At 51.1% G+C, this 64195-nt stretch overlaps 1 protein-coding gene across 4 annotated transcripts; it reads right to left on the reverse strand.

The window, feature by feature from the left end:
* Positions 1 to 398: 398 nt before the first annotated feature.
* Positions 399 to 41005, reverse strand: UCKL1 (uridine-cytidine kinase 1 like 1). 4 transcript variants are annotated; one of them, XM_074969481.1, is made up of 15 exons: positions 40897 to 41005; positions 24161 to 24354; positions 22216 to 22322; positions 20773 to 20943; positions 19481 to 19552; positions 15952 to 16141; positions 15301 to 15362; positions 9718 to 9737; positions 5954 to 6052; positions 5127 to 5220; positions 3540 to 3602; positions 2793 to 2915; positions 1926 to 2033; positions 1153 to 1309; positions 399 to 701 (listed from the first exon to the last, which is right to left on the reverse strand). In XM_074969481.1, exons 1-15 carry the CDS (start codon positions 40965 to 40967, stop codon positions 631 to 633), a joined length of 1602 nt encoding a protein of 533 aa, XP_074825582.1. In that variant the 5' UTR covers positions 40968 to 41005; the 3' UTR covers positions 399 to 630. The 4 variants fall into 4 exon arrangements, with proteins under 4 accessions (XP_074825582.1, XP_074825583.1, XP_074825585.1 ...); XM_074969482.1 differs by lacking the exon at positions 9718 to 9737 and adding an exon at positions 13636 to 13652; XM_074969484.1 differs by lacking the exon at positions 40897 to 41005 and adding an exon at positions 32370 to 32471.
* Positions 41006 to 64195: the final 23190 nt, after the last annotated feature.

The raw sequence follows: 64195 nt of genomic DNA on the forward strand, positions 1-64195 counted from the left end.
AGGATACAGCGCAACTCACGACTCCCCCAGAGTGCCTCCTTCAACTCGCTGGGACAGCAGGACAGCGCCTGCGACCTCAGCCATGGCCCGCCCTTGCCTTTCAGAGCATCTAGCAGTTGCCCTCCTAGTTGCTGCACCGTGTCCCCCAGGACAGAGTGGCGGCGGCGAAGGGATCGGAGCATTTTCAACACGGGCGCCAGATTCAGGGTGATAAAACTCATATTTACAGCTCCTCCTGGGTTTATCTGTGAGCTGCACAGGGATTAGACCCAGTTACCTGCACTGCAGCCAGGCCAGGGGGTTGGGTCTAACTGCCAACAGCTATGCTGCAAGAAAACTGGAGAAAAACTTTATTTTGTTTGTTATAAAAACTCACATAAGTTACATAGGCAAATATTTAAATTAAAATAAATTAACTCCGCTCTAAAGTAGGACAGTCAGCTAGGATTTGCATTTCTTCCTTTTTAAAAAATATGCCCTAGACTTCAAACGCAACAGCTGAAAAAATATCTATGCCCCAGGGGAAATCCCTTTGGAAATGTACAATAGAAGAGTAAGGTGCCGTGCCAAAGCTGCCTCGTCTCCAGGGTGGGGTCTCGTCTTCTGACCCAGGGCAGGAGGGGGTGTTTGCTAAGTGTCCAGGGTGTCGTCGCTCCAGTAAGGGGGGGCGTCGGTCCCGAAGTAGCGATCTCCAAAATTCCCTAGGGCACGGGGGCGGGGAGAGAGAGAGAGAGAGAGAGAGAGAGAGACATGCACGCACAAGGCATCAATGTGAAGTTACACATGGAGATCGGTGCCGCAGGAATGCCGCACACCCTTAACCCAGCTGGGTGGGAACTATACCCGCTCCCCAAAGAACATGAAGGACGATTGCTCTGCCATCCCATGGGAGAGCCCCCCGGGACAGCCTGCAAGAACAGAGGGGCTGCTGGGCCGCCCACGCACTCTGCTCTCCCACATGGGCATGGGAAGGCCAGGGCAGGGTCGTCAGTTTCCGTCACTTGCAAAAGGAAGGTGCAGAAGAAATGCTGAATGAGGAGACAGCAGCGGGATCAGAGCAACCTCCTTTATTTCCCCTTCTTAGCGTCACACCCTGTTGGGCGATCGCTGCCGTCAGCCCTTCCCTTCTGATCCCACCTGGCGGGTACTCACCGATGCCGGGGATGATCCGGAAAAGATTGTTCACCTTCTTGTCCACTGCCGTTGTGATGATCTTCACCTGGGGGAAGGCGTAGGCTACCGAGTGGACGCCCATCTCCGCCATCAGCAGGGAGAGAAGGAAGATTTTGTCCTCGGGGACATCATGATCCTGCGAGAGAGTCGCGGCGTGAGGGTGGGGGAGGGGCCATGTCACCGCTCTGGAGACTCCCCTCCTCCCTATGCACAGACCGCAGCAGTGCAAGGGTCTGTACGCCCCTCCTCCCCGTCAGCCCCGACTTGGAGAGAACTCCGCTTTCAGGCCAGTTCAAACCCTTGGCCTCCCACCCTAAAGGGCCAGCACTGTGATTGGGCCTATGCCCCCGGGGACCGAGAGCAGCCCCCTGCCTCATCTCCTTCTCGGAGCCGATCTCCCTGCTGGGCTGGGGACACCAGGAACCAAGTCTCGGGAAGGAGCTGGCTTGCGTTGGACGTGAATTCAGTTCCTGCAGGGCTTGTCCCCCGGGGCTGCTCCAGGGAAGGGCGACTAGGAGTGTCTGGCCCCGAAGGTCACTGCGGCTTGCACCACGCAGGCCGGCCTCCTTCCTCTTTTCACCGCGGGGCCCAGGTTTAAAGGTACCGGCATTCGCTTTGTTTACTTGGACTCCGGGATTTGGCATCAGAGAGCTGGGCTGGACGCGCCCCCCTCCCCAAGTTCCCAGCACCCCCAGGGCTGCTCCGGGGTTTTCCCCTCTGAATGGAGACGGGCCCCCGCCGTCCTTCCTTACCAGCAGCACTCTCACCGCCATCATGGCCGCCGCCCCCGTGGAGACGGTGCAGTCCATCAAGATCACATGATCTTCACGAATGTCCTTCGGCAACCTCAGGTAGTGGAGCTGGGCAAGGGACAGGCCAGAGAGGGATTTGGGAAATGCGGGCGGGAAAGTGACCTCAGAACAGCTCTGCTCACATCTCCCTTAGCTGGGCGGGGGATGCGCCACCTGCCGCAGGGAGACAGCAGAGCCCACTTACCCCATTGCTGGCAGGATTAATGGGCTGGGCTGAATCAGGTACAGGCTGCCGGCCTGTTACCAGACCCTTTGTTTATGAGGCAGTTGCTGCTAAAAGGCTAGCCGGGCAAGCACCAAGGCAATGGGCTGGTGCTTACCAGACGGGGATGAACACTTAGTGAAGAGGATATATTTAAAAAGCCCCAATGACCTTGGTCTGATTTTTTTTAATGGCGAGTGCACCGAACTGTGCGCAGTTCTGTGCCTCACTGGCACGCCCAGGCCACACTCAGCTGTGGCCGGTGTACGTGCATCTGACTAGACATCTAGCCAGTCACTGCACATGCAACTGTGTGTGTATTTTTGCACAGCCGATTGTGAACGCTTCCAGACCACGGGACATACCCTATGGGTTCGCTTGAAGCCAGACATTTTGGACCTCAATGACCGATGCTTATTAAATATGAAAGCCAGTTACCAACCGGCCACCTGCTGACGAGAGCTGCTGTGTCCAGCAGGAACGAATGAACTGATTGCAATTACTAGGCATGTGGCAGCGTTAGGGATCCCTGCAACAGAGACTCGCCTGCTGCGAATGGTCACGGGGCGCAAGGCGCCCTCGACTCTGAGGACCAAGCCCTTTACCTCTGGCTCTCCAGTGTTGCTGTTGGTCTGGATGAGGATGGTGCCGATTCGGACGTCCTTGCACACGGCTCGGAGTGCCGGCTCCATAGTCTCTCCTGCTCTCAGGATAGACACACCTGTGATCTGCAACAGAGTGGGGATGAAGTGGCCACGCGGGGTCCCTCAAATGCTCCTACGCCAGTGTTCTCTGGTCTCCAAAGGAACTAGACCTAGCACGGATCTACAGCAATTTTGGATCCAGAGGCTCAAAGCACTTCACAGCCACAGGTAAGTTCATTAGCTGCACTTGATCTATGGGCTGTGTGCAGAACGCAAAGCCCAGGCCTGGTCCCATGCTCCTGTTTGCCCAGGCCAGCAATGGGACTGAACCATGCACAGCCGCGTGTGAACCACATCTCCTCCAGCAGTGACAGGGTTAAGCAGCTAGCTCCTCCCAGCTACCATCCAGACTCCAACAAGACACAGCTGCCTCCCCAACAGGGTACATGGGAGGATGAGAAGAGGAGCGATTCGGCGCACACACCTAATTAGTGCTACTGAAGGGCCTGACCTGACTAGTCACTGCTGTTAGGATCCCCTGGTCTCTACAGCCCAGCAGAAAGCCAGCTGCCCCCTGGAGCAGACCCAGCTATTCCAGATGCTGAGGAGGGGCCCATTAAGTCCGGGGGACTCTTCCCGTTGACTTCAATGGGCATAGGATCTGGCCCCAGTGTGTGCAATTGAATCCAGCCTTTCCCTTCCCCTTACCTGCTTCCCACTGTAGGATCTCCCCTCGTAGTCCTCTCCCTGAGGGGTCTGGACGGTGCAGCTCTAGAAAGATCACAGCACAAGCTTTAACACGGGCTCAGACCGCCGGCGCACCGGAGCCATGGCACAAAAGCCACAGGCTGGTGCACCCTGGACACAGTCATGGAGCCAGGGGAGGTGCTTGAGCCCTGGACACTAGCCGCGCAAGCCAGAGATGGCCCCTTACTCAGGGGCAGGGGTTTAGCTGCCTTAGAAACACGGCTGCGCCAGCACTGTGATCTCTGCTCCCAAAGCCGAGCGATGGACGTGCTCTTGTGCTATACAATTACCCACCCCACAGCAGCAGTGATGGTGGAGACACGCCCTGCAGACACCTTTTCCCCCAGGAAGAAAAGGAGGACTTGTGGCACCTTAGAGACTAAAAAATTTATTTGAGCATAAGCTTTCGTGAGCTACAGCTCACTTCATCGGATGCATGCAGTGGAAAATACAGTGGGGAGATTTTATATAGACAGAGAACATGAAACAATGGTCGTTACCATATAGACAAAAACAAACAAACAATCTTTTGTAGTGATAATCAAGGTGGGCCATTTCCAGCAGTTGACAAGACCATGTGAGGAACAGGAGAGGGGGAAAATAAACATGGGGAAATAGCTTTACTTTGTGTAATCACAGAATCACTAACACATCCACTCCCAGTCTTTATTCAAGCCTAAGTTAATGGTGTCCAGTTTGTAAATTAATTAATCTAAATCTAAAAGTGGCAATTCTTCAACAAAAAAACTTCAAAAACAGACTCCAAAGAGAGACTGCTGAATTGGAATTAATTTGCAAACTGGATACCATTAATTTAGGCTTGAATAGAGACTGGGAGTGGATGTGTCATTACACAAAGTAAAACTATTTCCCCTTGTTTATTTTCCCCCCTCTCCTGTTCCTCACATGGTCTTGCCAACTGCTGGAAATGGCCCACCTTGATTATCACTACAAAAGGTTTTTTGTTTTCTCTCTCTCCTCTGCTGGTAATAGCTCATCTTACGTGATCACTCTCGTTACAGTCTGTATGGTAACACGCATCGTTTCATGTTCTCTGTGTATATAAAATCTTCCCACTGTATTTTCCACTGCCTGCATCCGATGAAGTGAGCTGTAGCTCACGAAAGCTTATGCTCAAATAAATTGGTTAGTCTCTAAGGTGCCACAAGTCCTCCTTTTCTTTTTGCGGATACAGACTAATACGGCTGCTACTCTGAAACCTTTTCCCCCACGGAGGAGATGAGAACAAGACACGTGACAGCTGTCAGTCACACTGCTCACTGCACCGCTGGAAAGCATGTAGACACTACGGGGATGAGTGTGGTAATTAGAACGCATATACAACAGAACAGGGTCCCATCTCTGGTGATCACTGCTGTCTGACCTAGGAGAATCATTTCTTTTTAGCCTTTTCCATGAGGGCAAGTCACAGAGAAGTAGGGAAGGCTCCACGGGGCAAACGCAGACCTCTCCTTGTCCCCCCAGACTTGGATCAGAAAGGAGAGAACGACGGGCTTTCCCCTCCATCCCCTTGTTTCCTGTACGTACCTGGAAAGGCAGAAATGACAACGCGTGCTCAATCAGCAGCCGCATCAGTCTCTTGGAGTAGAAAATGAACTCGTCTCGGCTGGTCTCCTTGTTTCTAAGGGGGAGGGGAGAAAGGCACGTCCGTCAATGAGAACTCTCCATGAGATGCTGACTGTGAGTCAGGGGCTGCCTTAAGGGTGAGGCAGGGTCGTGCAGGAAGAAAAAGGTGGACCAGATACACATGGCAGGTTCCTCAGCCTCCTCCCAGGTCGAGGCAGCTGATATCATCACAGACCTTCCACCAGGGGGATCCAGCCGAGGACCCTGAACCTCACCAGGCCCCTTTACCGGGAATTGCGTGATATTGCGTCGTCCTGTCCCACCCCAGGTTGCAGGTTTGTTGCTGGGACATAGGCACTTTTGCAAAGGGAGCGCCGAGGTGGAGCAATCGCTGTCCCAGAGCTCCAGGGTTCTAATCCTAACTCTGCCGCGATCTTGCTGTGGGGCTTTGGGCAGGTCTCTTATCTCTCTATGCCTCCGTTTCTCTGTCTGTACAACAGGGACGGTACCCAGCTTTTGGGGTGATGGCAGGATTAGCTGTTCACGGCTGAGCAGGGCAGCCAGCATGCAGACGCTCAGAGTCAGGGGTTGACATTATCCTATTTTAAATGGATGATTCTAGGAAATGGGTGAGAACTGCCCAGCCCCGACTAGGGTCTCTGGCCCAGGGCAGGATTTCATCTCTTGGGGGAGTGGGAGATGTCAAATACCCAGACCAAGGTTGGATGATGCCAAAGGCCCCCAAGCCCTTAACCTCACCCACTCCAAACGCGAGGTGGCGTGCTTACCGGATGATGGTGTGCATGCCGCGCACTTGTGGGGTACTCTTCAGCACGCTGAGGGTCTGAGGAAGGGGATGGCACTGGTGGGCAGAGGCCAGCGCTGCCCTGGAGACCAACACAACACCACAGCTAGGTGAGCGCTTGTTTACACGCATAAACACTCATCCAGCCAAACTCCAAGGGCAGTACCCAAGGCCTGCAGTCCAGGGGGAGGAAGACACCCAAAGGTGACAAGGGGGTTGTTGACACTAATGAGAAGCCACGTCTAGAATCCCGGAGCCTTCGCATCCCATCAGCCCCCACGACAGCTGGGATGTTAAGGCTCCAACTAGCTGCACAAACATATTTACCATCCAGGATGTGCCATCTACTGTAACTGACCAGTCATGTTAGGAGAGAGAAAGCTTCTCAAAAAAAAAAAAGATCACACTCCCGCGGCTCACGGGTCTCATTTGCTTTCTTTGCTCTAATTCAGTGGATGGATCCCTCAGTCAATGAATGAGGAAGGGACAGCTAGGAGTAAAGTATCTCAAATTTAACCCCATAAAAGGTGCCTCTCTCAGAGCAAATATTTTCTGGTACATCATCAGAAACAGGGTACTTAGTCAGCATGTCCCACATCCATGCACCAGCTGACAGCTTTGATCCCTTGAGATTAACTGCACCCCTTGGGATGCACGACTGTTCTAGGAAGGGTTTGGTGTGGGAGCTCTGGTCCATTCATAGACAGTCACGTCGTTACAAAATTAGGAATAGCCTCAAGATGCTTTATAGCTGGACAGGCCTGGCGACTGGGATGACTCATCTCTGGATGACAAATCAATTAACATGGCTGAGCGCAATGCCTATTCCTGGATCAAGGAAATGCCATTGATAATGGGTTCCCATTAGCTTGCCTCTCTTTGTTTGAAAGATGTAGTAAGGTCACATCTCTGGCTGGAAAGGATGAACCAATCAGCCTTGCACGTGAGGAACGCAGGACTCGGACAGCTGTGCATTGGATCACACACAAAAATGACTGCAACTGGTTCGGGAACATATTGGGGGAAGGAAAAGATAAAAGCACCAGCCAAGTACAGATTTAGTAGAGAACCACCCTGGTTAATTAATGCAACACACACAAGCAAGCCAGGAGGACGAAGATGACTAGGTAGGGATTTAGGAAGAGGGGCATGGTGATCAGATTCCTCCATCTACCCAGTCATCCTTTGGCCTTGGCTAAAACAAATGCAAATCAAGACATGAGCGAAGCCCGTTGAGCGTTTGAGGGTTTCGTGCTTATTCCACTAGCTCCAGTTTTGACTGTTAAAAAGCAAAGAGATGTTTCTTTACGGAAACAGATGCTTTCTGTGCCCATGTCACCAGGGCTGTGGATGGCCTGTGACCATTCTGCATGTGTGGGCATGCAGGGATCCCACCCTGATGCATCAGCTGATTACATAGAAAGGCTGTAATAGGTTTGGGGGTATGTGTGTGTGTGTGGGGGGTTTCCACTCCCCAGATAGAGGGTAGAAATTTCAATGGCAGGAACCAAGCTGGGAAAGGGCATTTGTGAAATACTTTGAGGGGAAATCTGAATACACCCCCACCAAGGGCGGAGAGACAAATGGGGTGCATGGGGTGCACTCAGTTCTAGGGGGAGGCTTTGCAAAGTGCTCTGAAGTAAGACGAACCCCTCAAAGCCTCGGGGGCAGATGGTCAGCAAAACAAGCTGCACTCGGTTAGCGAGGAAGACCCCTGGTTAGTCTCCCTGGCACCCCACTTGTGTCCCATCCCTCCCCATGCCCACAGCGAGGCTTCGCCAGCAGCAAGAGGCTGCTATACTCCTGCAGGTCCCCTCCTTGTGCCGCTGCTCCAGGCTTCCGCAGGGCAGTCTGACCCCAGCCTCACTAGAGGCCCTCACTCTTCATAAGAACCCAATCCTGCAGCCACTTTACCTGTGGAATGGCTGCAGGATCGGGCCCACAAACAGGTTTTGACTTGGTCCACACTGACCCGAGAGGAGGAGAATTGTTGGGTGTGTGTGGGGGGGGAAGGGGGCAGGAGGGTCGAGGGGGATAAAAACAAAAAAAAAGGAGAAATCATCGAAGAAACCAGCTGGAGCCAACATTCCTTGTCACAAAAGAAGAGCAATGGGCTTGGGGCATCTCCAGCATGCCCCCCTACTGGGAGAACGGGCTGCCGCCCCCACAGCGCTGCTGGGGCAGGGGTAATGGTGCCCTGCTTTTACACAGCACCTGGATCTCAAAGCGCATCACAGCCGGACCCGAAACACGGGGCTCTACGCACCCGCCGCCCGGGGCGGGAACGAGGCAGTTCTGTGGCAGGGCCCAGCAACAGCAGATAAGGGCAGCAGATCCAACTGCAGGGCACCTACAGGAGACGGAAAACTCCCAGAGGTGGCCTTTGAACAGGCCACTAGGACAAGTGACCTCACTCCCCGTGAAGTGTCCCAGGGGCTCCTCAGAGAACTCCCCCGGGGGCAGGCCCTGAGCTTCGCCTCTCTGCGCTCAAGGCTGGCAAACCTGCTGGACAAGAGCCAGCAGTAACGGCTCCAGGGCAGAGCAGTCCACTTTTTCTTGTTAGGCCTGGCAGAGGATTCACCAATACCCCTGCCAACTGCGGATCCTTTTACACCTATGTGCCACAAGCCAGGGAATTGCACCTTAAGGCTACGCCCCCCGCCCCCGAGGACGGTGTGCTGGCCTCAACTCGGCATTTGCAGACTCATTGGGACCCAGGCCTTAAAGCAAGGAGGGTGGTCCGCACCGTCACAAGCCACAAACCGAACGGCCCTGTGGGTTGCAAAGGCCCTCCGAGGTCACGGCTCTCTGCTGCCCAAGCCCTTGTATCCGATCCAAGTGCTGGTCACCGCCGCCCTCCAGCTCCCTGCCCCCACGCACACCGTGGTACGTCACTGTGTGCCACACCAGAGAGGATCAGCCCATGTTGTCTTCCCCAGCACCTACACAAAACACCAAGACACGGTCCCCAGATGCCACAACCAGGCATAACGCAACCAGGAACACCCCTCCTACACCACCGAGCTGTGAACAGGCCCGGGGGAACCTGTCATTTTGTCACCTATGTTTCCATTTGTTCCTGAAATGCTTGCACTTTGCTTTCCAGGCTTTGACAGCAGAGAAACCCCTTGGGGTGCCTGAAGCCTTATACCACTCTGTGGGGTGAGAGGCAGACCAGGGATTAGTTGCTGTGGATCTCATGGCAAACAATCCCCCAAAGCAATGGTGGGACTAGACACCTCATGCTCTGGGGAATTCTCCAGATTCAGCAGAGGGGAAGGATGGTTCAGTGGTTGGAGCAATAACCTAGGGCTGGAGAGAAAGTCAAGTCCCCGCTCTGCCACAGACGTTCTGCAAGACCATGGGCAAGTCACTTAGCCTCCCTGTGCCTCAGGTCCCCATCTGTAAAATGGAGATAATAGCACTGCCCAGTCTCCCAGGGGTGTTCTAAAGATAAATACATTAATGACTAGGAGGTGCCCAGATACTATGGCAATGTGGCCATATAGGTACCCAAGACAGATACCTCCATAGTCTAATTCTCAGGACAATCTGATCTGGAGAAGAGGTACTGGGGGGAGAGAGGGTTCCTTTTGGTTCAGCTTAAAGAACATCACCCTTGTAGGAACCTGCACATGCTCCCTCTTGGTGGACCCCCACGTTCAGCATGCAGCCCTGGCTCACCCGCCGTCACCCCCCAGCTCCCATGATTAGTATCAAAATCAAAACACTGCAAGCGTTCCTCACATATCCCAGCGTAGCTTCCTCTGTTCACCAGATAGGAGGGATGTTCAGGGAGTGACAAAGCAGGAAATACAACAAGGGTTTAAAGGGGGGGGGGGGGGGAGAAAAGGAAAAAGCATTTTAATTAGTCAAAGAACCAGGGGGAAGAGGGGAGCCATGAACCGTATTAACTTCAAGCAGTACCAGTTGGATTCGATCAGCGCCTGAGCCATCAGGGAGAGATCCCTCGGCAACCGTCTTTTCCACTGAACCTGTGTTTGCTTAACAGATTGTCTTAGAGGTGCCACCCTCTGCTGGACAGTCTCCCAGGGGCCCCACCCAGCACTCACACCAACCTAGCGCGGGGGAAAAATGGCAGTGTTATGTCCCCTGTGCATTCCATGGAGCGAGGCCCCAGTCCCAGCCATGGCCTTGGCAGAGAAGCGTGATGTCACAAACGCCGGACGGGCAGGAGTCTATTGTGCCCTCCACGACTTGCACACCTTGCTCCTGCTGACGCTAACAGGAGTTGGTGTCTATGGCTCCGTCCCCGACTCTGCTGCATGGAGGAGAGACCAGACCCCTCATCCAGGACTCCGTGCATTCCCACGATCAGAGAGAAGAGCCTTCATTTACTCCAAGATCCCAGCAACTGGGAAAGCTGGGGAAGGACACACACTGATGGCCAAGCATGCAGCTGGGCCTCAAAAAGTGCACGGTTGGCACATGCAAACAGGCACAAGATATGCCCACCGACCTGCTTGCCAGGCCCACATGGGGACACAAACACTCACACTTGGGTGGCAGGTGCCTCTTGATAGAGGCCCAGTTAAAGATTTGGCCTGGGATCCACAGCCCAGGCTCCTCTCCCAGTGGAATGGGAGTGTAGTCGAGTACAATCCATGTTTCCACACACACGGCAAGAGCACTTTATGTTCTGCAGAGAGGCACTGGCAATCCGGCCCGCTGAACAGAACTCGGCGTGAACCCTACCAGGGGATCGCAAACGGGGCAGCGAGAACAGCTCGGCAGCTTGCACAGCCAACCTGACAGGGACAAGAGCTCATGCTCTCTCTGGACCCTGCGCTGGAGAAGGGCGGACAGATCAGGCTTAGGGGGCCTGCAGGAGTTTGTCCCTCTTTGCTGTCTTGGCTCTCAGCCATCCTGTGGGTGAGGCAGGTGAGCAGAATTTCCTCTCCCCGCTTCGCTGTGGCTGACCAGCAATGGAACATTCAGCCAAGCCACCATGAGCAGGTCGAGAAAATGTCTCACGTTGGAAACTTATTTCCCTCCCCAGAACGAAAGCTTCAAAGGGGGGGGGAGGGGGGAGGGAGAAATGAAAGCAAAAGAAATATGGGGGTGACCGTCTCTCAGAAAGGCACGGTGAATACCACCAGCTCTTTGCTGTACATGCAATCAGACAGGAAGCAGACAAGAGACAGCCAGCTACAAAGAAGCTAATGTAGGTAAGGCATTTCAAACACGTACGGCAGCTGGCTTTTAACGGCTGACATTTCAAACAAGGACTACTACACCGTGCCACGGCTTGATATTTAAAGACACAATTGGCAAAGGGCACATGGAGGTGATCTAGACCTGGGGACGGGAAGTATCGATTGGCAACGGTGAATTCATCTTCGAGAACACCCGTTTCTAGAAGCAAGTCCAGTTCTCAAACAGCATGGCGGAAGGAAAAAAAAAAATGGATCAAGACATCGCTGAGAGCATCATACTTCGATGCAAGCAAGCAGACTCCGGGGTCTGCTCTGCCAAGGAAGTGTGTGTGTCTGTTCCTACTGGTGTTAAGGGGAACTGCACGCGTGGGTGTACAGCGCCTGCACATGGATGGCTCAGTGTGTTGCAGTTTCAGACAGGAAACGTGCGTCTGGGTGTGAAACTGAAAAGTCGAATGTCCAGCGATTATTACAATTTTCTTTAAATGAGTGAGAATTTGGATGCATCAGCAACTAACTCAGTTACCATCCAGTTAGAGGTATCAACAGTTCATCCTGGTAATTTACCCTGTCATTACACACTGGGCTTAGAATCAGCTCACCTCCATAATACTTAAAAAGTTCCATTGACGAAGTGCTAGAGAGGGGCCAAAGCGATGGAGTTTGGATCTGGATTCCTACCCAAATTTACCTACAGTTTGTGTGAAAGGTAGGTTAGCCCGGGTCCAGATCCGACATCTGGGTTTTTCCTCTACCAGTTACAGATTATGCATAGCTTCACCAACACAGCATTTGAAAGGCACTGACATTAGAATGGGGGATTTTGGTATTCATTATAAGCCATTAAGAACTGAGGCTGTGGAGTTCGGTTAGTTGGAAGGCCCAATCTTTTTCAGGCATGTTTCACTTTTGTTGCATGTCCCCATCTATCAGCCCTGATCTGCTACCTAACACACAGCTGCCCCTGGGTGGACGGGGTGCTGGAGACAGCTGACTTAATAAAAACCTTTGGGTTTCATGAGTTTAAACCAATGTTTGCAGGCATGTTCCAACTCCGGACCTTCATTTTTTTCAAACTTCTACCAGAAAGGAAGCCTTGATTGAAATACACGATAAGGATTCTGAGGTTACCCAAGTGTTATAGTGGTAGTTATTTGTGCAATTAAAGTGCTGCACAAATAACTCCGTCACACAATCAGCACCATTTTATTAGATTTGTTGATTTTCAAGATGCATGAAGAAAAGGCAAAATCAAGACGACGAGTAGTACTTTTTGGATTTCAGAATAATATCAGCTTGGGGGCAAAAATCAGCCTGTTACAAATTAGACATTTGTAACTGAAACATTTTCATGGTTGTGTCACTATACGCCGCCTCCCGACCCTCCAAACACTTACGTACATGAGCACAGGTACCCGTAGGAGTAGAGTTACTCACACGTATAGATGTTTGCCACATTAGGCCCCGAGATTGTTAAAAGTGAAATTTTAACCATCCAATTTACTTGCTTGAAAATAACTAGCTTTGGGAAAAAACAGAAGCTTTTCTATTCATCTGAGGGTTTGTAAAAGCTTTTTTATGCCAAATGTAAACTTCAGGCCTACCTGAGTTACGTGTCTCTTTAAACAAAGATATACATTTAAGTGGAAATGCATTTTTAGAAATGCATCTTTTCGCCTCCCACAAAAATAGCTGAAATCTTAGCTGAACGCCTAATGGAAGTGAAAAAGCAGAAGCACCATCTACATGCTGATATTGTAAGGGTAGCTAAATAGGTGTCTACTCTGTATATACACCTTGAGCTACTAGGCAATCATATCTCCCACTATATTTTTGGCAAATCCTGAAATTATTTCCATAGAACTTGTCCTCCTGGACCAAAGCGTGTGTGTTACCACTCAGAATCAGTCGAGTTCCCTTTGGGCGCTATGACCCCTGTGCTTCAGTCTCCTGCTCCCCGGGGCTGCCTGAATTCTCAAGGAACTTCATTTAAACGTGAGGAGGGTTCAGCTTAAATTTCCTTTGGGTTACGAACACAAGGCCTCGGTTTTCCTATGCTTTTCCAGCGGCCGCTGCTCAGAAGAAGAATTCTCCAAACCACTTTTCACATTAGTTGAAGAAAAAAAAAATTCTGGTAAAAAATACCAAACTCTTTCCCATTCTGCAAGTCGTCAGCCTTGTGAATGTCTCCGATTCACCGAAGAACAAGTTAGGCCTGGATCCAACGTCAATGGGAGTTGGATTGGGTATGCAGTTAGGTCAGATGTTGGCCATATAAACTGCAGGTACCTTCACTTTCTATATATGCCCAGAGCTTAAAATATTGCCCTCCTGGCTGTACCTGAGCAGAAAGGGTGAGATGAGCTCTACGGGTCTGAGCTCCAGGAGGAAGTTACTGGATTCTGATAGAGACAGTGCAGCCCAAGCAGTGCCTGGCATTGGAAATGCCTCAGGTCACGCAGACAGGACAGAGTCATGAGGGTCTTACCTGACACTGAGTTCACGCTGCAGCAGTAACACAAAGACACAACGCAACCGGCATTAAGCATTGTCAAGCCCACGGGCGTTTAGAGACAAAAAAAAAAAAAAAAAAAAAAAAAGGGAAAAATAGGAATATTTTCCTGCGTTCACAGTTAGTCTTTCTCCCTCTTCCCCCCAATAAACCCCTCCCACCCCTCAAAACTCAGCATCCACAGGTTCTCCCAAACCAGCAGTCTGGGAAGGACCCGCATTTCTCACCCACTGTGAGATTTAGCTGAAAGAAAGTTTTGCTCTAATTTGCTTTTCCTGAGGCCTGTTCCTGGAAGCAGCAGCTATCTCATCTCCATGGAAACCGGCCAGGTCTCGGACCCCAGCTATGAGTCAGTTCAGAGACTGCAAAACCAGTTTCCATCTTGCTTTAGATACCAGTTATTCTTCTGATATGACATCAGCGTTTCATACTTATACAAGAAAACAGCTCCTATGGCCGGGAAGCAAGATGAAACTTGGCTTTCACAATCTCTAGACCTGCCCTTATTTCAACACTACAAATAGGGCTGTTTGCAGGAAAATACAGGGACCCCTTTTTAACTAGGAGAGGAGACATTTTTGGAGGGGCACACTCTAGGCAAGTGCTAATGTATAGGAGCAATGTCTCCTATATGGACTTGCTGGCCTGCCTGGTATCGCATGCAGTCTCATGCATGCAATACCAGGCAGCCAGATGGCTGTAGCCGAGTGGGAGCTTAGAAAGGCCAACTGGAGGGGAGAATTTTACTTCCAAGTGCATCTGACTTGTGTGCGCATTCGCCCTTCTGGAACTCTGCCCTGAGCAGAAGGGGAGCGTAGCTATCTTGAAAGCAAACAGATTCCAATGGCAAAATCAAAGTGCAAAGAGACCCCTCCCCCTGCCCCCAGCATATCCCCGAGTTAACATACAAAAGCTATATAGACCTGAGTGTTGTGGTGCTGAGATCACCAGTCTGCCCTTAATCTTCCCAGGGAAACTAGGAACTGCAGCCCACAGCATACACAACCTCATCCGCTGATCTGACACCCCCCACGAGTGCTCAGACGTAACCCACCCTCCAGAGCAGTTACAGTCCAGTTACGGGATTCAAGATTTGTGAAAACTAGAGATGGCTGAGGAAGTAGGAATCTGGATCCACCTTTGAGCCGGTTCAGACTAGTGTTCAGGTGTGAGGCTGAATTGTGGTATTTGGGTTGGCTGCTGCTGAAAGGTCTCCGCTCCCAGGGGGCAGATCTCAGCCGTTTTCGCAAGGCTTCAACCAATGTTTGTGTGTGTGTGGGGGGGCCCTCTGCCTTCAGCTTGTCGCATGCCACTGTACAGAGGCAGGCCGAGCAGCAGCGGGCACGTGGATGCACAGCTTGCCTTGCCCAGCACCCAGCCAGTGCGGTGGCGGGGGGAGAGGGAAGACTCGCCTGGTTGAGAAGAGGGAGGCTGGAGAGGAGTTTACTTAGGAGGTCAGGAAACTTGTATCATCGCCCCGCTGCTCTCACATGCAAATCCCAAGCCAAACGATAACCCGGCTAGGTGCTGGATGGTGTCACTAGCCATGCCACTGCCCCCGGCTCTCCCCAGGCGGTTAGCACCCGTATTGCCATCTCCCTGAGGCAAGGCTTTGAACCGGAGCTTCACCGCAGCCCTTACCTCTTCCAGCTGGCTGTGGACATGCTGGACGATCAGGTCAATGGCCACGGTGTTCCCGCTACCTTCAGTGCGCCAAGAACAAGAGAGAGACAGGGTGAGTTCCAGGGACTTGGCGTCAGGTCAGCACCATCCTCTCGGCTGCCTGTGATTCTGAAACACGGGAACGCTGGGTCCCTGCCTTCCCAGACCCCCACCATAACCCACAAAACGGTCACTCTGCTCCCTGCTGGTTAATCTAGTCGCAGGCCCAGGCAGTCACCCGGGGTGAACTGAGGCAGACCCACCGACATAACCAAAAACCACCCCACACACGGCACCCCGTTAGCTCCTTGGCAAGGGTTTGGCACAGCCAGCCAGCTCACCCTGGTGCCAACGTGTGCCCACAGAGAGTTGCCAGGCCAATTAATTTTGATTGGGAGCCATCAAGAGCAGGGGCTGTAGGGTCATTCAGTGCCCTAGTTGTCTGCCGCAGTTGGCACTGATGCCAGTAGGAGGGCAGAAGGGAATAGCCAGAGGCCAGAGCAGAGGGAGGAGGTGCGGGAGCTGGCGTTCGGACTGCTCTGCTAAGAGACAACAAGCCACGGGATTTCTCAGTGAGCCAACGTAATGAACGGGGAAAGATGCCGGCCGGAAGCGAGCTGTGCCAGGTACCTCGGGGCACCACGATGTCGGCCAGCCGCATGGTGGGCTGGATGTACTGGTCGAAAGCGGGCTTGACAAACTTGTTGTACTGCTTGATGACGCCCTCAATGTCCCGACCGCGCTCGCCGATGTCCCTGCGCAGGCGGCGCACCAGCCGGATGTCCGAGTCCGTGTCAACAAATATCTTCATGTCGAGAAGCTGAAAGGAGGCAGAACACGCACCCAGCGCAGGTGGAGCGTCACTCGTGCCGGACCCCTCCCGCTGCGCTGCCTTGAGGGCCCGCTCTCACTGCGCCAGCCAGCAGGGAGGGGACGCCGCGGGTGGAGCCCTGCCCGGTCAAGCCAGGGAGAGGAAGGGGAGCTCTCCCTCTGCGGTTAGCAGTTCCCCGATCCCCCTGTTGCTGTCACAGAGCTGAGGGCCCGGTTCAAGCCCCTCGAAGGGAGCTGGAAAATCACCCATTGGGAAGTCACCAGGGTCCAAGCAGCCTTGGAAATCACAGCAGGGGAACTAAGATATGTCAGGGCAGCGCTTGGAGCTCTGCTGCACAAGCCTGCATCATCGTGACAGAGAAACAGCCCCCCAGCTCCAGCCTCACCCGGCAGAAGGGAATTTATCACAATCTCCTCTTCTAGTGTGCGTTTCCCCTACAGTTCAACGGGATCATCGGCGGGAGATCGTAATTTACCTGGTAGCAAGGGTCTGCCACTGAAAAGGGGCCCATACAGCCAGAGCCAGTAATGGGTACAGGCACGAGAAGTTTGGTTCAAAGACCCATCAATGGGGGAGGGAAATTTTATGCCTATGGTCACCCTTCTTTTGACACCAGGGTCAGCACTCTGCTGAGCAACAGCAGATATCAGGGCCTTGCAGCTCAGCTTCCCACTGGTATCAAAGACGTGGTGTCTGAGTATATGTGTAACTTATACATATAGACCAGTCCTGGAACAGAGGTGGTCAGCCAGCATGCAGGGAGCAACTCTGCCTCAAAAGCTGATCTCAAACTGCTGCTTACACAACTCCCTCTCCAAGGACCACTTCCTCGATGCAGAACCGTGCAGAACAAAAAAAACACTACCACAGTGTACGTCTTCCCAAGACTAAGCATTCGCGTGCACACTAAGAAAAATATCATGGAAGACTATGTGTAACAGTGTCACCTAGTGACACTTGCCCTACTAACATTAAATATATTTAGGCTTGGCAGAATTTGATTTTTTTGGTATAATTTCACCGGGTACTATTGATGTTTATTTTTAAGCTTTATTTATTTTTATCCATTTAAATTTTCACAGTTGCAGGAATGTATGGAGGGGTCAGACTAATTATTTAATGAGAGCAGATGTTGAGATTCAAAAAGTTAAAGCTTTATAACTATTAAACATGAACTGTCAACATCACATGTCAAACATCCAAGGTAAAAATCCTTAAATCAAACTCTTATAAGTTCTCAGGAAGCATTTTTCTTATTTTATCTAGCTGTAAATTTCAATGATCATTGCTGGGAATATTTATTTTGTGTGTGTGTGGTGAAATCGACGTTTACTGAAAAAAATCTTATTCTTCCAAGCCTAAATCTATCCCTAACCTAATGGAATGAACGGGTGACAGCCTCTACATTGCAAAATCTGAATATAGCCCTCCCTCCAATGCACCTTCAGAGACACTCATGAAGCCACTAGAAATCCAGGTCAACTGAGACACTGTAGTTCCTGAGCTGGGAGCCCAGTCAGGATGGGCCAACTTTTCATTCTCCAGGCAAAGGTCCAGTTCACAATCTGCCTGTGGAACTCACTGCCACAAGAGGTCAGAGAGTCCAATATAGCAGCTGATTCTCTTTTTAAAGGGCTGGATAAACTTGTGCCCAACATCAGGATCAGTAAGGTGGGGGAAGGGATAATCCAAGCTAAACTTCAGGCACGCACTGCTCATCATGGGTCAGGAGGGAATTCTATCTATCCAGGTTCTTATTGGATCCTATCAGCATAGCCTCTGAGTGCCCTCCCCGTCTCTTCTGTACACAGCATTGCTAGGGCTCCTTCACGTCCTGCAAAGAGTCAGGGAACGGCCATTTCCAGAGACAGGACATCAGGCTTTATGGGCCTTAGGTCTGATCTGTTGCATCTGAGCCAACGCAGCCTTAATCAGCCACTTCCTGTATCTCAGCAAGTGCAATTCACACATCTGTTCTCATGCCCGCGAGATCCATTCTGTTCTAAAATTCACTTGTACTAGTAGATCCCACTCTTTTGCCAGGGCGCTATTTCCTAAGCTCAAGTTTAAAAGGATGCGGAGGAGATTCGAGTGGCTAGTGACAATGGCAGAGACCTATTAGGATGTGACAGAATGTAACTCGTGGGCACTGGCTGGCTAATGCTGGAAGTGGACCAAACACAGCAGGTCGCCCATGGCGGCTCCAAGTCACAGCGCTGCCTTTAAGTAGGAAAAGCAAGAACGATCTCTCTCTCCCCCCAGGAAATACTCCTCTGGGGCCACATCTACACTTGGAGATAGGGGTGCGATTCCCAGCTCACGCAGACATGTTCCTGCTAGCTCCCATGAGCTGGCATGCTAAAAATAGAAGCGTAACCACGGCAGTGAGTAGTGGCATGGACTAGCCGTAAACCTGCCTGACCCCCATGGGTATGTTCTTGGGTAGGCTAGCTAGCCCACAGGCCATTCTCTGATGCCTGTTCTACCCCAGCTATGCTGTCTGTAACACGCTAGCTTGATGAGAGCTAGTGCGGCTTTGTGAGCTGGGAATCACATCCCTCGCTCCAAGTGAGATTCACCCAGCTGACCACTGGATGTCATTATTGCTCCAGACAAGCAGATCGCGAGAGTGCACTGAACAATAAAGCAAAGCTTCTAGATGAAAGCAGGCAGACACATTCGGGTTTGTACACAGCTTGGCCTCTCATGTTACATTTTTCAAGTATTGCGTTAGGGCTCATAAAAAAAAAGGAACTTGCAGCCCTGGCAAGGATCAGATAAGCTTGCAGTTGCTGGACCAGCTCATCCTAGCAAACGGACTGCAATGTGTAGAGATTACAGAGACTAGGAGAATAGAATTGTGCCAGATTTAGTGGTGTTTTTGTGCAGTGGACAGTTGCCACCAGGAATTAGATTGTAACCAATAAACTCATTACACCGGGTACCAAATCACCAGCCTCCACATCTCTATAGATGGGTTAGAGCATTAGCCTGTGTTTCTCCCAACGTCCTTCCACTTGGCTTTGTAATCGTTAGCAGCTGAAGCCCATTGAGATCCTACAGTAAACTCCTACAGCAATCAGGAATACATCTGCTGAAAGCATCCATCTCCCTGGCCCCAGACATCAGAGACCATTAGGGGGAAGATTCCATCTTTCCTTCCTCTCCCCGCATGCATGTGGATGGAGAGCAGGAGGTGGGGAGGCGTACAGCAAGGAATGCTTCCCGACAGCTCCTACTTTCCCAGCCAGGACGTGAGACGAAGCCGTGAGACCCTCTTGGCTTTGCCTCTGCAGCCCATCATCCTTCTAAAGGACCCTTTCTCACCTCCAGGAGCTCCTTGTCCGCAAAAGCCATGATGCCTTCAAAGATAATCACGTTGGCGCCGTACAGTGTTTTCTGGGAGGAAACAGAAGGAAATTGGTCAAACCCAATGCAGTTAGTAAGAGAACGAAAGGAGAAAAATACTCCACCGGAGGGAGAGATGATAAAGGAGCATGAAGTTCAGCACAAAAGGAAGGATTTGAATGCCCTGGGAATCTGGGGTCAATTAAGGCCCCATTGCTGGGCCCCAACGAGTGGGCGCTGGAAAAGTGCCGCTGGGACACTGGACATGACAAGGGCACCCCCCTTACAGTAGAAACGGCGATGGAAAAGACCAACCTATGAATGATATCAGAGGGTCCAGCCCCTTACGAGACACCATCCCCAGAGAGAGGATGCATCAGATAAAGGGAGCAGCACCTGGTCTCCCACATGTTTCCACGCAAGAGACGAGGCTGCTGTGTTTCTTTTAAATTGATCTTCAAGCCAAAGAAGGAAGGAAAGTGCTCAGCCTGACTGGGGACTGAACAAGCCCATTACGGAGGAGGCCTCTTCTATATTGCTTATGAATACCAGTCCCAAGATGGGTGCTTCCCCTAAAGAGACTGTCTTTTCATTTCTCCTTCCCCGCGCTGGGAAATCTCACCCACTCAAAGCCTTTCCATGTAAAATCTCTGCCCCCCTCCCTCAAGACTGTATGCTGCAGATACCATCCCCTCTGCAAGGGGGTCTGGATCGAATTCCCTTCAGATCTTCTCGGTGCTATTCCTCACATTGACGGCCGGGGTCAGTGTTGCATAATCTACAGCTCTCCCTACTGTAACCAATTGAGAGACAAGTGCTCACACACACCTGCTCCTGTCCCTGGGCAGCTGGGACCAGAGACCTGCTCTGTCGACTCCAAAACCATGGGCTTCTACCCTTGAGCTAATGGGGAACTCCCTTTGCTGCCAGTAGCAGTAGATCCTTTATCTTTTGTTTGTCAGCCACTAGATGACAGCATTGCTCCCTCCCTTATACACACAAAGCCAGCCCATTCGCGGAGAGCACACTGCCACTGCTGGGTTCCTACCAAGCCAGGCACCAGAAACAGACACCATATGTTCCATACGGCAATGTGACCACTAGGCTGGGATCTTGGGTTTTCAGTCTATGGTGTTTGAAAGGGATGGGACTTTTAGTCTGAAGATGCAGGTGCATTATCCCTCTTCCCATCTCAGGATAGCCCCCCCCACCCCCAGCACACGAATCACCCCTCACCCCCAGGCCCCATCAGTCCCTTTGTGTCCTCGTACCCATTCCTTCTTCCGGCTATGGGTGGTGAAGTCGTAGATGGGGATCGTTACGCTCTTGCCTTGCTTGAGTTTCTTCAGGGTGGAGATGATCAAGTCAAAGTCGAAGGCGTCGGGGTGGTCAAAGTTGAAGTCGTTGCTGGCCGCCTGCTCCTGCTGCTGTTTGGTGAGCACCTACCCGAGACAGGAGAGGGAGCTGCAGGGTTCATTGTACACCGTCAAAGCAGAGAGCGCCACAGCCTGGGAAGCCTGAGCCAGGAGCCACGTGGGCTGTGCTACGGACAGTGCTGCGTGCGTGCGGATGCACGTCCCTGACACATGAGAGAGCAGGACGACGGCCAAACTGTGAAGAATTGTCCTAGAGCCAGGGATTCCCTGGGTCTCCTACCCTGACAGGCAGAAGCAGCTTGGCTTGCTGGCCCGTATCGCGGGGCGTGGGCTGCAGCTGACGAGACCCTAGCCCTTTTATTTCTAGGGAAGAGGGACGATGGCCCACTGGTTAGGGTTTCATCCCAGGGCTGGCCCTTTCTGAGAGTCTGGATGCACGGGGCTTGGGCAAATGGGGGAGGGGGCAGCTCCCCAGACATTGACCCCTCCCCCTGCGGCTGGGAGCAATGGGGGCAGGAATGAGGGAGTGCAGAGCTTCCTGCAACTCAGGGGAGGTTCCCGGAGGTGGGTCCGACCTGGCCCTGGGAGTGGCCCATGCAGGGGAAGAGGAAGTCCTTTTCCCTCTCCAGCCCAGCCAGGACTAGCAGCTGGAGGCCGGTGTATAGCAGGGGCCGCCAGCTCCAGGCCCAGCACTCGGGGGTTAAAAGGGCCTTGGGGCAGGCTGTGTGTGTGACCACAGCACCCCCCTGACCACGGCGCCCACCTATAAGGCTGGCCCTGTGGCTCTCAAGAGATGTGGGTTCAAATCCTTGCTCTGCCACAGCCCTTCCTAATGGAGGACAGAGGCACAGATAGACTGAGTGCCTTCCTCACCCATCAGCCAAGGTCAAGTTTCTCTGTGCCTCAGTTCCCCATGTGTAAAACAGGGATGACAGCAATTCCTTAGCTCACAGGGCTTTATGAATCTTGAATGCATTAAAGACAGAGACACGCTTGGGCCCTACAGCAGTGGGGGTTCAATCGAAACAACACTTGTGTCGTTCAACTAACACAGCTCAGTCCCGACCACGTTAGTCCAGCCTGGTCCCCTGGTAACCGAGACAGAGGCCTAATGCAGGCGGGATTTGTGCAAGCGCCAGTGGCATGGTTCGGTCATCGCTCCTGATGCAGCCAGGCCACAGACACACACTCGAAAGAGTCGCCTGCCTCCCCCTGACCTGTTCTGCCGAGGGCGCCGGCACACCCCATTCAGCAGGACGGGGAGGACTCCGGAGGGCAGAGGCCAGAGGGGACAAACACCTGAGCCGGCTGTGGGCTAAGGAGCTGGCGGCGGCTCACCTTGTAGAAAGAGTCCATGGAGAGCAGGACCACCCAGGGGACATCTAAAGCTTCGATGATCATTCTGGCCACGGTGGTCTTTCCAGAAGCACTGCCCCCTCCCAAGCCTGATGGGGGGAGAGACAGAGCGAGTAGCATGAAGCAAACGTACCAGCAGCCCGACCTTCCAAGCTCAATTAACGCTGGCAGATCTCGCCGGGCTGCACTTGACAAACGAATGATTCCGTCATTACAAGTAACTGGGGACGGCGAAGCCCTTCAGCCGAGAATCACTGGGTTAGGAGGAGAGCCAGCATTCGAACCAGCCCGGAGAGAGTCCTGGTATCGGTCACACACGGCAGTAAAAAATAAACTCCTCCCACAAGCACGAGGTGCAAACAGGGGGACATTGCTGAGAGAGAGAGCGAGCCCCACCCCTCCTCTGCCCTGGCTATTTGGAGCATCAGCTCATGAGGGCATCGCTCGTTATGTGTACACACAGCAGCCAAAGGCATGAGACCCTTATCTCAGTGGGGTCTTTGGGCACCACCGTAATACAAACAGATACGTCCAATGCACCAATGTCTGTCACTCCGCAACATACTGGGGGGGGGGTGTCCCCCAAGTTCTAGGGTGCGTACGCAGGGGGTCACTCTGTGACCACGGTGACTGGTAGGACAGCAGATCCGCCCCACTCCCCTGCGGTCCTGTATTTATAGATTCCAAAGCCAGAAGGGACCATTGGGATCATCTAGTCCAGGGGCGGCCAAACTTTTTGGGCCGAGGGCCGCGACGGGTTTCTGAAATTGTGTGGAGGGCCGGTTAGGGGAGGCTGTGCCTCCGCAAACAGCCAGGCATGGCCCAACCCCTGCCCCCATCTGACCCCCGCGAGGACCCCTGCCCCATCCACCACCACCCCCTGCTCTCGGTCCCCTGACCACCCCGCAACTCCCCGCCCCTAACTGCTCCTCGCTGCCCCATCCAACCCCCCCCCCTTGACTTACCCCTGCCCCATCCAACCACCCCTTCTCTCTGACCGCCCCCAGACCCCTCGCCCCTAACTGCTCCCTGCCCCAACTGCCCCCCACCACCCCATTCAACCCCCTCTCTCCTACCTGACTGCCCCCCAGAACCCCTGCCCCCATCCAACCACCCCTTCTCCCTGTCCCCTGACCACCCCCCTGCCACCCCATCCAACCCCTCCTCTCCTTCCTGACTGCCCCCCGGGACCCTTGCCCCCATTCAACCCCCATTCCCTGCCCTCTGACCGTCCCGACCCCTATCCATGCCCCTGACAACCCCCCAAACTCCTCTGCCCTCTATCCCCCCCTCCCCGGTCCCCTTACCGCGCTGCCTGGAGCACTGGTGGCTGGCAGCGCGGCTGCACCAGGAGAGGCAGCCAGGGCAGACGGGGCTCTGCAGCCCCGCCGCCCGGAGCATTGCGCCACGTGGTGGCATGGGAGGGGGGACAGCCTCCCGGGCCAGGAGCTCAGGGGCTGGGCAGGATGGTCCCGCGGGCTGGATGTGGCCCGTAGTTTGCTCACCTCTGGTCTAGTCTGACCTCCCGTAGAACACAGGCCAGAGCATAATTCCTAGAGGATTGTAGCTTTCAGCTGCCCACGGAGAAAGACAAGGACCCTAAGGGAGCAGTCGCTAAGACAGACTAATCAGAGCCCCCCCCCTCAGTTGGAGAAGTGTGGAGGCCCAAGCTTGGGAACCCAGCTGGAGTCTCTGGCATGGTAGCGAAGTGTGCTAGTGAGGCGGGAGCCATCTCCGAGAGATGCACTGTTGCAAAGGACCCTATGCCAAGCTCCAACCAAGATCCCTGCTATGGCAGCTGCGAGGGACAGCGCGACCTGAAGGGACACACACCGCACCAGCCCTCAGCAAAGAGCCTCTGAAGCCACCCTCCGGCCGTTAACGCCTGAGAGGCCTGCGCTCGGAAAGCTCCCAGCAGATGCCTTACCGATGACAAAGGCCTCTTTGGACTGCGTCCCGTGCTCGTTGTACCATGGCGGCCGCCCGGCTGTGTAGATCGTCCTTTTGCTCGTCCGCAGCAGGGGCGGCTCGGATTTGCACTGGCTGGTGGTCCGTTTCCGGGGCGGCCTCGCAGCACCCACCGCAGGGTACAGTCTGTCTAAGGATTCCGCTCCGCTGGTGCTAGGAGACGGGAAGAAGAAGAAGAAGAAGAAACCTGGTCACCTGGGGCAACATTTGCAGCGGGGGCCCCCCGATCTGTGAGGGCATCCCCTTGAGAGGCTGAAACTGACGCACTGACTTGAAAAGAGGCCAGAGGGATTAAGGATAAACTGTGTTCTCCTGAACTCACCCAGGGGAAGGAACACAGCTGGGTTAATGACGAACCCTCCTCTCCCAGCCACCGTGCAATCTCCGCAGTGGATTCTGCGGCAGTTCTTCGCATTGCCAGTGGGATGGAACAGACCAGAGGAGGGCCCTGCCCAAAGCATTGCATTAACCCACTGCCTACAGGGCGCTCCGGGGTCTGACAGGCTTGGGAAACAGGCTATCTGGTAACAGGGAATTGCCCCAAGTTCTGGCCCTGACTAGTGCCATCAGCAGCAAGCTGCCATTCGGGGTAAGTGTCTCTAGTGGATAGAGGGGCCTGGGGCTCAAGACCCCTGGACTCTCTTCCTGGCTGTGCCAGGCTTCTTGTGTGACCTCAGGCCAGTCGCTCAACCATTACATGCCTCAGTTTGCCCATGTGTAAAAACTTGCCTGCTGGTACCTCACCCAGGGTGCAGAGGGACGTTTGCTGGTGAAAGCTTCTGAGATCCTCCCCAGTGAAGGGGCTACACAAGCACATAGCATTGGTAAGTGCCACGATGGAGACATTCTCCTCTCGAAAGCTCTCTCAGCAAGCAGTGAATTCTGTGTTATCCATGTGCCAGGGTAAGAACACTTCTGTTCTTTAGCCTGGCCTGAAGCAGCCCAGACGTGTTTACACTACTGTGGAGAACACACAAGTGTCTATATTAGGCCACGTACTCCCACACCTTAACACACGCACCTCTTCAAGCAATACCTCCTCCTTCCCCTTCCCCCGTTAGCCACTCCCAAACTGCCCCTCACCGGCCTGCCCTGAACTGCCCTCTTGAATTTCATCTCATTCAGATTTTCTCTCTTCAGGGCAGGGAATGTGTGCCCAGGGTTATAAAGTGCTGCGGAAATTCAGTGTTTATGTATTTAATAATGATTATTCTTTGCCTTGCAGTAGAACCTAGAGGTCCCACAAGCATGGCTCAGGACCCCCCAGTGCCAGGCGCTGTACACACATTGAACAAAAAACGGTCCCTGCCCCGAAGAGCTTACAATCCACGTAATACCAACACATGGCAACCCCCCGGGTTAGCAGACACCAGACCCACTCCCCCAAGTGAGAAGGCAGAGGGGTTCATGGGGGCAAAGAAAAGATCACCCATCTAAAGAGATCAAAAATAGCCAGGCACAGACAGGAGACTCCCCTCCTTCCCCGACAGCAGGGTGGTGCGTGGTGGGTTGTATTTTTAACCCCTCCATCTGCCGAGAAGTGGCGGTCTGGCTGCAGCCAGTGCATTTCCAGCCCTTCTGGCCTCACAGCGGGAGGGGGACGCAGGCTGCTGTAGTCCAATCACATGAGCCCCTGGGGAGGGGAGCGCGAGAGGTGGGTGTGTGAGCGTGCCCTGTGCTGCGCTGCTAAGTGCCGCCTCCTCCTCTCACCAGCTGCTGCAGCAGGAGGGGGGGAACCAAGTCCTTTCGCACTTGGTCGCCCCGTGGCAGAGGTGCCGAGATAAACTGCAGCCGGCCAGGAGATAAGCTGCAGCCGGCGCTGCCAGGTCGACGTGCCACGGATGGAACAGATTATTTCTATCAGATCCTGCCGACTCTGGCCTCGCTGCTCCTCACGCTTTCCATTTCCGAGGCTTGGGGGGACCTTTCCTCCCTCTTAAGTACACGTAAGGGGATAACAACAGCACCAGCAGGCGCTGCCTGGGCAGAGAAGCAGGCTTAGCACCGCCTGCCCCCTCTCCTGGGTCCTAGTGGAGAAAGACCAGAGCTGGCGTGGGAACAGTAGAAAGTGAGGGCCACTGGCTCATTCCTGGAGAGAGCTACTACTCTTTCTTCTCCTACCTAGGATCCAAGCTATTCCTGAGACCCCTGACCATACAAAGGGGGCAAGGGTCCTCTCAGCCTTCCCCGTACAGACCCCCTTCCGCGTGGCAACCTGGGGAGATCAAGGAGGCCACGACACCTGACACTGCTCCCCCACCCTTGGGGGGCCCCATCCTAGAGGCCAGCCGCAAAGCCATCACCCTTGCAGAGCGAATTGGCAAGCGTCACCAACCATTTGTAGATCAAGATTGGGTGTTTTTCTAAAAGATCTGCTCTAACTCAAAGAGAAATTATCCGGGGGACGTCCTATGGCTAGAGTTATCCAGGCGGTCAGACTCGATTGTCACAACTGTCCCTTCTGGCCTAGACAGGTGGGGAACCAGCAGATAAGTGGGGCACCGAAGGATGGACGCTAGAGCTGGCGTGGCCACCACCTTTGTCTCTTGGAACACCATTCTTTGCAGGACAAGCCTGCCGTGGAGCTGCCCAGGTCTATTAGCAGGACACAGAAGGAACTGGAGACAAAGAGGTGCTTTGGACATCAAGCGTCTCACCCCCACCCCACTTCCTGACCCCAGCTGATTTGCTGAAGGGGTCAAAGAGTGGGAGAAAACGGCCAGGCCACAAAAGGCAGGCAGAGGAAATCACCCTGCGCAGGACAGGAAATCTGGGGATCCCCTCTCGCTATGTTCACTGTGCTGGGGTGACCCCCCACTTATTTCCAGGGGCTCACCCCACAGCATGATTTCAATACCATCCTATTTCTATGCTGTACTCTCTTTAAGAAGCGAGATGGGGACCAGGGGCTGGGGGCGGTGGAAAAGGTGTGTGTTTGCAGACAAGATGATCTTTAAGTGAGTTCAGAAAGGCAGCAGAGTCATGCAGGGTGAACGGGCTCCTGGAAGGTGGAGCAGCTCCCAGCCCTCTGCGGACTCACTCTAAACCCTTTTGGTCTCTGATCAGTTCTGGCTGTAACCTTTCAAACCCTGCTTGAGAGGCTCAGTGGCAGGCAACCAGCCAAGGGATTAGAGAGATCATCTACCTGGCTCGGCATTTAACAACATGCCAGCATCCATCTCCCAGTGAAACTCTCGCCCAGCTTCAGAGGAGATGAGCATTCAGCATTCACCAATCCCACAGCGTGAAGGCGCCTGCCGCCCACATGGAGCTGTTTCTGATGGTGGTGACAAGTTTTTTCTTTCCTATTGGCTTGACGGCCCTTTTCCCCCCCAACTACTTTTGGGGTTTTCCCCCACCTCGCAAACACCAATTCACCCCCACCTCTCCCTTTCCCCAACTCCCTGGGGTCTGAATGGAGCAGAAACAGAACCATCTCGCCTTTAACAACTTTTACATCATCCGGACGGTAACAGCAGGACGGACCCCTGGCAGTACCAACTGTGGCAGTCAGGTTCTGGTGGACATGGCATGGTAGCCGCTGCAGATCCAACACGAAGAGCATGATCCTTTGAGTCCAACACCAAGGGACTGGCTTGGGGTTTTTTATATTTCTTGGTTACCCAGTGGTAAGTTTTTATGGGTTTGTTTGGTTTTTTTTAAGCTTTTTCTCCCAACCTGCTTATAACAATTTTAAATCTGGTCAAAGTTTGGTCTGAAAACCCTCAGCAAAAGCACAAATGAAAGTTTAAATGTTAAAAGCACCTGCTGCAGCTACACAGAATGAACAGTGAAGAGGTGTAAATCTTGCTGTCTTAGCTAGCAGGAGAAAGGGCTGGTGGGTAAGGCAAAGGGCCAGGAATCAAGCAATCCAGGTTCAGTTCCCAGCTCCATCACGGATTCCCTGCATGACCTTGAGTGACTCACGTAGCCTTTCTGGGCTTCAGATAACAGCTGTCCTTCCTTTTCTCTGTTTCCTCTATTTAGGTCACATCTGACCAGAGAATGATGTGGGCAGCCCCTGCCTCTCCTTTACTTCAATGGAGTTGCATCCAGGTGCAGGAATCTGCCCACACAGAAACGTCCAGAACAGAGAATTAAAAACCATGATCACAAACAGGTGAGGCCGACAGGGGAAGTCCACTAGACTGTATCAACTTGAAGGACTCCTTCCCGCCTAGAGAACGCGCGAAAAGCACAGACAGCCCGCCCAGGCATTCTGTTCTGCTCTCCTCTGGGGGTCCCTGAAGCAGCAATTAAACAGTGCCCGCGATTCCCTGAGCGGTGCTGACACCGGAGAAGGATGCTGGTGCGTAAACAGAGACGTTCCAGCTCGATAAAAACAAAGATGACGAAGGCGCGATTGTTATTTACCAGGGAGGGGAAAATGATCGTTTCATCTACATTCCAAACGCAGCTCTCTGGGTGGGGATGGATATGATGCTGAAGCGGCGAAGGGAGTTTTACCGATGGAGAACACAGGATCCTGTCTACCAGAGCCCTTCTCACTCTCAGTATCAGCGATACCATTGTGAGACTAGTGGGCAACTTCAGCTGGGCTCTGGGCAGGTGCAGGGCTCTCTGGGCAGGGTGGGGTTCTAGGTAGTAAGCTTGGCAGGGCAGGGATTGTCTCATCCTCAGTGGCAGTGTTTGTCCCGTGGGGGCCTCCTGCACAGCTCAGTTCTGGGCCCTACCTGTGACCTCACACGCACAGCGTGGGCAAGATCACGCCGTACGGAGGGCACCATTTTGAGCCCCGGCCGGCACTGAGAACAGAGCAGCTGACACCTGGCGGGTCGGATCTGGCTTTCAGAGGGCCCTTCGCTGCCTTGGGACCCCTGCAGTTGGCGCAGATGCCTAACATTACAACTGCTCCTACTCTTTCAAACCATTAGGAGCCCAGCACAGTGAAACCCCTGTCCCCCCAGAGCCGGGCAGCCTCTGGGCCAGCAGCATCAGTCTGGGTGTGAGAGGGGGATCAGGGCTGGAGCAGGGGGTTGGGGTGCTCCCCCAGAGCACCCGCAGCCCCCTGGCCTAAGTTTTAGTTAGGGGTATACAGTAAAAGTCATGGACAGGTCATGGGGCTGTGAATATTTTTTTTACTGCCTGTGACTTGTCCATGACTTTTACTAAAAATACCCGTGACTAAAATGTAGCCTTACTTATACCTCAATCTTGCCTACTTAGATTGTAAGAGGTTTGCAGAAGGGACAGTCTTACCACGTGTGTACAGCATTCAAACAGAATAATAATTCGTTGTCTTGCAGTGGCGCCTAGCAACACTAGTAATAGAACAGGAGCCCATTGTGCTAGGCGCTGTACAAACACAGAACAAACAATGGTTCCCTGCCTCAAAGAGCAAATAATCTAAGTGGGGCCCTGATATTGGCTGGCTGTAACATGAAACAGCAACAAGCCTGGGCATTTAGCACACACAATCCTGCCCCTTAGGCAAGGGGGCTATAGTCATTTCTGGGTAATGGCCCAAGGCCATATGAAAGGTATTTGTAAAAAGAAAATTTGTATTTTGTATTAGGAAGAAGAAATTGGGCCTTGAGGTTTCTGGAGAGATTTGAAATAATTTGATTCAGAACGATCACTTATGACATCTACACTGCTTGGCTTACGTTGCTGGAAGTTGGAATTACAACAGTAGGCCATATTAAAGGACTGCCCGGTCCGGGAGTTGCAGGGGAGCACTCTAGCATTGCTCCAGGTGCTTTGTGGGGTGTGGCGGGTCCTCAGAAAGCATTTCAAAGCCTATGGGGCACTATAGCATCGCTCAGTTCTAAAGACATCTACCGTTGTCTGGGTACCACACCTGGCCCAACAGGGTCCTGCTCTGCAACTGGGGCCCCAAGGCACCATCGCAACGCCACCAGTAAATAACGACTAATGCAAGGTCATCCTCCCCAGAACTGCTCACCAAATTGTAGATCCTGAAATAGGCACAAAGTGAAGCCCATTGGCTCAGCAATGACTAGGAAAGCCCAGCGTTAATGCCACCTACACAACGCGAAGGGGATTGGTCTTGGTTGTAGATTTCTCCCCACGGTGACGTGCCCACAGTTCTACGGGTAACGTTTCTAAAAGTAACTAAGTGACCTCGCAGCCGAAGTCTTGTCGAAAACCAGCAGGACTCAGGCTTCGACATAACATTTCAAAAGAACCCGGGGGTGGAATCCTGGTTCCACCCATGGTCAATGGGACTTTTGCTGGTGGCTTCAACAAAGCCAGAACTTCAGTCTATATCTGAAGCATAATGGTCTGGAGAACGGAAGAGACCAGGAACGATCCTTTTACTGTCTCCCCTGTTGGTCTTCAGCTTAGACCTCAAAGAAGGGCTCTGATACATCGGGGATACCCCACCCCCTTCAGTGGCTCCCCAACTTGGGCCTTCTCATTGCTATTCCCAAAGGAGGGGAGTGGAGACACACCAGGGACAAGTAACCCCTCCTCTTTCTCGGCTGCTCCCTAACGTACAGCCTGGTGGGACACGTCCCCTCTGCGGGAGCTTGTTTCCAATGAAGTCAATCCAGGAAGCCACAGGGGAACGACACAGCCCACCATGGTATGTTGTCTTGGGTGGGACAGGGAGATGGAATTTCCAGTTAAAAACAAAGCGTCACATCAGCCCAAAAACGCTACAAGAGTTTAATACGAGGAAGGCTGGGCACCTCCCAAATGTATTTGGGTAATGCATAGTGTGGCCTAGTAACTTGTGCACTGGACTGGGACTCAGGAGACCTGTGTTCTGTTCCTGCCAGGAGACCTTGGACAAGTCACTTCCTCTCTCCATGCCTCATGCCCCCCATCTGTAAAATGGGGAGAATGATCCTAACCCCTCCCCCCTCCCCAAACGCTTTGAGATCTGTGATGAGAAGAGCCAGGTATGAAGAGTGTGAAATTATTATTTGCTGCTGGATAGACAGAGAAGTTTCCTCTCCTTCCTTGCTGCCCTTTGCCCCATCCCCTCCTACTCAGAGACACGGGGATTCTGGATAAACCAGGGAAGTATTATTTCAGCTTTTAACATTAAACCTGACCAGATGAAGGATAGAGACATGCTCTGGCTACACAGCCCTGGATGCTCATCACAACACTCCCAACCTCACAAAATTCTCTCCTGTCTCTGCAGATTCCTTCTGATTCTCAACCACAATCCTTCCTCCAAACAGGACTCCAGATTAAATCCCGCCCACCTAATCCCACTTGCCCTGACCGGGGGAGGGGAGAGCAAGCCCCAGGGATAATTCCAATTCCTTTACCAGTGTGAAACACCACAGTGCAATTCGTTCACCGGTGTCCCACAAAGCTGTCTGTTGATCTTGGAGAGTAAATCAACTGCACTCCTGTTGGTGATTGATTTGTTAGCCCCACTCTGCTGCAAGATGGGAATTAGTTGTGGAAATTAATCCTGGCACAAACTAATGTAGCTTTTCTTTGTCACTCAATTTACTCATCATACAGGGGGGACAGGAGAAGGATGCTTCCAATTTTAGTTCAGACTTTGCCCCTTGTCTCAGGTAGTCCTAGGGTTTCCCCCTTTTAAAATTTAGTTCTTTCTATCCCAATGCATTTTGTGCTTCAAACTGCCATTGATTAGTTTTAGGACCAGCTGGCATCATGGACAAGATCAGACGGGTTGAGAGGCCAAAGAGAAGACACACACCCCCACCCGAAGGTTGGGCCACTTAAAAAGGCAGCAGGTTTAATTTTCAGTAGGAAAAAGAGTTCACACACTTCCCAAACACTCCCAACCTGGGGGAAAAAAAAATCACAGTTTCTCCTTCCCCCTAACAGCCAGTAAAGCTCCTGACCTTGGATCCAAAGCCAGTGAGTTAAAGGGGAATCCCACCCCTGTTTGCAACATGCTAACCCTAACCATTGAGCCAGACTCTCTTCCCAGCTATCTTCCTCCCCCGCCATAACAATAGCCACCCCTAAATCCTGCAGCAAGAGGAGCTGTTTTGCACAGGTTTCACCGTGTCCTGGGCAAAGCTGCTCTCTCTCTCCCAGCTGCTGTCTCCAATTTCCCAGCCCTCTGACAAACAGGCACGGTGCTTTCAGGTCTAGAGGTGCTACGAATTCATTCGCAGGCAAACAGGGATTTAAAAAAAAAACAAAAAACAACAAAAAAAACAAAGCAACCAAACTACGACACTCACCTGCCTTCAGCCCCGAGGGCCCAGCAGCCAGATATCCCGACACCCGCATACATTGGGGGGCTGCTCATTCCACCCAGCTGCTGCAGAATCAGTCTCTAGTGGGGGGCAAGGGAGGGATGGGTTTCAGGAGTTTAGCGCGCGTGTGTGTGTGTGTGTGTGTGTGTGTGTGTGTGTGTGTGTGTGTGTGTGTGTGTGTATTTTTTGGCTTGCCTGTCACATGGCCGCCTGAACGGCACTAACGTTGTAACAGGGCTGCCATGTGAATGAAGCACTCTGGAGAAATGACACCAACGTAGTCCTGCGTGGGGCTATTCCCTGCCCCCAGAGAGCCCGTGGGGCTGGAGGAAGGGTTTCAGACACTCAGCACGGTTTGCTTTGAAATCTTAGGGGGCTGGGGTGTTAGTGAAGGGCTGGGCAAGGAAGCCAGCGGGAGGAGAGAAAGCACCAGCAGCAGAGTCCCGGAGCGGCCAGCACGCCTGGGAAGAGGATCACTTATCCTGGAGATTATGTTCATTACCTGATATTAATAGCACGGACGTTGTTTAAAAAAAAAGACAGCAGCACCTCCTCTTCCCCCCACCCCTCACTCCGACCGACAGACCCGCGGCTTGGGACAGGGCTCACTCACCTGCTGCTGACATTCAGAGTCTGGGCTCACTGGGGGAAGCCGCGAGGATGCCCCACTGCTGGGGTAAGTGACGGGCCGACTCCCCCAGCCCAGCAATTGTAGCAGTGTCTGGATAAAGAGAGCTGCAGCTGCAGCTGGGGGGGAGCCGGGGTCCTTCGGAACGGATCAGAGCGAGTGGATTAGCTGGCCCATCCCATTGCTAGGGCAGATAGTCTCCCCCTAGGGAATGAGTAGACTAATACCCAAACAAGAGCCAGTGGGGACAGAAGAGACTCTCTGTGCTAAGCAGCCGATCACCAGAAGCTGAGCCGGGGTATTAATATTGCCCTGGCATTCCTGGGGCGGACCCCAGCTCTGCAGGGGAGGGAGCCAGCAGCCCCTAGCCTTCTGGCTTTTGGCTACAAATTCAAATTCACTCTGAGCAGGGAAGTTATGACGAGCTCCCAGCTTGTGGCCGAGCCTGTTGCTGGAGGTGGATCTGCAGCTGCGGAGGTCTCCTGATATCCCCTGACCTGCCTCCAGCCCCAGCATAAACAAGTCTGTGAAACTCAACACCCCCTGCCATGGGTAACCACGCAAACAAGACACCCCCTCACACGCCCCTCGCCCCCCATGCACGAGGCCGCTGCATTCTGCACTCTCAGCCATCCTGCTGCCAGGTGCTTTACGCCAGCCCTGCCATTTCGACAGCAATTTTCCACCCGCTGCTCCTCTCCCAGCTTAACACATCCTCCCGGCAGAGAGAACAACACGGGACGGAGCCGTACATGGGGAAAGGCATGGGGCCATGTGGCTGGGCCTGGGGAAATACCTGACTGCCAGCAGGTGCCAAGGGGCAGCCGAGGCATGAATGAGCATCGGAGTACAGGAAGAGGGGAATTAGCAAACTGAACACAGGGAGTGAGGGGAAGTGTGAAGGGGGGAGGATTCTAGGCAAAGGACCACAGACGGGCTGGCACAGCAGAGCTGGTAAGGGTTGGGGGACTAGGAGCATCAGGATATAGAAGCGTTCAGCCACTTAGCAGCAGGTGTCTGGTGCAACATACGGGCTGTATACACCTTCCCAGGGCACATGAGAGCCTGCCAGGCTGTGTGCCACACATCCGGGCCTTGCTCCGAGGTCACCGGTGTACGTAAGGCTGATGTGTCACCAAAGCAAAAGGGACGTTACTCGAACAAAGAGAAAAGACAACAAGTTTGGGGTAAACACCCATAATAATTAGGGACTTTCACCCCTCACATGGGCAGTGATTATGATCCAGATTATGAATATTAAATAAGCTTTCCCTGCCGCCCCACAACCCAGATTGATCAGAACTGGGGTCCTGATTTGCTCCCCTGGACAGACTTTCTGATCAAGTTTTTCCTTTGTTTTGCACCCATAACAGCTGCCTCCGGCCAACCCTCCCTAGGAATTCTGGGTTTGACTTTTGACAACCTAAGTGCTTTGAAAAATGGAGCCGCCAGGCTGTGGGGAAGAAGGGGGCCAAGAGGTGTGTTTGGAGAGCGGGAAGGGCAGACCAAAAGAAGGCTCGGAGCAGAGGGGCTATTCCGTACACCTGAGGGGACAGGCATTGAGCATTTGCTCCAAGTGTGCCAGGAACGTGGGTTTTAAGAACACTGCAGCCCTGTCCAGCACAAGGGGCCCTCGATCCTGTTTGGGGCCCTTCAGGCACCAGTGCAATACAGACAACTTTTGTGAGTGACCTTTAAAGGCCGTAACGCACCTCTCTGAGCTGGTTTCCTTTGCTGAGGCAGGTACGACACTTCAGGTGTCTGCTTTTCAGGAGCCACCACCCCGACTGGTCCACGCAAGCTGTGGGGTCTGAAAGCCCAACTGCAACGGTCTCTGATATTTCAACACTCAATGGCCTGCTGCACTGGTCTCTGGAGACAAAGGCCCAACTCCGAAACAAACAGGAGTGTGCACGAGAGTGGGTGAATAGGATTTCGGGGCACTGGGATCCTAGTCTAGTATGGAGGACACATAACAATAGCACCAATGCCCAACAGCTAGATTAACAGAAGAGAATGTTACCCTGAAATATGTATCAAATCACTAACACTTGGACCAATGAGGACGTGTAAAGAAACAGACAAAAAGAAACTGCCCCAAACCCCTGCTTGAAATAACAGTAAAACTGCGACACACAGCCACAGGGAAGGGAATTCAAAGGTAAAGATGACAATGCGGCCCTAACTCAAGCCATTATACTGAGCCTTCCCCACTAAATAATGATGCCAATCGCACGGCAGAGTGGGTGAACTTCAAAGGAACACGCGGAGAACTTTTCCCGCGCTGTAATTTTATTTTAAACTCCCCCGTGTCTGTAAAGCCCTTTCAGAAGTTTAAAAATAAAATCTTTCCCTGGTGATTTCTATTCTTTCCCATTAAAGAAAAAGACATACAAAGCTGGAGCCCTCCCCACCAATGCTTCATTGTTCTTTACAGCGAACATCAGAGCCTTTTTCCGGTCTTTGTCTCAATGGCCAAATGACGGGGCTTTCACCTATTCTCCTGACAGAGTCTACTCCGCAGTCTAATCTAGCTCCTAATTTAGTAAGAGTCAGACAAAATCGCCTTTCTTCATTCTATGCTGTGGTTGTTTTAAAAGCATGCCAACAACAACATTCTCCATCTTTGCAAATCCTCTTGGACTCTGAACAAAGACTCAGTGGCTGTACACAAGAGGAGTGCATCAAATCAAATCTAGTCTGAAGGCAGTTCTAAGGACTGCACTTTCTGGCAACATAGACTGCCTTCCAAAGAGCTCGCGGACCTTCAGGAAGAGTCTGAAAGGAATGATCAACAGCACTGTCCACCCCAAGCAATATAGCTGCATTCACACTAGGAAGAGCTTTGCTTCCATCCCATACCGATATTCCTTTACTGCCAAAGTGCTTCCGGTGTAGATGTGGCCCAGGAGGGCTAGAAACTTACTTTTAAAAAGAAATGCAAGCCGAGAATCTCACGCAAGCAAGTGAGAATGAGGTCCAAGACCTGGGACTTGGAAGCCCTCCCTCCCCTAAATATAGCGGTACAATACAATAATCAGAGCTGGCAACCTGCGTCAGAAGCACCCACGTTTCCTCCAGTCGATTCATCCAGCAGTGGCAACGGGTTAGTTGTGAAAATCAAAGAATGTAGATTTAAAAGAGATTTGAAACAGGTTCTCTTGTTAATTTCGCCCCATTGTTCCTTGACCCTCTTTAAACAATCCCTCGGCCTCCTTAGCATGTGTACCTTTCAGATGCTTGTGAACTTCCCTTTACAGCTGGTTAGGCTGATGGGAGCACAGCAACTCTGCTCTTAGCTGGCCTCACAAGCAGTGTCCGAGTGTAAGATACTGGTCATCATGTCTATATTATATTAGTTCTACGACTGAGAGCCCAACGGCCGTTGGGTGGGTGTAAGTGAAATGCAGATGCTGAGGGAGGGGTGTTCATAAAAGTGGGGGATGGTCTGTGTCTGGTGTTGCACACTGACTATTAAAATGGCCAGACATTATCATAATAGGACATGCACTCAATATAAATGCTAGAGTCACGTCTTCCCAATTTGCCTTCATTCCAGCACGTTCATGCAGATTTTGGGAAAATGCTAATCATTTATTTTTCCTTTAATTTTTAGGATAAAGCTGAAATGAACGAGGGTTCTTCCTGTTTTGGTCACTGTGACCCCAGTCTTACAACTGGATCCACGTGGGCCTTCGTGTCCATACATGACCGCAGCAGGCGACCACCCACGTAGATCCAACTCCAGGATCAGGGCCTGTGTGCGTGAACCAGTTATAGTGGGCCCTGCTATGAATGTAGCATTGGCTCACACCGCTGGCTGGGCAGAACACACTACGTCCTGTATAAACCCTGTCTCATTTATTTCTTCTACTGACCCTTCATGACAGAGTGGTGGATGTCACAATCCAAAAGAGTGGGAGGGTGGGGGGGGAAAAGAGAGAGAGATTCGGGATGTGAAGGACAGCCCCCCACCAGACTGTAACAATTGTACACCACGACTCCAAGCCATTTGGGACCTTATGCGTTTGTCAGGGCCAGATCCTCAGCTGGTGCAAACCGACACAGCTCCATTGAGCCTGGTGGAGCGAGGCTGATTTACCGGTGAAATGACAGCGAGAGAAGGCCTCTGAGACTAACCACCGGCCGGACTGTAGCCCTGCCACCTGCTCAGACTCCTGGGCTGCATTAACACTGAGGAAGGAGCCACCTCTGATCCTTCTTGTCACACCCATCTCTCTCCATGACAGCCCCATCAGTTGCAGCGTAACAGTCTGGCGGCTGGAGCTCCCAGGGCCAAAGCATGAAGGGCCTCTCGTCCTTAGAGGGGGACACCCACCTTTGTCTCTGCACACAGGAGCCTCTGCTCCGGGGCGGGTGCATAGGAGAGACATCAGCAAACAATCAAAGAGTCTAAAGGACACATGCAAGTCCCCTGAACTCCTCTCATGCAGCTGCTGGGTGCCCATCAGACTGAGGCCTCCACTACATTAGAGAAACGTGCACCGGTGTAACCACGTTGTCGTAGTTACGCTGGTGGGGAAAACTCCTAACAAGGATGCATGAGGCTAATAGAAAGCAGGGCTGAAACCAGCAAGTATAACTGGCAAAAGTAAATAACTGTTTTCATGATTGGGACCAAGAACTGAAGCGCTCTGCCTCGCCTAGCAAAAAGCTGAGCGCTGAGCTGTGTGTGCAGAACTGACAGGGTAGACGCGCCTCTTCCCTCACTGAGCCTCCCTAACAACAGAAAGGGAGCAGAGTCCTTCCCCCAGCCCCCCCTGGCCCCCGCCAGCTCATCAGAGCAGCAGCTTCAGCCCAGGAGCAGAAGGGAGGAGCTCGGAAGTAGCGTTCTGCACCCTCCCACTGCCACGACCACCAGAGCGAGACACGTAACTGTGGCTTGGTGCGTGCAGTGCTAACCTGCCCCAAGAACAGGGAAAGGGAGATAGGGATAGAGTCCCGTTCTCCTGGTGAGAGGCAGGACCCAACTCCTGACACTGGCAGAGCCGCTGGTACAGCCAGTCCGGATCACCAGTTGCACAGGATGAAAATGCTCCAGAGTCCAAAGAGTTAAAAAGTTTCCACTCTGCAGCAGCAGCACCTTAATCTGCGGCTCCGGACACGTTTACGGGGATGGCACTAGCACCCCCTAGTGGTAAATGTCCAAATATTTAAATACCACAACAGAGGTCAACGGTACCACCACTTCCTTCTATGGCAACACCATTCCACAATCATGAAGCAACTTGAATGCAAAATTCATGTCCACGGGGAAAAAATGCAGAGTCACTGCTGCTAGCTGAGAAGAGAACCCACGCCTGGCCAGCAAGGAGTGTTCACATAAGGCAAATCATCGAAAGGGGCTCCATTCACTGAAAAATCATGGGCCCGATCCGCCACAAACATACACCGCATTTCCACTGGAGTGACTCCCTTGAGTGTGATGGAATCATTATTCCCCTACACCGGTATAACAGAGGAGAACCAGGCACCGTGGAATAATACACGCACTTTTGTTTATTCTCTGTTAATAACTTTGATTATCAAAGCTCAATGAAGTTCAAAAATAATGCACCCTTCTCACCACAGTTTATGATCTGATCATTTTTGCATTTCTGACAGCTTGGACACAGGAAACCATGAGGTCAGTGTAACTGATACCCGACTACCTGGTTAAAACAGCCATTGTTGTACAACCCAACTACTCATCAGCTTCTCTAGCTATTACTCAGTAATGCACTTCCTTCCTCTGGTAAGCTCATTGTGTTCATAGGCCCCATTTGACAGTTGATGAAACTGAGGCACGAAATGGTTAAGGGCAACGTTTTCAAACGCCGGGGCCTGAGTCTCTCTTTCCCCCCAAGTAAGTGGTCTGTTTGTCACGGACTCAACTGGAAATCAGTGCGTTCAGCATCTCTGAAAAACCTAAGCCCCCAGGTTTGAAAGATTTGGCGTTAGTGACTTGCCCACAGTCACACGTCACGCGGCTGACTAATTTGGAGCAGAACACATGGGAACTCTGGACATCCCCAGGGGTTTGCTCCAAACACTAGACTAGGGTGCACTGCACTGTAGTAAGCGTTACTTTGCAGCATTTATTATAAATATCGTTTGTAGACACTCATCGTAGAGTTCTGAACATTTCACCTCTAGAGCTGGTATATTCCATGCATGGTCTCAGACCAAAGAATTTTTTTTTTTTTTTTAAAGAAATTTTGACGAAAATCCATCCACCCATTTTTCTGTTATGTGAGTAGGGAAAAAATATACACACCTCTTTTCCAAGATGGCAAATGTTAAGACACTTTTTGCAGTGCATGATATTTGGAAGGGGTGTGTGCACATGTGCAAAAGCACACATGATTTGCAAACAGCTAAACTTTAATATTTTCCAGAAAGCTAATCCTCAGGGCAGTTTAATCTGTTGACCATTTTACAAAGCAACAAGAAGGAAAGTGACTAATTCCTTGGTTTTGTGTATGCAGACTAGAACCCTTTGCTAATGTTGAGGTGTGTGAAACTAACACCCACTTAGAATCTTTCCTCACTGAAAGAGTTCAACACAGAGATCGTTTTCACAGTTTTCAAGATAGCAACAGATAAAGATTTCACAAGTGCAGAAAGGTTCCAGTTGTGTTTATAAACATCAGGTGAAATCCTGACCTCTCTGAAGTCAGTGGGCGTTTTGCCATTGACTTTGGGGAGGGGGGAGGGGGCAGGGCAGGAGAGGGTTTAGAATTTCACCCCAGAAGAACAAACTGCAGATTTTATAACCCTTGCAAGAGCAGTCTGTGATGCATACACTGGTCACCTCTAAATATTTACAGTTGAGATTTGCAAGTAATTAAGGGTACCACACTATTCCCTAATGAGTGCAGGGCATATGATACTATCATTTACAATGTAAAACCGTAAAAAGAAAAGGAGGACTTGTGGCACCTTAGAGACTAACCAATTTATTTGAGCATAAGCTTTTGTGAGCTACAGCTCATTTCATCGGATGCATTCAGTGGATTTCATTTTTTCCACTGAATGCATCCGATGAAGTGAGCTGTAGCTCACAAAAGCTTATGCTCAAATAAATTGGTTAGTCTCTAAGGTGCCACAAGTCCTCCTTTTCTTTTTGTGAATACAGACTAACACGGCTGCTACTCTGAAACCTGTCATAATGTAAAACTGTATGGTTCTGAATAGTGACCCCTGCAAAAAGCATGAAGCCCACTGAGCACTCCACCGTTATCACTGAGCTCATCACAAGCATTTGGAGCTTCATGCGGAGAGCTGAGTTTGAACTCAGTTCTCCTGTACTAGCCCCAGATTCTTGAGTTTAAGAAGAATCTCTACTAGCAACGTAGGGCCTCTGGCACCCAGGCAGCTGAGCAGGCCTGATTCAGCCCAGTACAGGGCAGTGGAAACACAAACACTTTTCACCCTGAAGTATCCCCAGGGCGCTTTCCAAATGCTCTCCATGCTGCCCCACTGAAATGCAGCCAGCTCTGGGGAGGAGGGTGCCTATCAGGTGCACAGCACCTTGCAAGACAGAGACGCAAGGGAAAGTTTGGACAAGCTCCCTAGGGCAAATCCTGCCCCTTGGGAGTGCCGGGGAGATGGTTAGTACCCATGCAGAAGAGACAGATCCACCGCGCTCCGGGGCTCCTCAGAAAGTCCCCACCACAGCAAACTGCAGGGGCAAAGTGGATGCATCTTCAAGCCTTCCCCTTGGAGAGCTCAGGGGAGCTTGTCCTGCCTTGCCTGGACTCCAGCCCCACCAGCCTTGCCCTGGCAACCTACCCCGGCACAAACAAGCCACGGAAACACCCACCTCCTGCACCCCAAAGAGCCCCCAGGGGCCGCCCCTGGCCCCCCAGTGCGCCCTGTTACCTGCTGTCTCCTGGCGCGCCTCTCTCCTCATTCACTCCCTCTCCCCCGCCATCACCGGCGGCTGCAGCCATTGCGCTTCGCGATCAGCTGTTGGGAGAGGGGCTGGGGCGGGACGCTCCCTACGCCCCAGGGCTTCATGGGAGTTGTAGTTCACAGGCGGGAGCGAACGCGCTACTCCCAGAGGCGAGGAGCCCAGGGGTGGACTACAACTCGCCGGAAGGGTGGGAGCCCTTTGCATCATGGGAGTCGTAGTTTTTTGCAGGGGAGGAAACTTAACGACCGTGCAAGGAAAGGAAACTGAAAGGGCGGGTTGGAGGTCATGGGGTGCAGAGCAAGGAGGTGGATGCTGCTGGCCACACAAAGCCCTGTGGTGGGTTTAAATGTAAAAAGAGCTTGCAAAGGACCAGAACGTGCACTAGCGAGCCTGCAAAATGCCGGAGCCGTCCGCCTGCAAAATATTAGAGGGAGAGGACACCGGGCCTGCAAAATACTAGAGCTGCTTACCAGTGAGCCTCCAAAATCAGCCCTGCTAAATGCTGGAGCTGTATAACTTTATACCATGTGCTAAGTCAACAACCAGGCCCTGTGGTAAACGGGAAAAACTGGGGAAAAGGGAGATCTCCCAAAATTGCATGTGAGAGTTAACGTGCTTCGGTGGCACGCTGCACATTCCTTCAGTGCTGAGAGCGCCTTTGAAAACTGCCTCAACGATAATCAGCAATGAGCTTCCCTCCCCAGATGGGTGAGACTTGGCAGCTCTTGCAGCAAGTCCTATAAGGAAGTTAAGTCACGTGAGCTGGGTATATTCTTAGACTATTGTGTGTGACCAGCGGTGGGTTAACAGCAAATGGTTACTGTATTATTAAATTAAGCGTCAGAACTTGGGTTCCATTCTGAGCCTTCATAGATTTTTAAAGCCATAAGGGGCCATGGTGATCATCTTGTCTGGTCTCAAGTCATAGAATTCCACTCAGTAATTCCTCCTTCAAGCCTATGACTGATCTCGGCACTCTTCAGGTGTATTTTATTTATTAGCTCATGCAGAAATGATGCATACATTAGCTGTCATAACTGAATTAGCAGATGGTAGATAATGTGGTTGATTGTTAGGAAGCTTTGATCCTGCAAAGAATTCTGTGGAATTTACGTCCCAGGAGTGGTCCCATTGAAGACACAGTGCGTAGAACTAAGCACATGGCTTTGCAGGATCAGGGCATTAGATTTCTCTTTCCACGATCACAAAGGTTACTGGAATGCCTTCTCCCACAAACAGTTGCAAATCTGAATGAATGCAACTCGAGACTCAAAAGGGACAGAAGAAAATACTGGAACAGAAAAGAACGCAAAAGGGTAAAATGTCTCTTTGACAGCAACATGGCTGTGCCATCCACACAGCAAAGACTGCTTTTCTTCTGTGACTAGGCAGTAACTAAAAAAAGACATTCCCCTCCTGGCCCAATGCAGGAGCAAGAAAACCCTTGGGTTCCCTGCCCCAATGCACTTAAATAGAAAATAGTGATTATAACATCATCCAGCAGCCCCTGAAACACAAACACTATTAGCCAAGGCTGAGAGAACAGACAAGAGCACTTGCTTCCTCTCCTTCTCTCCAGCACGAGGTGCAGCTGTTGGCTGAGTCATTAATAGCATCAGTGGCAGAGAAGGCTAAAGGAGAGATGTGTGCAAACAATGCTAAGTTCAGAAAGGAACTGGCTCAACAATGCAAATTTCACAGGGAGGGGGGCTGCTGATCTGCTGTACTCACTTACCCATGGCATTGTGCACATTCTTGGCCTTTTGCATTCTTGAACTGCCTGAGACTTAAGTAAATTATTGACCCTTTGCAGACACTTGAGAAGGCAAAAGTGCCATCTCCCTTCTTCACTGGAGGGCTGCCTGGCCTCATACTCACCAAGGTGAATGCCACATGGCGCAATGGAACCTGCCACAATATAGATATTATTAGATCCAGATCTGCTCTGAGTTACATCCCCATTGAATTTGTGGGCTGCACGGGGTGTAATTCAGGATGGCTTGTGTTTTGGAGGGGGTAAGGGAAAGGGCAGATGCAGAAAATCCTCCAGCTTGCTTTACACGTTCCTAATCTCCGTGTCAAAGAGGGCCTTAGCCTCATTTCATTGGGATCGAATGGTCCAACTCACAGATTTGTTGGCAAACTGCTGCGTTAAGGGAGATTTGACTAACTCTGCTGCCTGTTTGGTGATCTGCCAAAAAAGGCATTAGAAAGTGACGAGGACTTTATTGGCAATCTAAACCTGATCCTACAGGCAGGTCTCATTCTTACATCTTTGGTGTCCCCAGCTGCTGTGAACACTTAAGCAAGGACTTTGCAAGGGCCAGGTAACACCATACACCTGGAAGTGAAATGGGGGTGGTGGAGCATTGCTTTAGACTGACTACCACATATATATATTTACAGTTCATGCCAGAGATGGGTCCAGCTCACAAAATTCAGAAGCAGCAGGGGTCACGATTTGCCCCTCTGACCAACTGTCTCGACCTTGGTGGAGTAGCTGGTGCAGTCGTCTGGTGCAATATCCTGTCATCTCTAGCGATCTGAGTTCAGCTCTTCCCACAGAAGACGAGTACTAATGCATTTGAGTCTCATCATGGCTCCCAGTTGTGCACATCACCAAAACACCACACGGTTAAACCCAGCTGGCAATGTCTGCGTTAGAGAGGCCAGGACCTGCTAGTGTAAAGCAAATGATGCTGCAAGCCAGAGTTAAGGTGCAGGAGCAGAACTATATGGAGGAAGTTTATCCAGAGCCTGCCCTTGCTATGCCTATTGCTAAACAAACTCATGCAAATGTAGGTCCATCTCCTACAATTGGTCTGTGGACAGGGGACCCTTGCACCCCATAGTTGACTTAATGAGGCTTTGGGCAGGTGCAGGGGAGTGATCGGGGCCTAACATTAAGTAGCTCTAGTATGGTGAAAAACCAAAGTGAATCCGGGATTAGCAATCATCTAGCCAGGCAAATGCTCCCTGAAAGGAGACCGAGGGCTTTTCAATTTTACTCATGAGAGGGCCAAACGGGGAGTTTTGCCATCTGAGCACGTTTGAGTCTCCCAAATGAACTGGGGATTTAACAGTCATGAGCCTGCCTTTCCTCCTGCAGTTGGTTGAAAGTTCCTCTGCTGTTTATATTCACAGCTCTGGCCCAGTCACAAGGGACTGAAGGAAAGCTGCCTGGTTATGGAAACCATCCGCTGCTCTCTCGCAGAGTGGGAGGCGTTGTCCATGGGAACACATGGCCACATTCCCATGTCTTATTTTAGTGATCCCCGTTTTCCCTCTCAGGTGGGGAAGAACATTGCCCGAGGTCTCAACTTTCTATTTTTGTGCTGGATCAGAGCCGCCTGGGAGCATCACCCAGAGCCAGGGGGGCTAACAGAACCAGGAGAGGTTTCGAATAACAACAGCTCCATCCAGTGGCTGGAAAGGAATTGCACGTGCATATTCCCAGGAGATTTTCATGAATGAAAACCTTTGGGGGCTCTGACTGAAATACAGCATGCGGAAGCCTGACATAGGGACCGGCGTGTCAAGATCAGATGTGTCGCCCCCAGACTTGACCTCAGCCAGCTAAATCAAGGTGATGGGTGGAAATGTATGTCTGCACTGGGGGAGGTGACTCTGCTGATCACTAAACTGACCCCGGTTTAAAACTGACCTTCCTTCTAGTGGAAAGAAGATGGGTTTCTACGGTGATTCCTACTCCATGCCCCCTCCCCTCATCTCCCCAGAGAGAATAGTTCCCTCAGAGGAGGAGCTGAGTCAGGGGGGTCAAAATTCAGGAGACCTGAGCTCTTTCCTCTTCCCCTAGTAGCCAGAGATCATAAATCTCCCAGTTACCAGAGGGATTCGCTGATCCTTTCGGCCCACGTCTTGGGAGCAGCCTTCCACAGGGCAGCAGTTCCTCACGTTGTCAGCGTACCCGTGTGCCGCATTGCGGCCCTAATCCTGCTCACATTGACATCAATGGCCAAGCTCCCATTGATTTCAATGGAAGCAAGACTAGGCCTAAGACCTCCCCTAAACCTGTCCGTTACGGGTGCATTAACCCACAGCCTAGGCCTTGCACTGTTCAGGGGGCCCGGTTACCTGGGGCAGGGGTGGCCGGCCTGAGCCTGAGAAGGAGCCAGAATTTACCAATGTACATGGCCAAAGAGTCCCAGTAATATGTCAGCAGCTCCCCCACCCCGCTCCCAGAGCCTCCCGCCCGCCGGCAGCCCCGCCAATCAGCGCCTCCCCCTCCCTACCCGCACCTCCCGATCAGCTGTTTCATGGCTCGGGGGCGGGGGAGCGAGGGCATGGCAGGCTCAGGGGAGGGGGCGGGAAGGGGTGGAGTGGGGGCAGGGCCCATGGCAGAGCCAGGGGTTGAGCAGTGAGCACCCCCCGGCCCATTGGAAAGTTGGCGCCTGTAGCCCCAGCCCTGGAGTCGGTGCCTAGACAAGGAGCCGCACGTTAACCTCTGAAGAGCCGCATGGGGCTCCGGAGCCCCAGGCTGGCCACCCCTGGCCTGGGGCATGGACAGCAGCGATGCACCAGGACCGGGGCAGAGGCTTGTTCTCAAGGCCAGGGGGGGAAATTTAGTCCGGTGGGGGTTGCTGGGGATGGGACCTGCAGCTGGAGAACATCCAGGTCTAATACAGGGACCGGCTGACTGTGCCTGACGGTCTGGCTGAAGTGGCCCGAGTTCCTAGAAACCTCTCGCTTCAGTGCCGAGCGGGTTAAACCAACGGGCCTCACAGAGTAGTGTGGCCTTTTGTGTTTTGCTGTGCAGTGATCAGCACGACTCTATTATTCCTGAAAGAACGACAGGAGTTCTTGCCCCGCTGGCACTTGTCCCAGCTGAGGAGCTGGCAGCCAGCGCTGGGCTAGAGAGAGATGTGCTCATTATCCACATCCCCACCCTGGCCAAGCAAAGAAACGCCTCCCCAGCTGTCAAGAGCACATCCCTCTGATCTGCCTCCTGAGGGGCAGCATTCAGGTTCTGTTCACCTGATGCTTTCATGCAGGGCCACCAACTTGAACCGTCGGCTCGGCCCAGATGACCCAGTTGCTGATGAATGAGGTTCATTCAGCAAGAACAGCTTTTGGTTTGAACACTCGAGAGGCTGGGGCAGCTGTCAAGCTGTGGGCTTTGCAGGCAGGCTTGGAACAGCTGGAAAATGCTTGTCACTTGGTCTCTCCAGAGCCATTCATTATTCTACCCGTACTGTGAACACAGAGAGGGTGTTTAAAAAAGAACAAAACCGAGGATGTAGACAGCGTGTGGTGCCAGCTGCCAGCCGCAATGCCTCTTACTGCCTGCATCCCTGACTGGGAAACTACCCAGCATGCAGCTTGCCCCAAGCTGGTTTAGTTATCTAGGCTTACTGGGTCCTGGCCCATTTGTATAAGTGCAGAGAAGGATGCATCTGCTTACCTCTTTGTAATGCAACCTGTCAACTCTAAAGGACTCCCCTCAAGTACTCAGATAGGAAATCTTCTCAGGCTGCCTTGTGAATTTCTCTACCAGATCTTGATGCATGGAGGAGCATAGTAGCACCTCCAAAGTCTATAGCCCCCCGACTTGGACTTTCATATTCTATTAATAGAGCTCCATTCATGCTAGGAAGACATGGGTCCTATGGGGAGCTGGACTGGCGCTTTAGCATGTGGGTTCCATCCATGTGGAGACTTGAGTTCAAGGAATATTGAGAGGCTCCATGTGAAGACTTGTTTTGCCCCTGTGGTATTGCAGGCATGCCAGTACCACGCTGAGCCTACGTTGCAAGACAGATGAATAACCCTCCAGCTAGTAGAGACACAGAACCTGTATGAAGCTTCTGATGGGGGAAACGCCGGACCTTCTGCACTCCCCAAAAGTGGGCAACTAGCTGAGGAGGTGGCCTGGTCTGGTGGCATCTCCAGCTGATCTGCTAAGGGGAAGCTGTCCTACCTCTGGTGGACTTGCAGAGGCAGGGTGGGGTTGGAGATAGCGCCTGCCCAGTAGAAGAGTGAATGCATCATCTCCAGGCCCTACCTTCTCGGCTTGTTTGGAATCTAGCTCCTAGCGTGGGGGGGAGTCACTTGTGACTCATGCACCAGGCTAGGAGGAGAGGCTGTGAGGCCAGCAGGTGAAGATTTCAAAGGAAAAGCTAGCCACTGTTTAAGCATTAAGATTTAACCTGAGTGCCTACCCGGGGATGATAGCTGGAGCCAAGGCTGCTCAACACTTTGCAGAATCAACTGCTTAATAATACCAGCACTTGGCCTCAGCAGAGCTCCAGGCATGTTACAAAGGCAGTCAGTAGCATTGTCCACATTTTACGGATGGGGAAACTGAGACACTGCACGGTGAAGTGACTTGCCTGAGGTCACCTTACCAGCCAGTGGCAGAGTGGGAACAGAAGTGGGTCTTGTGAGTCCCCGTCCAGGGTACTTTGCCTTCGGCCACATCACCTCTTAAGCCAAATGGGCTCAGTCTCATGCCTAACCAGACCACCTCATCCCAATAACAAGAATTTTCTCTGCTGGGGGGAAGAGTTCCTTTTCAGCACCCAGTGAACGTTCCTGCAAGAGACTCAAGCCAAATGAGAGAGGACACAAGATGCTGATTGGAGAATAACCCTTGTCTTTCAGTGAACAAACTCACTCACACCAAACTACAAAAAAAATCAATAAACATTTATTTGATACAGTTTTTTTTTGTTTTTTTTTAAATATATACAGTACATAGATGTATCCCTTCTAGGTGTTCAGTGGCGCTGTTGTTAATATTTATTACAGTACTCTCAAGCAGAGGCTTTGTCTATGATTAACAAAAGAACAGATCGTCACAAATTGGGAGTTTATTATAAGATAGTTTACTGTTAAAACATTTTTTTTATTTTTTGCAAATAAACACTTTTATATATATATATATATTTATATTTATATATATGGTTACAAGTGATAAATTGAAAATCTTTTTTTCCAAAATGCACTTATGCACTTATAACTGGCATTGACAAGAAACATTCGGACATGTCATGGAATGGGTGCTGCAAAGAGAATGGAAAGAAAAAAAAAATCCCGAACGATTTGCGCTGATGTGCGCGAGTCTACGGGGCTGAAAGCAATTCCTGTGCCCATTTTGGCTGGATCATCCTCAGAGGTGACTCCAGTCAGGAATCAGTCACCATGTAGAACTAGAGTAACATCAATCTGACCAGAGATTGATTTTCTCCCCGTATTGAACCATGATATTTGCTGTCATTGGGTACAAAGGTTTTCCTGATATATTGCACTCTCATTTTCACTTCAAAGTTTCCCAAAAGGAAGAGAAAATTTGAGATCAAGGCTGGAGTTGGTGTTTCAGGTAACAGTTTGGGCTAGATTTTCACCGCATGCTGTGAAGTGTGTGGTTATGGAACTCGAGTGCAAAGCCACACTTTGTATGTATGATTGAATTGTATCGTTTTTGAAATGTTAGCCCTTCAATTTATGATTTGCAGACGCACATTTAGGGCCAGATTTTCACCCACTGGAGATGCACTATTGCATGTGCAAAAACGTGTGCGAAATTTGTGTGTGCAGTAACCGTGATGGTGTGCAAAAGACTCGGTGACATTACCTGATTTGTGTGCGCAGTCAGGGTCATTGCAGTTCTGAAACCCTGGCCCTTCATTTAGATTAAAGAAGACAATAAAGTCTGGAACAGACTCTCCCCCACAACACAGTTATTAAACCCCGAGAAGTTTCTGGGATTTACTTACCATGCAATAGCTGCCTTATTAAATCTAAGTTAAATGGGTATTTGGAAGCCTTCATTTAAACCATTATGGTGTTATGCACAGAAAACAATAACGCAAAGAGCATGTACAGATGCCTTCAGCCCCTCCTGAAACATGGGTGGTCAGCATGACTGCCCAGTTGCAATACCTTCCTGCATTTATAAACTAGCTAGATATTCACAATCAGTTTGGTTTTTCAGACCCTTCTTATTATCCTTTTCTTTGCTTGCAACAGGCCTTTGTCAACTTCAGCTGAATGGAGTGGGTCTATTGAACCGTGCAGCACAAACGGGCCAACCCGAACTGCTGAACAAACGTTGTTTGAATCGCTCTGCTTATGTCAAGCCATTTTAGAAGACGGGTCCATGACGAGAGTCTGAATTCCAGATTCGTCAGTTTCATTCAACGAGGGTTGGCTTCGATAATGGACCCAAAGGCTTTGCGGCGTCTCCTTTGGGGTGACCCTATGGCTTAGGTGTTTAGGGTGTAGTTATTGCACAGGCTAGACTAAGAGGCACTACAGCCACGGAGGATACCCCATTTGCAAATGAACAGCACGGACGCAAAAGTCACACGCTGCATTCCCTGCACTGATTAGGAATCAGCATTTCCCACAGAGACAAGGGAGCTCCCAGCAATCAATCCATGGTGGGGAGAGGGGAGAAATTCCTTAATTCAAAAATACAGAAGAGGCAGGTGGTAGCTGCAGGAAGTAGCAGTGGTCTGCACCTGGATTAATTTCCTTAGGCAGCCCAAGCTAGGCCAAATCCTTAGGAGAGAGGTACTATGGGCAAAGGGCTCACAGAGAGCTCGACAGGATCAGCATGTGAGTAAGTGATAGACATGTCATCAGCTTATGTGACTCCATGAGAAATGAGACCAAATACCACCAGAGCTACAGCCTGACGAAACAGTGGGCCCAGTCATGAATTTCTTCTCCCTGTAGAACTCCCATTGGCTTCAGTGGGATTTACACATGTCAGGAGTGAAGAATTGGGCTACAATTAAATTCCTCTGCCTATGGGATATACAATAAAACCAAAGTCCGAGGTATGTATGGACCCCGAACACAGCATGCTCCAGGACCTTAGAATCATAGAATATCAGGGTTGGAAGGGACCTCAGGAGGTCGTCTAGTCCAACCCCCTGCTCAAAGCAGGACCAACCCCAACTAAATCATCCCAGCCAGGGCTTTGTCAAGCCTGACCTTAAAACCACCTTCAGAACCACTGATCGACCCTTAACCCAGCTCAACTAGATCTGAAGCTGATAAAGTCAGAGAAACGAGTTCCCGGATCTCATCCTCCTTTTAAACCAAACTGAAATTGTTTTATGCTCATGCCTCATATACACAGGTACATGGGTGGAATGAAATGGAGGAGGAGGAGGAAAAGGACATCTGATTAGCCACCACCTAGTATTAATAAAGGGGGCTGGCGCTTTGTGGGTGGGATCGCACCCTATCCCCAGGGATCAATGCATGAATTCCCTTGCCAGCCTGAATGATGGCAAATATTTTCCTTTGAACGGCAGGTTTCCTATAAAGTCCAGCAACCCCAGCCCATCCAAAAATCTTCACCAAGCATCCCTTTACGATGGACAAACCACAACAAGAGCAAGCCAGGATATTTCCAGCAATGTCTAAAGGCATCGGGGCAGTCTCCCTCCGAAACCCTGCTCCCAACTCTGTTTTCAGAACAATGTAGCTATTACAACATACTATTCTGTGGACTGGACCAGAGGTGATAGACAGATATTTCTAGCATGGCTTTTGAGATGGACCTCTTGGATGGCCACAGCTTCCCTGCCTCAGTTTCCTTTGGAAAATAAGCCAAATAAAGATGTCAAGAGCTTGACTTGCACCCCAGATCATCTTAATTCCCTCAGTTTGGGTGAAAGAGCCCTGTTCATCTTCAACGTTCTCATCTATTGGATTTTTTGTAAGGTCTCCACAAATCCTACTGAAATGGGCCCTTGCTTGCCATCCACTGCTCTAACCCAGATCCTGGGTTTCTTGCCTCTCCATGTACAGAGCTCTTCTGTGTTGGAAAACATAACAAAATGTGTCAAAACTGCTGAGCACAGAGGCCTGAAAAGGAAATCAAAATGCAAGAGGGAGCCTTGCAAGTGTGTTGTGTGTGTCATGCCTTATTGTGAAGGAAAACCTATTAATACCTACAAAACCTGATGAGTGTCAGTTTTATTGGGGATTAAACACAGATCAGATTAAAACGTGCTCAGTTGAATTTCTGGAAGGAATTTCCCTAAGGTGATAGGACATGGACGGATCTCGCCTACAGCCTGTGAAACGTCAGGGCTGGATTTTGAAAAGCAGCCAGCAATCGTCGAACCTTGCTCCTGGTGAAGTTAATGGTTAAAAAAAAAAAAGAATGCAAAAAACCCACAGAATGCTTTGGCACGTCTCTCCCTCAATGTATTTGGGATCAACTCCAGAGAGGCCATTGACTGTGGTGCCCTTTGCGAGGTCGGTCGTGGTTTCCTGTGTATGTCTGACCAGAACTCAGCCTGTCAGCCATTCAGCATCTTGTCTGGGACTCAACTCACACATTTTGGCATCTAAGGTCCCAGTCCCACAACCTCTATATGCGTAATACTCCCTTTAACTTTCTGGGGGGGTTATGTTTGTTTAAGAGCTCAGAGTCCCATGACAGTCATTCCAGCTCTCTAGTTATGTGCTGACTTTTCCTTTTGATCTACTCTGAAGTTGATGATATAAAGGTCCCTCATGGAGGGCAAGGTGAATGAGCAGAACCTTTTGTCCAGTGCCCGGGTGGAGCAAGCAGGCTTTCTTTGGCAAAACTGGAATTCCAACATAAAACCACTGCAATTGGCAATTTTTTGATGTTCTTTTTTGCACCTCTTGTACCTGGGTAGCCAGGAGCCCAAACAGATCACAGGAGCTAACAGATCACAGGTATCGGAGTTGGAAAAGACTCATTAACTGATTCTAGGGTCCAGTGCTTGGAGCAGAACCCAAAGGAGGCGGGGAGGTATAGGGGCTGTATACCACCTTTGTGCTCCCCTGATCCTTGGGGCTGATTTGCTTCCCAGCACAATTTAGAGCTGCCACAGGGTTGTTCTAACTTGCACCAGCTTGTAAGAGCTGTCCAAAGACTGCTATACTGGCAGACATTGTTGGAATGCAGTCTTGCTCCCTCCCTTAGCTGAAGATGAGAGGGGGCAAGTTAGGGCTGGCACAGAGATGGGTAAAACCGACTCTCTGCCAGCCAGGAATTCCCCCCATGCTGGGGGAATCCTCAGCTGCCATGTTATGGAAGCGTTACAGACTCTTTGCAACACTAGTACAGTACAAAGAAGCCAGAGTAGGGGTTAGGACCTGTCCTAGTGAATTCGTCCCATTGCCATGGTGAGAGGTAAACCAGATCTGCACCAGCCTAAATCTGGAGTAAATCTCATACACTGAAAAGGAACTGGAGTTACTTCAGATTTGTGCCAATGTAAATGAGATCAGCATTTGGCCCACAGTTTCCAGATAGAAGAGGTATTAGAGAGTAAACTGATACTGTATTTTACTTTGGCCAAAAGAACATGCCTCTGAAATAATTTCAGGTTGTTTTATGTTGAAACTCTCATTCTACATCTAAGCCCTGATCTTCATTTGGGGTGCATTTTAGGTTATTTTAATCCCCCCCATGTTAAACTTAATCCCCCAGCCTGGAGGTGCTATTTGATCCAAGCAGATCCCCTTCCTGAAGCACAGTAAAGTGCTAAAGTAACAACCACAGGAAGCTAACGACAACACCAGACACTAGGACCGGTGTATCCAGCACTGACATTGAGGGGCACGATTTCAAAAGCGGCCTACAAAACGATGCACTTATAGATGTATGCAGGCTGAGTACCTGTGCATCTAATTAGTCATCCATGCAGTGCATTTATCTCATTTCAATGCACAAATGGATGCTCCCACCAATCCACCTATATTGTGGGGGCCAAATTCTGAAAATGTGGTCCTTACTTATTTCATACCCCGTCAATTGTTTTCTAGGGCTACCTACATATGGGGAGGGCTGTGCTGGATGGAAAGAAATTGGCTCAAATTTTCAGCTGGCCTCCACAATCTCTAGTTGTCTATTTAACTAGCTGCAATTGTGCACGCAAATGGAGATTTGCATGCACAAATCGGGTAGTAAGAGGTCTGCTCAGGTGCCTGTTGAAAACGTGAGCCATGGTAGATAATATTTTCTTAAATAAAGATTTATTATGCAGTTATTATTTTTCAGGTGATTAAAAAAAAATTCTTCTGAACTTTCTCCCCACTTAAAATCTGGCAGCTCAGCAAACTCTTGGGCTGAATTCCTGCTCACAGCCACTCAGGACTTACACAAGTGAAACTGACCAGTATCTGACTCCTTTGCACTGCAAATAAATTAGCCATTTTCCTTTAAACCCCTGAGCTGGTTATGGAATTCCAGCAAAGAATTAAAAGGGCTCGAAAGGAGCCGGGTCTGGGTGGCTTTTCTGACTATCCCAGAAAAACGGTGAATTTCATTACTTTCAAAGAAGCATCACAACTGAAGACAATGCAAGTTACTGCAATCAAGGTGCTATGATAATAAGCAATGCAGATGATGACTGCCCTACTCCCTGCCATGTCCAGGGAAGAAGTGAACTTGACTCGACGCCTCTTGGGTCTCAGGTATTGAACTTTATTCTTTTCCATGATGTGCTAAGAAAACAACTCCCTTTCTCTCTCTGCTTCCCATTCTGCTGCTGTAATTGCTCCAGGCTGCAAGGTGTACCTGGCTGCTAGGTTCAGAGCGGTCTGCATACTGGTTTTAATCCTTAACCGAGTTCTGCTGGTTTCTGACCATATTGAGTAAAGATGGCATTTACTCTGCCTTGCTACTATTTTTCTGCTGCTTAAGATAGCAAGAAGCACAACAGAGAGAACTCCCCAAACCAAACCCCTGGATCCAAACACGCCCCAGCTTTGGGGAAGTCTGGCTTTGAACCTTCCATCTGGGGCTTGTGTCTAACTTTTTACCTCCATCAGCATTTCTCAAAGGCAGAGACTCACTTAAGCCCATTTTTGAGTATCCAAGGTTGGGGTTTCTCATCTGAGAAGCCCAAAGTAGAAATGACCTAGCAAGAAAGAACAGGTTTGCAGGCTGCCCCTAAAGGCACTGTTCTCCACTATGATCAGAAACACTTCTTTGGGGGGTAGGGGCTTGTATTGGCTTAACCTGTGTTGGGGGGAGGAATTATCAGGTGGCCCCGCTGCTGTTTAACAAGAATTCCTGATTGTTCTCGAGGCTGGCTATAGAACTGGCCTTTCCAGCAAGGGGAGCCATTGCACATCCTCACATCCATGAGTGACTGAAAGCAAATGCCTCAAACAGCCTTTCAGCATCTTATCATCAAGCCTAGAGAGAATGTGGAAGGAAGCACGTGTCCTGGACATCAGCAACACCTGTCTGATGCCAGGCTGGGTTATTTGGCCAGCTCCCTGGTGAAGATTGGTGGGCCGTGGGAGGGACGGCTCTGGGAAATAAACAACAGAGAATGACCCATCCCTACCCCTTCCTTGCATTCTGGCTAGAGGTTCTCCACTATCACCCCGTCCCCATCCTCCACTTCGGCTCACTCTCATTCTGAGCAAGAGCCACAGTGCTTAGCCTGATCCACGCAGTTGCAAACCCGGCTGAAGGCACGGCCCCTGAGCTGTGACGGCCTGTGGATTTCAGAACCTGAAAGAGACTGAAAGAGCCTGAAAGAGACCGCCCTTAGGGCAGGTCCCTGACACAGCCTTGGGGAAAGGAGGGCCTTGAAAGAGACTTGGGAGGATGCAGGGGATGGAGGACTCTCCCTTGAGAGAAGCTGCTATGCCCAGCGTTGTCAGCAGGGGAAGTAGCAGGGGAGCCCTTCCACAGCATGCCACCAAAGAATGAGGCAGCTACAGTACTGCAGCTGAGCACAGGTCTAGAGGCACTGCCGGCAAGGAACATCCTACGGGCGCCTGCGAGGAGGGGAGGAGGGCTTGCTTCCATGTACCTGAGGGGAGGCCAGTGCTGAAGGGGGCGACGGGCACAGTACTTGCTGCTCGGAGCCCACTTCAACCAGCTTCCCATAGTCATTCTGCCTCCTTCTGTCTTACAGGGGCAGGATGGGACAAGTCAGTCCCTCGAAAGTCACGTCAGGTTCAGCACCTCCAGCCGTAGCCACACGGGGGCTTCTCCTCTCCTGTCTCTCTGGCTCTGGGAGATGTGCAGCTAACAGGGGTCCTGTCCTCAGTGACGCCAAGTCCCCTTTGGCTTCAATGAGAATGTGATCTGTACCCACAGAGCAGACCTGGCTGGAAAATGCCATCGATTTTCCACTAAAGTGTTTTGAAAAAAGTTAATTTTTTTTCTTCCATTGTTTTTCATGGAATTTTGAGTTTTTGTTAAAAAAAACCAAAACAACCTCCCCAAAGCACCCCCCCTGCCGATTTATGACAGCTGAAGATCAACTTCCCCTCCCCTGTTTGTTTTTTTGTGAAGATACAAAAAATGCTGATGAAACCAGACATCTTCTCACAAAATTTTTCCTTTCATTAAAATTTTCCCTTTTAAAAAAAGTTTTGATTACAAATTTGGAATCAGCTCCAGGCTAGACGAAGAACTTCAAATGGGGCCCCCAAATCTGGGGGATTCTGGGGCCCGAAGTATTAGAGTTCTGACCTGGTTACAACCTCCCCAGGGCCCTCCTAATTAAATGATCTCCCTGCTATCCTCTGCAGCCCATCTGTTGTTCTATGCCTGTACCTACATGCTCACATCGTACATAGCTGCAGGCTCATGTAGAGGACCCGACCAAATTCACGGTCCATTTTGGTCAATTTCACGATCGTCTCATTTTAAAAGTTGTAAATTTCATGGTGTCAGGTATTTAAATCACACATTTCACAGTGTCGTGACCGGGTCGCAGTCTCGCCACCATTACTTCTGCGCTGCTGCCTTCAGAGCTGGGTGGCCAGAGAGCGGCGGCGGCTGGCCGGGCACCCAGCTCTGAAGGCAGCACCGCCGCCAGCAGCAGCGCAGAAGAAGTCAGGGTGTCAAGACCAGACCAGGCCACCCTCACGCTGCCTTCAGAGCTGGGCTCCCGGCCAGCCGCCGCCGCCCTCAGGCCACTCCGCTCTGTGAAATCTGCCCTCCCCTACAATAGCCAGATTTCAATGTGGGAGACCAGCTTTCATGGTCCGTGACCCGTTTTTCATGGCCGTGAATTTGGTGGGGCCCTACTCATGAACGTCTCCACAGAGTAGGGATTCAGGTATTAGGATTTTAGTACATGAATCTGATGGGACGTCTCAAAAGGCCCTAGCTGTTCCCACTCTGAAGTACCATGCCACCCTCACTGTGCTGTTATAACACCTGTGCTGTTATAAATAGGCATGATTACAGAGGACAGATTATGGGGGGCGGCCTGATGGCTCAGATCCTCAAAGATATTTAGGCACCTAGCTCCCATTGAAACCAAAGTTTCTAAGTGCTTGGCTATGCTTACATTTTATAGCGCTCTAACTTGCTGGCTCAGGGGTGTAAAAAATCACCCCCCTGAGCGCAGCAAGTCTGAGCGCTTTAAAGCGCTCGTGTAGACAGGCTCCGAGCGCTCGGAGCTAATCCCCTCGTGGAGGTGTAGTACCAGGAGTGCTGGGAGAGCTCTCTCCCAGCGCTCGCGCGCAACCCCACACTCACACTTCAAAGCGCTGCTGCGGGAGTGTTCCCACGACAGTGCTTTGAAGTTTCCAGTGTAGCCATCTCCTAAGAAGTGGGTTTTTTTCCCCAGCTTCCATGCTGGCTGAGGACATGATCTAACATCTATTAACTTTAATGGAACTGGATCGGACTCTAATATATCCGGGTCGTGAAGGGAGTACATATGCCCTGTGCATTGCCCCACATTGCCCTGTGCATCCAGTACAGATACAGCAATCCTGGAAGCTAGGTCCAGCTGACGATCTAGCAAGAACCAAGCAGAAAAGCAGTTAAAACCCTGATGAGTGCAAGTGATGACACTGTTTCTGTTGATACATGGATAACCACGGCTGGCTGCAAGAGGAATAATATACTCCAGTGTCATTGCTAACCCAAAGTCACTCCATGAATGACCCTCCCTTTGAAATCAATGGGGCCCCCCTAGCTGCAGAACAAGCTCCCTTTTGTTTCCTTTTTCATAAGAATTGACTTTTAATGAGTGGAACCTGGATATGATTTTCCTCATCCCAGTAAAGCCAATGGCAGTGCTGCCATCGGCTTCAACAGAAGCAGGATGGGATCCAGATTTATATACTCGCTCAATGTTTACAGTATGTTCTTCCATCTACTTTCTGAACTTCTTCCAACAATAAAACACTTCCTTGCCGAGAATGAAACCAAGATGGTGGAGGGACCAACGCAGACTTCAGCCCCAGGGAAAAACCCCCCAGCAAGAACAATAAACCAACCCTCTTGCAACCAGCTTTAAAACCTTTCTGCTCCATTAAAGGCTCAAAGAGATTTAAATCCAAAACTCTAACCCTGATGGAAAATCTTACCACCAGAGCGTCCAGTATTTATGACAATAAAGAGGATAATCAGGGTATAAAATATGCCACCACTAGTCACAACTAGCAACTGGAAATTTCACAGATAGCAAAGACACATACACCAGGATCGTAAATATCAAAATTCATATAATCTATTGCAGTCGGTGAAGCTCTGAAAAAACAGCAGTGATAAAAGCTACAGTGAGAACTCCTATTATAACTAGCTCTTTTCATCTGTAGATCTCAAAGCACTTTACAAAAGGAGTCAGTACCATCACCCCCCTTTTATAGATGGGAAAACTGAGGCATAGAGCAGGGACACGACTGGCCCAAGTGCCACCCAGCAGTAAAGCCAGGCCTAGAACTCCAGGTCTCCCAAGTCCCAGTTCAGTGCATTACCCACTTGGCCACATTGACTCTCTGAATTAGAATATCCTCCTCTCCTGGCCAAGTTTTATAACTAGCCTTACAGCATCTCCACTCTCATCCCTGCAACGCAGGTGTTGAAACAGCTGCCAGTGATACAGGGCTAGATCCTCAGCAGGGGTAAATCAGTGCAGCTCCTTTGAAGCTAATGGAGGTAGGTTCATGTACACCAGCTCAGGTTCTGGCCCACAATTTTATAACTGATTTTTCCTGTTTTCTGGCTGCTCCTGGGCTGACTGATCTGTGGCAGCTCATGCAAGTTTCTGAGGCCTTCTCCCATCAGATGTGCAAGACACAAAGGGCGGCAACATCTAACTGGGAATATGTAACCCCAATACAGTTTGCAGCTGACTCCCACTCAGAGGAGAGATGGGAACTCTTTAATGAAGGCCCTGGGCGCGGGAAGGAGGGGAGAGGAGAGATGACCCCTAAAGAACTCCGAACACAACTCATTCAGATCTTCAGTCAGCGTATACTGGCATTGACTTCAATGGAGCTCCAGGGATTGACATCAGCTGAGGGTCTGGACCTTTGTTTGGGTTATTTCCAGTTCCTGCTCCTGACCTCTCTTTCTATAACTCTTTCCATGAACTAATCATAGCTACAGAACAAGTACAAGCTGTCACTCCCCTTGCTCGTGAAGATAAAGGTCACAACGACACCCTGCTGCCTTGTCTTCTGCATCGAAACTGCACATGAAATATAGAAATGACTGATAAATAGAAAGGACACATCCCTCGTCCCCCCGCCCCAGAGCTCTGCGGTAAGTGTTTCAGCCTTTGATTATTACCGAGTCGTGAGGTAAAGGTAATATTTTTAAAACGGCTTTTGCAGTTAACACTTCGGGTTTTAACGGAAGCAGCCAAGGAGCAAAACCAGATATCCAATCAAAAGGCGTGTCACAAAGGCAAGATTCAGTGAGTAGGAGTTGCCTGCATCTCCTACTCACTGAATCTGGGCCAAAATGTCAATTTCAAAAGCTTCCTGGTATTAAATAGATGTGCTGCAAAGCTGCTGTACCTGGAGAAGTGGCCAACACCCTGCTGGCATTGCTACCAACTTGGAGCTGCAGACAGCACTTCGGATCATAGGGGGTTGCTGATCTCAAAGGGCCTGATGTCATTTGCACTAAAGGCCCCTTTTTACACTGCCAGAGTGGGGTAAAGGGGCCTTTGTGATAATGAGCATCAGGGCCAAAATGTTTTACTCCCACAGGGAGACAGTGGACTTGGAGGCAAACTTTCCACGTGGCTTAGGTCTTGTATACTCTGGTGCGTGCACACAAAATCAACCACTGGGAACACACGAGTTCATACACGTGCACAGGTAATTGCAGGCACCAGCAGCAATTTGTGGGCACAGTTACCCAGTTTGGATAGGCAAATGCACAGATTACCTGCTCCATATGTGTATCAAAGTGCCGTAAAACAGAAAATCACATAGAAAACAATCTAAAACGAGCAACACCCAATCGAACCCACTCTGCACACAGTGGACGCCATTACACGCACATTCCCCATATGAGGGATCTTGCAGTAACTCTGGTATCTAATCGTACAGAGAATAAGTGCTACTGTGATCTTCCTGATGTAGATCAGTGCAGCTGTTCACAACTATGGAACTACACCGATTTCCACCAGCTGAGGATCTCTACCTTTGTATTTAATGGATTTGACTGCAGTGCTACAGAAAATGTCTTTCTTCTGTTTGTTTCTTAACCACCACCCCCACACTGACCTGCGCTCCCACTGGAGATTCCAGTCTGGCACGTTTTTAGTTAGGAAAAACTCCCATTGCAGTCGACTGGCACAGTGCTTGCCTAGCAGGAACAGATCAGGCCCTGATAAGAGTCCGGTGTGTAATACTCACACAGCCCCACATGCATGCAGAAGGGCCAAATGTTTTCTAACAGTCACTGAAGCTACCAATAGCAAATACAAAATGACTTAGGAATATATTTCATGGCTTTTGGCTACCAGCAAGGAGCTAATTGCATTTGCAATGTTTGGGTCCCAATCAATTGGGTCCAGCCAAGCTCTCAGTGTAGGAACCGAGGCAGGAGATCTGTTAGGGGGACTATGTTGGATCTCTACCACCCAAAGATTCCCCCATATCCGGGCAATCTGAAGCTGCCCAGTCAGGGCAGTTTTATGGCCCCTTTGCCAGGTCAGAGCAATGCAAAAGGGCTGTAGCGGTGGCCAGCACATGGCCCTCGGTCTCCAGCCACCAGCGATATTGGTACCCGGATACTAAGGCATTCAAAACGTCTAAGATGGACAGATGGATATTTCAGTAATAGCACGGTGGCCAGGCACTGGCACCACACTTAGATCCCTGAGAACTGAGTAGGGCAGAAGGGGCAGGGAACATAAGCCTCACGTTGCTATACAGAAAGCTCCCATGGACTGAATGACACTGACGGGCTCTGGAGGAAATTCTCTCCAGCCCTCCTCGGCCAGAGATCGAGAGCTGAAAATCGGAAGAGAGAGAGAGAGAAAGAGTCAGCACTGAACAGAAATGGAAAGTGAAAGAAGGGAACGAACTACTATGAAAAATACGTCACTGACCATTAAACTATCAATCAGATCAGAGGCCTAGTGCTTGGCTATCATTGCGTCCGGGGGAAGGGCAGTCCTGGGAATTCTTGGCCATCGGGCTTCAGTTCATTACCAAGAATCTAGAAAGTGGGAAACTAGGAGTATATGTGGAACCCTGGCAGGACTATCAGACGTGGGTGTGACGAACACATAGAGCAAACTGTAGGGAACAGCAATGATAGCAGAAATGAGCTCAAGAGACGCCAAGCTTTGCTTCCGGAGAGAGAAAAGGAATGGAAACTTGAGACTGGGGCAGAACGAGAACTGTTAACATGGCTGCCACATTGGGCCAGAGGGTCTTTTTCTGCTCCAGAAATTTCTGATGTTCTTCTCCCCAGTGTATTGATGACTCTGGAGGTTACATGGCCCAGTGTGCAAATGAGGGCCTAACTTGCATGCACAGTGACTGCTGCTGCATGTGCGATCATAGAACCTGTGTGCACAAGTCGCCAACCAGGTGAATTTGCACGTGCAGTTACTCAGTGTGCGCACACAACTGCGGGACCAGTGCATGCAAATTAGACATGCAGGTGCACACACCTAACACATTTGAAACTCTGCACTGAATCTTGTGCTCGCATTCATTTTGCTGATGTGCATTTTCCTAGGCTTTGTCTCGGGCTGCTTCCTTTGCTCTGCAGCTGTTTGTGCTGTGAAACCAGAAAGGGTGAAGGGCAATGAAAAGCTATTCTTAAGGCAAGTCTCAACACTGTTTGCACTGCTGAGAAGAATAGAGCTGCAGCTGCTTAGGCATTCTGCAAGTTGGAGCGAGGCCTGGGAAATTATTCCTAAGCCGCATTCCTCTTGGGAAGCGGGATTTATAAAGGAAGGGAATCAAGTACTTCAGCAATCGCTGTTTACCATACACCTTCCCCACTGGTGGGCTAAGGACACTCCACTGATTTGTAGCCTTTCCATTCTCTACAGCCACAGCCTTCCCACACCTGGGACAGGAAATATTTGGGACTTTCCTTTCCTTTCTCAGGACTGGTGGTGAAACTGCAGCATCATAAAGAGAAGGGCAAATGAAAGTGTCCTGGTTTGGGAAGGGAGATTAATAAGATTTTTTTTTTAAGGGTGGGCAGATGATGCTTCAAGGGGTCTGATCAGGCAGCCCAAATGTAACCCATGAGATTTTGGATAGAGATGATGGAGGTCAAAGGCCACCAACTGTAATCTACGCAGCTGTGACCAGGAATGAAATGAAGTGCCAAAATGAAATGAGGCTGTTTTGCTAATCCTCCGTGCACAGGGTAACCCCAGAATTCCCCTCTAGTTGGTCCTAGATATGAACACACACATACACACCCACCAGCATCATCAACATTGGCAGGAAGTTTAACATTGCTGAGTGCTCGGAACTGGGTTCATACCACAGAACCCCACAGAGTAGGAGCACCAAGTCCTTCAGACCCCAATCTTTGGGAGTGCACTTTTGCACCCGCCCCACTTGCATGCATCTAGCCTGTAAGGCTCAAGAGGAAGGCAATGCTCAGACGTGCACCATGGATTTGTGCTTCAGATGAAACCCTCTTTGAGCAGCTCTAATGTAAGCTCTTCAGGGCAGGGTCCTATATGCTTTGTACATGACAAGTGCAATGGGCCTCTGATCAGGGCAAGGGCTGTGCCTTCCTATACATCTCGTACGGTGCCTGGTGCAGAGGGGCCCAATCCTGATTGGGCTCCTGATCCAGACAGAGGCACCTGGCGGCTACTGTAAAACAAATACTATTTAACAGCAGCATGGAAACTATGTCTGCGGGACTAAGTCCCAGCCCCGGTGTGTGGGTACAAACTGACCCATGCACTCCGCTGTGCTGCATAACCGATTGTTTTTCAGAGGGGCTGGGCAGCTGCAGGTCCCAGTAACTGCCATGCGATCAGAGCCCCTGAAAAGCAGGCCACTGGTGGGGCAGATTTGTGGAAAAGGTGAATAGTAAAGACGCCCTCCCACCCGGGATCCTGAGTGCACTGTATTCCCTTACAAGGGGGCTGTTACTGCCTGGCCCGCACACAGGTGCGTGGCAGGAGGATGGGGGTGGGGAGATTTTCTGCAGGAGCCGCAGACAGAACTGCAGGCCTTGAGCTCAGGGGAGGGGCATAGAAACAGTTACCTGCCTTTCGTGACTATTGTTCTTTGAGATGTGTTGCTCGTGTCCATTCCATTCGAGGTGTGTACTGTTGTGGGAATTTTTTGCCTTAGCGGGATCCGTAGGGCCGGCCGTGGTGCCCCCTGGAGTGCCGCGCGCGCATGCTGGTAGATGAGGCGCTGCTGGCCTCACGACCTCCCAGTTCCTTCTCACTGGCAAGGAGGGGCCGGAGAGCGGGTAATGGAAAGGACGTGAGCAACACGTCTCGAAGAACAACAGTTACAAAAGGTAGGTGGCCATTTTTGCTTCTGCGAGTGCTTGCTCATGTCGATTCCATTCTAGGTGACTCACAGGCAGCATTCATGGAGGCTCAGAGTTCACGGTCGTGCGGCTTGCAATACTGCTCTGCCGAAGCCAGCATCATCCCAGGCTTGCTGGGTCAGTGCGTAACGGGACGTGAATGGGTGGATGGACGACCAGGTCGCAGCCCTGCAGGCATCTTGAATCGGCACCTGGGCCGGGAAGGTGCCGACGAGGCTTGCACCCTGGTTGAATGGGCGGCTACAATCGCTGACGGTGGCACTTTCACCTGTTCATGGCAAAACCTGACGCAGGCGGTGATCCAAGAGGAGATTCTCTGAGTGGGCACGGGAAGGCCTGTCTGCCACCACGACGAAGAGCCGCGTCGACTTATGGAGCGGCTTAGTCCCTTCTGTGGAGAAAGCCGGCACCCTCCTGATGTCCAGAGAGCGTAATCTCGCTCCTCCTCTGATTTAGGAGGTTTCGGGAAGAAGACCGGTAAGTATATGTCCTGGCTGGTATGAAGCTACTGTAAGCAACTATAGACCAAGTAGGTACTAGGAAAAACCACTGTCCACTTGCGAGGCAAGAGGAAGGCGCTCTGACAAACTGTCACGGCAGCAAGAAGGAACGGAGAGAGCGTAGGGCAGGAAGGGCCGCCCAGAGGATTCAGGGGGCCTGGGGTCTTCGGCGGCGGGGGTCCTTCCGCTCCGGGTCTTTGTGGGGCTTCGCCGAAGACATGGAGTGGAAGGACCTCCCGCCGCCAAATTGCCGCCGAAGACCCGGAGCTGAAGAAGTGGCGGCAGGTCTTCGGCGGCTGGTCCTTCACTCCAGGTGTGTTCGGCGGCACTGAAGGACCCGCCACCGAAAACTCTTGTGGGGACCCCTGAAAACTCTTGTGGAGGCCCCTGCGGGGCCCGGGGCAAATTGCCCCACTTGCCCCCCCCCCCCCCCCCCGGGCGGCCCTGGATACCGGCGCATGAGCGCGGCACTCCGGAGGCTGGCCCTATGGATACCGCTAAGGCAAAAAATTCTGATAACTGTGCACCTGGGTGCGCACACACCTAGAATGGAATCGACATGAGCAAGCACTCGAAGCAGGAGGCCTGTTCTCACCTTTTACGCCTCAGGGTGCCCCACAGGGCCGGCCCAGGACTCCACCCCGAACTGGCCAGCTGCATGGGGTAGAGAGAGCTGTGTAGTACTGATAAACATCACCTCCTACAGGCCCATTCTGCCTCCGGATGTTCCCCTCCTCTGCCCATACTGAGGTGCTATCAACTCCTGTCTGATTCAAGCCACTGCGGTGCACGTTTGAACGCTCAAATCCCAGCCCATGTGCTAACCACTGGGGGAGGCCACCGGTGCTCCACGGGGAGCTGAACCGGAGAAGCACAGAGCCCAGGGAAGCAGCTCAACCCCTTCTGTTAAGGGAGAAGCCCCACTATCAACACAGACTCGTGTCACTTTTCAAGCCCCCAGCCACAGAGGACAAGACCATCAAATGCCCGAGATCTAGCACCCAGCTCTTCCCTCAGCAGCATGAA

Source organism: Natator depressus, chromosome 13 (genome assembly GCF_965152275.1).
Source record: "Natator depressus isolate rNatDep1 chromosome 13, rNatDep2.hap1, whole genome shotgun sequence".
NCBI lineage: Eukaryota > Metazoa > Chordata > Testudines > Cheloniidae > Natator > Natator depressus.

Coding starts and splice junctions, on each gene's coding strand:
- UCKL1 (XM_074969481.1), bottom strand. CDS start 40,967: ATGGCTGCAGCCGCCGGTGATGGCGGGGGAGAGGGAGTGAATGAGGAG. Junction 22,323..24,160: donor CAAAGAGGCCTTTGTCATCG/GTAAGGCATCTG, acceptor TCCCCCCATCAG/GCTTGGGAGGGGGCAGTGCT. Junction 702..1,152: donor CCGGATCATCCCCGGCATCG/GTGAGTACCCGC, acceptor CCCGTGCCCTAG/GGAATTTTGGAGATCGCTAC.